The sequence below is a fragment of the Perca flavescens genome, chromosome 14, assembly GCF_004354835.1.
Source record: "Perca flavescens isolate YP-PL-M2 chromosome 14, PFLA_1.0, whole genome shotgun sequence".
In the NCBI taxonomy this organism is placed as follows: domain Eukaryota; kingdom Metazoa; phylum Chordata; class Actinopteri; order Perciformes; family Percidae; genus Perca; species Perca flavescens.
Window position 1 is genome coordinate 31023779 of NC_041344.1, and position 72089 is coordinate 31095867.

The 72089-nt window shown below is 42.7% G+C and overlaps 1 protein-coding gene, 1 long non-coding RNA gene and 1 pseudogene across 2 annotated transcripts in view; 2 read left to right on the forward strand and 1 right to left on the reverse strand.

Moving 5' to 3' along the window:
* Positions 1–12751: 12751 nt before the first annotated feature.
* Positions 12752–57515, reverse strand: lrrc3b (leucine rich repeat containing 3B). The gene is made up of 2 exons (XM_028598017.1): positions 57354–57515; positions 12752–13910 (listed from the first exon to the last, which is right to left on the reverse strand). Exon 2 carries the CDS (start codon positions 13759–13761, stop codon positions 12979–12981), a length of 783 nt encoding a protein of 260 aa, XP_028453818.1. The 5' UTR covers positions 13762–13910; positions 57354–57515; the 3' UTR covers positions 12752–12978.
* On the forward strand, positions 31352–31754 carry LOC114567793 (28S ribosomal protein S28, mitochondrial pseudogene; annotated as a pseudogene).
* Positions 57516–71967: 14452 nt separating the features above from the next.
* The window catches only part of LOC114568413 (uncharacterized), an 835-nt gene continuing 713 nt past the window's right edge, over positions 71968–72089 (forward strand). The window contains exon 1 of the long non-coding RNA XR_003694290.1: positions 71968–72080. This is a non-coding gene — a long non-coding RNA (uncharacterized LOC114568413). The remainder of the gene's footprint in view (positions 72081–72089) is intronic.

The following is a 72089-nucleotide window of genomic DNA, read 5'->3' on the forward strand; positions in this document are numbered from 1 at the left end:
CACATATCAATGTCACCTTTTGGATGGTTTCAACACCGGGGCGGACGGGGTTTGTTGTAACGCTAGCAAGCTACTAAACAAGGCTGAGAGACAGGTGTGGGTGGGGATTCTCGGGGAAATCTCCGCGATAGCGAGCCAGGACGTTCGATGCCTGTTGTGCAGCAGCAGAACATCTCCCAGCTGCCCGGAATGATCTCCCCTTCACTTTTCAGTAATCTTAACTTTTCATTTTGGTGCTTAACCCACCTTTTGTCAGGTTAATTTAGCTAACGGCGTAAAGACAGCTAAACACGAATGGGGGAGAAATTCGGCAGGGAGGAGATTTTTAGCACATACACCGGTAGCGCTACGGAGATGTAGCTACCGCTATGGATGGCCACTGTTGTGACTCGGTGCTGGGTCTGATATGGTCTGTTTCCCGACGTTTAATTAAACTGCCGTTAGCGTCGTAAGCACCAGGCACTGGAGATAAGTTCTGTCCGGTGGGGGTTGCTGTAATGAAAGTAGCTGGCTGATAGCTGACTGGGGGCTAACGGTAACTAGCTAGCTATATGTCCCGGGGCTGTTGTCAGCTGTCATCCCGACTGAGTCTCTATGCGCCTGGGGAGTGAGGCTGTTGTGGTTACGGACATTTCTGTTGCCTGTTTTTGTATATTTCTGTTTACCCTGTTTTGACCGTGTTGTATTTTGTGTGTTTCCCATTTTTGTTATTCTGAATTGTGTTCCTGTCGTCTCTGTTATCCCTGGTGTTGTCTAGTGTTGTGTCAAGTGTCTGTATTTAGGTTATGTCATGTTTTGTCTGTTTGTCTTGCTTCCTGTTTTATTTTGATAGCCTGGTCTTCTGTCTTGTCATGTCTAGCTTTGCTTTCTGTTCCCACCTTTGTTGATTGTCCTTCCCCACCCTGATGTGCTTGTTGTCTCACCTGTTTCTGATTTACCCATTACCCCATGTATTTAGCCTCTGTGTTCCCCTTGTCTTCTGTCAGATCGTTTTGTGTCCGTGCCTGTTTAGTTTGTGACCATGCCCTTGTGTTTCCGTCCTGTGCCTTGTGTCTGTTCCTGCGTCACTTTACTCCTGCCTGTGTTTTGCCCGTCAGTTTATGTTTGTAAGTTTTCCAGTCTTTGTGCTGCCGCTTTTGTTATAATTAAATCCCTGAGTTCCACCATCTCCTGCCTGCCTGCCTTCCTCTCTCTGCATTTGGGTCCTCCCCGTCCCTCACCCCGCAACATAACGATCTGACCATCATGGACCCAGCAGAGAGGCTTCTGTGTACCATGAAGGTGTTGGAGTTCGGCTGGACTGTGCGGTGTTTGCTCTGAGCCGGACCGGCGCCCTCCTTTCCTGGAGAAGCTTGCCGTTCAGCGGCAGTGGCTATCAGAGAGACCTTGGGTAAGTCACTTTGTTCCCCAGCTGGAGGGCTTCAAGCACCAGCTGGAGTGCTTCCTACAAGCCACCTCCAGTGACTCACCCACCACCAGCCTGCCTCCTCCCCGGTCGGCCAACATCGTAGCCGTCGGTGTGTGCTTTGTCAGCCAGCCTGCCACTTTACCAGCTTCCCCAGAACTCTCGTTAGACTGCTCAGACGCTACCCGGTCAGCGAATGCCCCCAACCACCAGCAGTCCTATGAAGGAACCCGCCTGGCCGTCTTCTCAGGGACCCGTGGAGGCCGTGGACAGAGGAAGGGACGTCGTGGCTCTCAGCGCCATGTCCCTACTCAGCCTCACATTGGGCCTGAGCCCAAGCTGCCCAGTGGACCTGAGCTTGACCTAACCTGGGTACCTGAGCCTGAGCCGACCTGTGTGCCAGATTCGCCGCTGACGTGCAGCCGCCCGGATTCGCCGCTGACGTGCAGCCGCCCGGATTCGCCGCTGACGTGCAGCCGCCCGGATTCGCCGCTGACGTGCAGCCGCCCAGGTCCGCCGCTGACGTGCAGCCGCCCAGATCCGCCGCTGACGTGCAGCCGCCCAGATCCGCCGCTGACGTGCAGCCACCCAGGTTCAGGCTCTCCTAACCCCGGGCCGACGTGCGGCTCTCCTGACCCCGGGCCGACGTGCGGCTCTCCTGACTCTAAGCTGACGTGCAGCTCTCCTGATTCTGAGCTTACGTGCAGCCCTCCTGATTCTGAACTGACGTGCAGCTCTCCTGATTCTGAGCTGACGTGCAGCCCTCCTGACTCTGAGCTGACGTGCAGCTCTCCTGATTCTGAGCTGACGTGCAGCTCCTTCCCAGCCTCCCGGCCTGCTAGCGGCCTCTCCCCACACTCCCGGGCTGCTAGCGGCCTCTCCCCTGACTTGCAGCTGGCTAGCAGCTCTGCAGAATCCCAGCTAGCTAGCAGCCCCCCTGACTCCAGGTTAGCTAGCAGCCTCTCAGAGCCCCAGCTAGCTAGCAACCTCCCTGATTCCCCACCAGCTAGGAACCTAGCCAGTGGCCCCTGACTCCAGGCTAGCTAGCAGCCTCCTAGAGTCCCAGCTAGCCAGTGCTCCCCGAGTCCCAGCTAGCTAGCAGGTCCCAGCTAGCAGCCCCGAGTCCCAGCTAGCTAGCAGCTCCCCCGAGTCCCAGCTAGCTAGCAGTTTCCCCGAGTCCCAGCTAGCTAGCAGCTTCCCCGAGTCCCAGCTAGCTAGCAGCTTCCCCGAGTCCCAGCTAGCTAGGAACCTCCCTGACTCCCCGCTAGCCAGTGGCCCCCCTGACTCCAGGCTAGCTAGCAGCCCCTACAGTCCCAGCTAGCTAGCAGCTTCCCCGAGTCCCAGCTAGCTAGCAGCTTCCCCGAGTCCCAGCTAGCTAGCAGCTTCCCCGAGTCCCAGCTAACTAGCAGCTCCCCCGAGTCCCAGCTAGCTAGCAGCTTCGTCCCTGTCACTGTGCCCGTCTCCATCCCTGTCACCGTGCCCGTCTCCATCCCTGTCACCGTGCCCGTCTCCATCCCTGTCACCGTGCCCGTCTCCGTCCCTGTCACCGTGCCCGTCTCCGTCCCTGTCACCGTGCCCATCCTTGTCCCTGTCACTGTGCCCATCCTTGTCCCTGTCACCATGCCCGTCTCTGTCCCCTTCACTATCTGTGTCCCTATTACTTTCCCTGCGTCTGAGTCTGAGTCTGTTCTGTCTGAGTCTGAGTCTGTTCTGTCAGAGTCTGAGTCCGAGTCTGTTCTGTCCGCGTATGTTTTGCCCCAGTCCGTCCCATCCAAGTCTGCCCAGTTCCGTGTTCCCTCGGTCCCCAGTCCCAAAGTTCCCTGTCCCTAGTGACCCTCTGTTGTCCTTAGGCCTCCCCGGTGCCCCGTGTTCCCTGTGCCCCCGGTGTTCTCTGTGTTCCCTGTTCCCCCTGTGCTCTCTGTGCCCCCGGGCCCTCTCTGTTCCCTGTACCCCCGGGCCCTCTCTCTTCCCTGTGCCCCCAGTGCTCTCTGTTCCCTGTGCCCCCAGGGGCCTTCTGTTTCCTGTGCCCCAGAACTCTCTGCTCCCATGTACCCCAGTGTCTTTTTGGCCTTCCCTGGCCCCTTTTTTTTTTTTCACCCTCCTTGGGTTGGTTTTTGTTCCCCGGGTGCTTTTGGGTCTCCTTTTGATTATTCCCCCTTCGGTCCCTCTCTGCCCTCCGGGTTCTGCTTTTTGCGACGTCTGGGATCCGCCCCTTGAGGGGGGGGTTCTGTTGTGGTTACGGACATTTCTGTTGCCTGTTTTTGTATATTTCTGTTTACCCTGTTTTGACCGTGTTGTATTTTGTGTGTTTGTTTCCCATTTTTGTTATTCTGAATTGTGTTCCTGTCGTCTCTGTTATCCCTGGTGTTGTTTAGTGTTGTGTCAAGTGTCTGTATTTAGGTTATGTCATGTTTTGTCTGTTTGTCCTGCTTCCTGTTTTATTTTGATAGCCTGGTCTTCTGTCTTGTCATGTCTAGCTTTCTGTTCCCGCCTTTGTTGATTGTCCTGCCCCGCCCTGATGTGCTTCACCTGTTTCTGATTTACCCATCACCTCATGTATTTAGCCTCTGTGTTCCCCTTGTCTTGTGTCAGATCATTTTGTGTCCGTGCCTGTTTAGTTTGTGACCATGCCCTTGTGTTTCCGTCCTGTGCCTTGTGTCTGTTCCTGCGTCACTTTACTCCTGCCTGTGTTTTGCCCATCAGATTATGTTTGTAAGTTTTCCAGTCTTTGTGCTGCCGCTTTTTGTTATAATATAACACCATCTCCTGCCTGCCTGCCTCTCTCTGCATTTGGGTCCTCACCGTCCCTCACCCCGCAACAGAGGCAGACAGCCCGGGGTGTGCTAGCTGGCTAAATTAGCATTAGATTAATCGTCTATCTATACAGCTAACGTTAACGTTACTAGTGAAGTTATTCGTGGGTTAGCTTAGTCCTGTTAGCTGTGGTCGAAAGTCATACTAAAAATAACTTAGCGTGTTGAACGATGTTGTAACCTCATAATGTTACCAAAGAATTTCTAATAGTTACCCACAAAGCTTTAACATCAACGTCAGCACATTGTAGTAACGTTAAGCTGGTATCGATATTGAACTTACAAAATAGATAAGGTCTCTGTTGTATTACTGTGATAAAAAGTGGGATGTAATTAATCACAAAATGATGCTGTATGGCAAAAAAAAGCAGTATTATGGTTACAAGTATTTTTTTTCTGTGACATTGTATGATTTACAATTACTCCTGAACGTATCATCTTGGTGCCAGTGTTCTGACGGAAGTTAGAGTAACTGGAGGGTGAAAGGTTATATGACGCCACTGACGGGCGACTAAAGGAAACGTGCCGTGTCTGAAAATAAAATAATAGATTTCTCTGGGTTTGACATTTGGTGGAAACATTTGGGATAGTGTAAGAGCACAACTCATAAAAATATATAACATAGGAATGGTCGTTTTTAGACATTTTAAAGCAGAAATGTTACATATTGTACCTTTAAGTTACCAGCTAACGCTAGCGGCAGCTATAGCTTGGTTAAATTTTTCAAAACGAATCTAGTTGTAGACTTGCAATTTGTGAATAGAATAGAATGAATTTGTGGCTAAATAGAGGCCTTTTATATGGCATTTGACCTCTGGTACTTGCTTTACTTATTTCTCAAAAAAAAAAAACGATATATATTTAGGATGGTGTACTTTCTCTCGTTACATCTGAAAAAAAACGGTGCATATGCAGACAAGGTCACCTACGTTCCATATCTTCTGTGTCGACATAGTGTTAACACTACTCATTCCTGAAATAAATCACATTCCTTTAATGCATTACTCATTTACTGCCAAAAGCTATGTATTTTTAAGTCAACAGAGAAAGAAAATATACCATGAACCAATGCATACCTCCTTTATTTCATGTTCTGTATGTCATGCCATTACAACACCACCATGATAGTCAGTGCTAACATTATCTTCCTCAACTGTGAGTTAGTCTATCACACACTATCTGTGCCTGGAAAACTGTGATATGGTACAGTATAATTGAGTTGAACAGCTCTTTACATCAGCATGGTTGATTCAGTTTTTTTGTTCTAACTTACAAAATAAACCTAAATTTACCTAATTGAATCCACTAAAAAGTGAGAACCCTAAACTAAGAGGGGTTTATGTGTTCGGAACAAAGACCAGAGGTGGAGAAAGAAGACGTAAATAAAAAAATAAAATAGTGAGAAGTATTCAGGCACTTAGAAATACTCTCAGGTCCTTGGCTACACTCTGCTTCATTATATTGGAAATGCATTTCATTGCGTATCCTGATCCTGTCATGAGGAGTGCGAGTTGCCTCTACAAGACAAGGCTAAGGGATTTAACACATTTAAGAACAACTAATTAAAGGGATTTCAAGTATTTCACACAACATCAACGTTCCTATTTACATGTGATCCTAGTGTTTTCTACCAACATATAATCATTGCATATCCCCTAAGACGTCATTTTAACAACCATTATTGTACAAATTCTGTGACAAACAATTAAAAAATGAATGGAGAAGGAAATTTCACAAGATATCTGCAACACCCAAGTAGTTAGTATTTATAAAATTAGTTTTTTTTGGGTGAAAGTTTGTTACCTGTACATTTACATATCAATCTGGTCTTTCATGTGGTTTTTATTGGATTTCTCTGGTCGTATGTTCCAGCGGCTGTGATGGAAAATAAGCCATTTGGGAAATGACAGCATACATTTTCTCTTCACCCACTGCCGGGAACATTACTGTACACAGTGTTATTAAAGGGAAACAATGCATGCACTGGCAGCTTGGCTTAATTTGTCATGACTGAGATGATCGTATAGTCTACCATACCAAACTTTGAGAAATCTGTCCTTCCCTTGAAAGGGCCTGGTATGAATGAAATCAAGTGAAGGCAAACGGTAACAATTAACAGTAAACAACATTGACTCTGAAGGACTGGAGTAACCACAAATCACCAACAAGAAGAGTCCACCGAAACTGACATTTAGTCTTGTGCTTACTTCTGATCAGTGCAGATATACAAAGACTGACTGTGATTGACAACAGCTAACTAAACACAACAGGAACAAACATAGATTTTACAAACTGAAGGAAGAAATGTACAGTACAACACAGCAAGAGAATGTGCACAGATGTTATACCATTCCCAAAAAACTTAGATTCCAAAACATCAAATAAGACATTCTAAGTTCTTTGACAAAATAATCTCAACTCACTTCACTCAGCTTTTTAAAAGGCGTTCAGCCACTTCTCACAGTCTTTATCTGCAGAGGGAGTTTTCTCAGTTGTCGGAGAGAGAGTTCAGTTTAGGAACTTTGGCCACGTGATAACATCCTACATGGGGGCAATTCTGCCAAACCTCAAAATACATTCAGGGATGTTTCAACATCTTGTGCCAATGTTCTTGCTTTTGACAAACTCAGTACATGCCTACAGTATGGTTGAAGTTGTGTTTATGGAAAAAAAAACTATGGCTATGATTAAGCGTATTAAACACTTAGTTGGGGGTTAGGTTAGGGGGAAATTGTGGTTACAGTTAATAAAAAGGTATACATCACCTCCACACCTTTACTTCCGACTCACTACCTAAGGCAGACTACTTCCTCCATCGACACTGAATGTTGACAATGGACATAATTCCTGATGTGCTGGAGCCCCCAGTCAATGCTGTAACCACTTTGGACGTTGAGGTCTTTTGTCCAGAGTCCTTGTTTTGCTATAGTAGTGTTCCTTACAACTGTTGCTTGGGAAGTCATACACAAGGGTCCTGGCTTTGGGGTGTACCAACCGAGATCTCAAGGTACTGAATTATTTCTGGTAAGTGCTGACTCCCATGACTTAAATCCTCTGTCTAGATGTTACAGCAGCCTTGGTCTCACTGGGATGCTTCTGGCGGTCCCCATTAATTTAGCAGTGTCCATCCTGGTCCTATGTTGGATATCTCACCTGTTGTCACATGATCCAAGTTCCAGTTCAAGTTAGCCAACTCAATGTCAACTGAACACACTCCATCTGCTGATGACGGCTAGAGATTAGGTCAAATTCTCTGGAAAAAGCTAGGAGTTGGACTGTGAGTTAAGATTGTTTTGTGGAACTACTATTTCCAAGGTCAAGAATGAATGAACTGAATCTTGCTCATTCTAAGTTCAAATTTAGGGCCCCTTTTTTCAAAATGCTTTTAAATATCTACTGTTCCATATCAGTTAAAGGTGCACTATGAGTTCCTGCATGGTCATTTCTGTTGACGTTCCAAGTAAATTTCAAACAAAACAGAGCAAGCTGGCCCCTCTCCCCATGTTTCCATAACTGTCATGGCTAACTGACTAACTGTCACTAACCCCCACCCCTTCCCCCAACCATCTTGTTGGTAATTGGCTGGAGTGGTTTGTTGTATTTTGGTGCACAGCCAGTGCCTCTCGTGTTGGTTTGATGTTTACAACCCCTGTGTTGTCTCCAGAGACCAGGCTTTTTCACAGTGTATTCAGGGGGCAGTCAGCTAGTGGATCAAGGAGAGATGCCTACGATTTGAGACAAAAATGAAATTGCTCTGAAACCAGTGCACCTTTTAACATTCAGGGTCTTTATCAATTAGAATCCTTTACCAGGCATACACTCTAGTTTCCTGCCATAGTAATTCAGGTAACCAGAATACATATTCAAAACCAATGGATATATTGGATACCATTCACTTTTTGTTAAGTGCACCAAGTTTGTTAATGTTTTAAGGCATAAATATACTAGAAATAAAATGTAAATGCATATGTCCAAGCAGAATGGCCAGTTTGCAGCCAAAAATAATGCTTGTACATTTTGAATAGCCAAAACTGTAATGGGTGGGATTCTGTAGAAGGCAAAGGATACACTGGTCTTCCACCAAATTCTGGAAAAAAAACTGTAATGGCCAAGAAAGCTCCTGGCTAAATCTGGAGGAACCTTTGAATAGGACATGCTTTGTTGGTCTCAAATTTAAGACTCAAAAGGAGACTGATACTGAACCGGGACACCGCTATGGTGTCTCCTATTTTTCGTATCTGATTGAAAGTGTCAAGCCTGTTTCACCTCTGACCACACTGTTGGGTCTGATCAGAAGTGTGCTTTGTTGCACCTGTAACCACACCCAACAGTGATATCATGTTGTGCTGACACACCCAGGTGTACACTTATACAACACTGCAGCAAGGTGAGAAGTTAAACCACTGGAGGTCAGCAAAGGACCAACTTGAGTTTGTGATTTGGAATGATTTTAGATTGTGCAGCAATGACAATCAAGTTTTCTGTGTAACTGTAAAAAAGAAAGAAGAGAAGGAGGAATCTGATATGCTGTAATGAAAATAAACTGATTGTAAATTGCTACACATAGCACCATAAACTAAGGTCATAAGACATGTACTGTTTTGGTTCCAACACAGGTGCAATCTTGTACGAATGCTTTTTGTAGGATTAGGTGTATGGGTATATTTTAAATAATTACATAGTGTATTATATTGCATTGCAATAACATTTATGGGGTCAGTTAAAATGGTATAATTACAAGGCAAATTAATCAATCTAATCTAAATAAAATTATATAACCACTAAAATATTTCTGGCTTGCAAATGTCCAACCTTGCTTGATTGTTAATTGATGTGTTGCATGCTAGGAAAATCTTTCAAACGTTTATGCATGTAAATTGAATTATTGAACCCTTAGCACACAATGACCTTAATGTGCTAGTGATAGAGACAACACAATATATGGAAGGTTGTTGTTTCTCATGCTATCAAAAAGAAACCTTGTTATAACAAGATATCATGTTACAATAACATATTCTTGTTTCACTACGCACCAAATTATCAAGTTTTAACAGGTTACCACAACATTACTTTCACAAGAAACTTTCTCGTTATTACACACAAGGGTGTGGTTTTGGTTTCATATTATTATGTTTTTTCCTTTATGACCACAATGTCATGGTCGGTTGTGTAGCTACACATTATTTTAATATGTTGCAAGGAAGCGATCTAGGCTAGTGTCTCCTTTTCAGGCTTTGATTGTATCTTTTTCCCATAACATAATATCGAAGTTGTTTTAATGAGCTAAATTAGTATGTCGTTATAACAACAAAGGTTTGTTGTAATTAAATATACTGATATTGTGTAATGAAATGTGACCGGATATAAAGGTTTCTTGGTAAAACTGAATAATGTGGTATGTAGTAAAAACAAAAAAGATTTACATTTTCTTGTCATAATAAGAGCAGAATGTTTTTGTGATGATGGCAACAATAGGATGCTGTAGTTTTGAAAGCAAATTGCACCATCAATAAATTCTACTCATAAACCCTCTGCTGATAGCAGGGTCATCTTTGATGAAGCTCAATGCTATGCAGGAGCTATGAACGTTCCATGTCATTTCAGCTAAAACGCCTCATTCTCAAACTTAAGCACAAATCATAATTAAGATTAGCATTAAAATTATGAAATTTCTGTATATAGAGCATAATCCACAGTGACGTTATTGAAAAATAATGCATGCTATTGGCACTCACATTTACATCCACAAAGTGTATTATCGTTCAATAGCTGCATAAATTGGAGTAAATTATCCTGCTTAGACCATGGCTTCCTGCTACAATTAATTGTTTCTTCAAATTTTGGGGCTGTACATTCTTTAAATGGAAACTTTATATTGGCATCTTTGTCAATCTTATAACAAACGTTACATTCCTATTCCATTAAGGACAAGCTGTAGCCTCGTAAGAACTGAAATCAGCTGTGTTCCAGCTATGAGAAATAATTAATAGTGCCGATGAGAACATTGCATCAGAGTGTCAAGTGTGGTTATTTGAAAATAATTCACACCCTCTGACCAATCAGGACAGCTATGAATGCCTAGCCTGGTTGACACCAGACCCTTCTCAGCTGTAACTGAGAGTGGGTCTGGGAAAGGTTCATTGACAAATCATTTCCAGAGGGGCGTCACCAACGGACGCCCTTCAAATGCCTCTGGGCGCATTGGATAGTCCTTCAATCAATCAGAGCAACGATCCGGGTGACGCTTCACATCCACTAAAAAAAATGTGATTTTGGTTTTTGGTGTCGTCCCTCCAAACCCTACTTTCTCCTTGCAGGTGTTGCATATTGCAAACTTGTTATCTTCTGCACACGCGCTGAAGAATTCCCAAACAGCTTACATGTTGCAGGTTAATTCACAACGTTCACAACATGTGGGAGAATAGCGTGGAGACGCGCTTCACACCGCGAGCAGGTACGCGCCACACACGGCGGAAAAGTTTAGAGAAAGGAAAAAAAGACTGTGCTGTGTGCGTGCGTCTTTGAGAATTGTAACTCGTATAACTTATGGTGTCAGTTAATTGTAGAGTTGACCGGCATGAAATCGACATATGTCACACTAACCTGCGGTTTGCTGAGCACGTGAAGCACGGCTTCGATAGACATGTCATGTTGAATGTAAACAAAAAGCTGCTCGCCGTCGCTGCGCTATCATTGTCACGTAAAGCCCGCCTCAGCAGTTGTGATTGGTGCCTCAATTTTGTGAACATTGGAAATGGGTTTGAATGGGCTCTTCGCCAGACTGACTTGCAGAGCAAATCTCAAATTTGCCGGAAGTTTGTCAGGGTTTACCCAGGCTAATGAATGCCCATTCCTACCCGAAAAGAAAAAGCACATACGTAATATAAGGAATGACAAAAATATATGGTCAAAATTATGAGATACTAATACTAAAGATTTTATATATGATAATTTGTGTTAATATCGCATAATTTTCATCTAGAAACTCCTATCTCCTTATAATTTTATTATTTTGAGTATTATTTTTGTTGATATTTTTATTTTGAATCATCGCTGACCCTTCATTTGTTTCTTGTCTTTACAGAAATGTGCTTCCATAGAATCTAGTATTCTCCGTAGTTATGACATGGTTTTACTAAATGCTTGAGTGAGTGCCTATTTGTCTTTTTCTATTTAGAAACAGGCCATCAGGCAAGCAGGGAGATAAGACTTCATATCTGCATACCCCATATCCAAGGTTTTAATGATCAAAAATATTACATAATGTACAGACAGTGATGCCACTCTAATCTGACCACTTTTTTCAGTAACAAGTAATCTAACGCGTTACTATTTCCAAACCAGTAATCAGATTAAAGTTACTTATCCAAGTCACTGTGCGTTACTATTTTTGTCATTTTCCTTAGTAAAAATATATATTTTTGCTTTCTTCTTGCTTCTCGGGGAGTGAAGTCACGTATGCGACAAGTCACGTTTTCAGCATGAGGACAGGTCATGTTTTCAGCATGTGGACAGTTCACGTGTACCACGCAGCGACACAAACGTAAGGAGGAGGGAGGAGAGAGATGCGCGTTTTTCTAGCTGGAAATACAGTCATTATTTTGAGTTTGTGTCAGCTACAGACGGCAATATTAAGGTTCGTTGTACACTCTGTGCTGGTGGCGACAAAGTGCTATCTAGCTACAAAAACACTACGTCAAATTTGAAAAACATTTGGAGTCGCAGCACTGCAGTCAAACTTACAGAGCAAGTCGCACCAGGTGGTGCGAAGCAAAGAGCAGGAGGTCCCCCCACCACCCAAACAACAAAAGCTGGACTTCGGTGGAAAACCAGTAAGTGGGGGAGAGTTGAAGAAGTTGGTCGGGCAGTAGGCCTATGTTGTAGCAGAAATGCTGCCCTTAAACACCGTTGACTCGCTCTCTTTGGTGCCGTAATAAACCAGATCCCTACTACTGGCAATGCCGAGCTGCCTCACAGTAAACCGGTTGTCATTTTTATGTTGAGGCTGTAGGGGTGTTGTCGGCAGTTGCTGAATGTAACTAATAAAGTAACTTGTAATCTAACTTCGTTACTTTTAAAATCAAGTAATCTGTAAAGTAACTAAATTACTTTTAAAATCAAGTTGTCTGTAAAGTAACTAAGTTACTTTTTCAAAGTAACTGTGGCAACACTGTGTACAGATCAAATAGTCTCCATAATCAGGCCATGGCTTCAGAAATGCTGACATTTCTGTGCAGAACTGTCAATGTAAATGTCATAATTTACATTAATTTTAAGTGGTATGAAGATGCAGTTGGTTTAACAAGTGTTTGCAAAACTCAATGTACATTCTATCGTGGGCTTTGAGATACCAAAATGAGGGCTCTAGGAAATTAAGTTTCAGGTGTCACATCTTTTAAATATATTTCTTTTTATCAGATATTCCAAATTTTCATCTAAAAAAGCCATTATCATGTCAATGTTTAAACCTGAGATTAAAATTTCCAAAGCTCCATATGCAACTTTTGTAGAAAAAACAATGTTGGTATTAGACTATTAGACTCTGTGGCCCCACTTCTCATCTCATCTCAGATCAGTCATGAACAAACCCTGGTAAGGACATACAACAAAATTTCCAAAAAACAAAGATTTCTCAGCAGATTGGGAGCTCACATCACCTAAAAGTTTGAAATAGTATACACTATAAATGTGGGTCCTGTTACAATAAACATTGTGGTGTTTGTGATGTTTGTGTGGGACACAGTCACTATGACACTGCCGTCAGACAACAGTGCTTATGTCGTCAGCCTCGTCAGGTTTCTTGGGCTTGCTCGGGAGCGACTTGAGGTACTCCAGGTGGCGTCGGGCGTCCTCCTGGTTCTGACGGACATAATACACTACATATGAAATGACCATGGTGAACCAACCAAACATGGTCACCAGCATGGCATAGTCTGTGGTCCTTTTGGCCAAGGTACAAAGGTCAGTGTCAACCGCCAAGAAAGGTCGACCCTCTTGGTCACGAAGTTCTGAGCTCCTGCAGAGGACCCTGGCGGCAGCCTCGTGGTTGTGGGCCATTCCGCCGATGGCTTGTTGGAGGGCGCAGTCACAATGCCAGGGGTTATCGTCCACAATGACGCGGGCCTTGAGCCGAGCGAAGGCATCCTTGTGTACGCTAGTGATGCGGTTGTGGGAGAGGTCCAGCACCTGTAATGTTGCCTCTATGCCGCTGAAGGCACCTTCCCCTAAGGTCTCCACCGCATTGTATGAAAGGTTGAGCTCCCTCAAAAACCGGAGTCCGTGGAAGGCTTGATCGGGCACTGCGCCTATTTGGTTGTGGTCCAGCCTCAGCAGGACGGTGTCGACCGGAAGGCTGGGGGGGATCTCTTTGAGGCGGGACTGACTGCAGGTAACGTTGAGGCCGTGGAGGTGGGGGTCACGTTGGCAGATGCAGCCCTTTGGACACATGCTGGCCGAGGGGAAGCACAGGGCCATGAGGACAAGGCTCTGAAGGAGCAGGCACATGGGGATAGAGCGCGACAGCCACAAGTCCAGCAAAGTCATACTGACCAGCCGTCAGCAGCAGCATCCCGCCTGGGTCCACAACACTGCCACTGGTCCCTTACACACATCGCATAGTGGCGACTAGTCCGCACTGTCTGCCGACTGGAGATACTGGAGTGGGATCAGATGTTTTCATGCTGCGTTGAGGCCTGAAATAAGATCAAACAGAAAGACAGGGTGACTTGATGGTGGCTTTTTATTTGTTGTTCTGTTTGTCACAGGTCTTTTAAATTTGCATGCTAGATTGATATGATTGCTGACCATTTGACAGGAGCCCATATTTTTAATTATGTCCCAATCAATTGTTTCTGGCCCAATCCTGATCCGAGCCCTTTAATATTGAGTATCTGCTGATACCAAATCCAATCCGATACTTACTTGTGTGTTGATGTCTGAAACAGTGAAAAGGAATAACAGCTGTAGCCCACTAAATCTGACATACGTTATTTTTCACAAGCTACTTGGCTCAGGACATCTCCATCTTTCAGATTTTTAAAGGTGGCAAAACGTTGGAACAAGTCCTCAAGCTCAAACCTAAAAAAAAAACACGTTGTTTTGGCCAAGAATTTTTCAAGTTAGTTATGAATTGACATGGCACCCAAAGATCAGTATTGTTATAATTAGCGTGCCTTGTTTTCAAAGGGTAATATGTGCATTATATTTTTTATTCACCAAAAAAATGATTGTGTATGAAAAATAGATATTTAACAAAATTACTTTTACTATGATTACTTAGTCTCAGAATTATTTTGCCAAATTGGGAGACAAATCCATTGCCCCATAGAAATGTATAGTCATTTTTAGCCACTCTAGCGGCATAGCTACCTGGATGATGGATGGAGGACAATTATGCTACTTTGATCGATCCACATCTTTTGTCCAGACTGAAATATTAATACAATTTTGTAGAGGCATTTGTGGTGCCCAGAGGATTTGTCTGAATGATTTTGACAGCAAGTAAAATTTCAATTATTTTTTATTCAATTATCCAGTGCCATGTCTGAACATATACAAGGATGTTGGATGGATTAGCACAAAGTTTTGTTTTATCCCAGACAATGATCCTCATAACTGGTGATCCTCTGAGTTTTCATGTAGCATTATCAGCAGGTTGACATCTTTTTGTTCAGAATGAAGTGTCATAATGGATTGCAGTGAAACATGTTTCATTGTGAAAAGGCTGCCTTTCTCCCTTTTCGCTAGCTTCTGTTCCCAAAATTAACAATATTTTGTGTCTGCTTAATCCTTCTTTTCTGTTTCATTCATGTTTTAGTTTATTTGCTACTTTATCATTTGACATAGGCCTGTTTAGTGGGTTTATGGGTTCATAGTGGTTTTGCTATGGTTCTGCCTGTGATGTCAGGGGTAGATCAGCCGCTGGCCAGCTTAATCAAGGAGAGTACGTACAGGTGGGCCTGATTAAGTTCTGAGAGGCTGGGAACTTTTTTTTTAAATATTTGGTGAGCCTGTTGTGAGTGCACATATATGCATAAATGGTAATGTCAGCAGTAACTGTTCTATTTAAATGTAACGGTATTTTCAGAAACAAAGTGTTAATGATGCTTTCTCAGGTCAGCTCCCCCTTAAATCACCGGAGCAGGTGGTAGGGTCCAATTAGCTGAGGCTGAGAAGTGAAAAGTGCCTTCAGAAGAAGGGGAAGAGAGAAAGGACTTGTGAGGCTGCTGTTTTGTTTAATGTTATTTTGCCTCAGTTTAGTTTTTGTATTTCTGTGTGGCAATTCAGTTTATGCCTTTTGTTTGAGTATGTTTTTTGTTGTTTTGTTAATAAATACCACAGTTTTTCGTTAAAGTATAGCATCTTGACTTTTAGGTCTATTTCCTGCTGCCGCTATGACTTTGAGCCAATATCGGCATGTGTATGTCGTCAGGGTTGGACTCTTATGAATCCTGAAAAGCTTCGAGCCAATAGGACAATATACACTCAAGTTACACCCACTTCCTGTTTCGATGGTGAAACGCACAAAATGGCCGCCCCGCCACGGCCATGCTATATTACGAAAGGTTTTTCTTTTAATAATTTTTCATCATTAATGTCTTAAGATGGCACAGACCAAATTGGAAGTTGATCAGATAAAATCTCTAGGAGGAGTTTGTTAAAGTATGACATGTGGAAATGGCCAAAAACGCACTCATTTTGAACTTTCAATTCAAAATAGCGGACTTCCTGTTAGGTTTAGGGTATGGCTCCATTGACCTTTTTTGTACGTCTTGACATGCTTCATATGTGTAACAAGTTTCGTTAGTCTAAGTTAAACGTACTGCAGGGGCAAAAAATGTTTAACTTTGTAATAAGAGCTAGCGAGCCATATTTTCGCACCTATTCCCTAAACCCTTAAAATATGTAAATTTTCACCAGACTTGATGCGACTGCAAATTTTGGTGAGTTTTTGAGTATGTTAAGCCCCTCAAAAAGGTGATTAATTTGCTGGATAAAGAATAATAATTCCTTCAGTTCCAATAGGGCCTTCGCCACTGTCGGCGCTCAGGCCCTAATTATGGTCAGATCTTGTGCCTGACTGATGGGGAAGTGATATTGTTAAGAATTGTGATTTACGCATTTACAACGTCGGCTATTTTTTGCCAGCTATCCTTCCTGTCTTAGGAAGCAGCAACTGTATTGCGTTTTGCCTGTTAAACCGTGTCTGTGTTCTTCATATTTATGTAGAATTATAGTTTGCTCTTCGTATGTAAAATATGCAACTCTGGTAAATGTTTGCGATTGGTCATGCTGCACAAATACCGCATTTTTTATGTGAACGCCCGCGCCGCTGGATTGGGAAACCCTGGGTTGATTGAACTAGTTGTTAACCACTGTCGTGACACAGGTTATGCAGGACTGCGGTTGTTAGGTTAGGTGAAGCCGGGTAACTGAAATAAATCCAGGGCATGTTGATCTTGATTCGTAGAACAGGCCTCTGCTAAACTCTTGCATGTAACCATTTTGATTGTGCATGCTAATATTAGCAATTACTTATTTAGTCTCTTAGTTTAGTTAGGTTCAGGTACAGGACCAATGCAATAGGTCCTGACATGCAATAGGTGTCACATGTACAGAGTAGATAGAACAGTAATAATGATAGAATTACAGTACATAATCACAATATTAAGAAATGTGACCATGTATTAAGTATATCAACTATGATGCAACTGATTAACCTTTGAAACAGACCAAAATATGTGTTGTGAAATTATAAATGCAAAAAGCATAGTATGTTAAAAACAAGCAAAAACTAAACTGTTTATCATAGTTTGCCATGAATATTGGAATTTGGCAAAATTCTTCAAACCTTAGCTGCTGGCGAATACAAACCAGCCCTCTCTCCGCTGCAATTTTTAGAAAGAAGGCTCAATTTGGTCAGGGCCAGCAGACTTTTTACAATCAAGACTTGATAGAGATTTATAAACTTAAGTGAGAATGTAAAACTATTTCCAAGTTGCTACACTGTTTTTAACATCTAGGAACATCAAGGTGATTTTAAAGAGTGGCTAAGCCTATATTGATGAAAAAAAAAAAAAAAACTTATTAAAGCATCTGCTATGTTACGTTTACTTTTGATTTTTCTTTAAAACCTCAGGACTTAAATATGTAACATTTCTGCATTAAAATGTCTAAAAACAACCATACCTATGTTATATATTTTTTTGAGTTGTGAACTTACACTTTCCCAAATGTGAAACCCAGAGAAATCTGTTATTTTATTTCTGACATGGGGCGTTTCCTTTAGTTGCCTGTCAGTGGCGTCATATAACCTTTCACCCTCTAGTTACTCGTAACTTCCGTCAAAACACTGGTGCCCAGATGATATGTTCGAGAGTAATTATAAATCATACAATGTCACAGAAAAAAAATACTCGTAACCGTAATACTGCTTTTTCTGCCACAAGGCATCATTTTGTGATTAATTACATGCCACTTTGCAACACAGCAATACAGCAGAGATCTTATTTATTGATACATATCAATATCGATCCAGCTTAACGTACTACAATGTGCTGGTTGACAAGTAGCTAACGTTAATGCTAATGCTTGGTGGATAACACTATAGGGTTACAACATTGTACAACACGCTCATAAAGTTATTAGTAGTATGATTGTTTTGACGACAGATAAAAGCAGCACTGGGCTGAATCATGAATGAGTTTAAGGTTAGCCTATAGATAGACAACTAATGTAATGCTAATTTAGCCAGCTAGCACTCTGACGGCCACACTCCAAGGGGGTAAGCTTCGCTTCAGAACTCGAACCTCCGATGGCGCCATTTTGTTGCTACAAAGGTATCACCTTTTGTTAGCATTCCACTGACCGCCATTTTTTTTTTACGTCACTTGACTGTGAATAACTTTACATCTGAAGCGTTTAAAGACTCTATTTGTCCACTGTTTATCTCTAAAGAAACACGACAATGTCTGAAAGGCTCCATTACCTTGTAACTCACGTTATGGCTCCGTAGCAGACGTTTTTGTAAAAATAGGCTAACGATTGTGTCATAACCAATTGCCTTACTGTCGCACAGTAGAGGAATTACCGTATAGTACAGGAGAAGCTCGCAGGCAGTTTCGATTTACATTAGCTGTTAGGTTTAATTACTAACGTTAACTAGCATGTTAGTTAGCAATAATTAGCCTGTGCTTATCTCCTTACATATACCTACACTCTCCGTCTCTGTAAGATTGGAAATGATTGAGATTTCTCTTGGCACAGCTACCAGAAGACTTACAACTTTCAGACAGGTTGCTCGCGTCACATTTACGTTGTCTCTGTCAGTTGGAGGCTGCGCAGTAAAGCAAGAGATCACCGGAAAAGTGCTTCTAATAGCCTTCACTGGTCTCCGTCCAGAGCAACGGGGTCTATTGGTCCATTATATATATGTCAATGCCACACTCCCCCGGCGCAAGGAGACTTCATTTCGGATGAGAGCTGAAAAACAGCCCCGGCACATGTAGCAGTAGCTAGTTACCGCCCACAGCCAGCTAGCAGCCAGCCGCTACCATCACAGCAATCTGTTCCCTGGCCAGCACTTAACTCCTGTGCTGGGTGCTAACGACGCTAACGGCAGTTTAATGAAGCATCGGGAAACGGTCACAACAGCAGCCAGTCACAACAGCGGCCATCCATAACGCCATCCAGCTAAGTCTCCGTTAGCGCTACCGGTGTTTGTGCCGAAAATGTCCTCCCTGATGAATTTCTCCACCCCTTCACGTTTAGCTGTCTTTATTGTTAGCTACATCAACCTGACAAAAGTTGGGTTAATGTAATATCCTTGATAATGGAAAGGAAAGACGGACAGTTGGGGTGGATGTTATCTGGATTTAATGAACACTTGGGTGAACATTACACGAGTTTGGCTGTCTCTTAATACAACTACTGCAGAACAGCCTTGAGCCATACACCACCCCCATGCGCCCAGATTAACCACTACTGCCACCTAGGGACAAACTCCAATATGACATATATAACATCTCCCATATTAGTCCATGAGCCAGGGGGGTTGATTGGTATCATCGGGGGGACAAAGGCTCATAGTGATTTTTGGCAAGGTATACACCCCTAGTACTAGAAAAATCACGATAGCAGTGCAGGGGTGGTAGCGAATCACTTTTTTTCAGCTCATGAAGTTACTAACCCCCTAAGATAAATTCCGTTTTTGAAATCTGGTGTTTATCTGGTTTAGGCTCCTAGTAGGGATATTGTCAAAATTCTATAATATGGTGCTTGGTATCGTTGGAAAGTGGACCTTTTAGGCTTTCATTTAAGCCCAGTACTAAATCTGTTTGACAAACACAGAGGTCACATGACTGATTTTCTCCCAATTTCCCAAACTGTATGCTTTCTTTTATCGCTGGGGCATGAAAGAACACCAGGGACACAAAACTCAACACTTCTTCATGTAACCACAACTCTGAGCAACAATCAACATCATTGTTATTGTTATTTCTTTTTTTTGTTTTACTTTAACACTCAAATAACTTGGCTTCAACACAGGTCTCGCCTTCGATGCAGGTGCAGTCGAAGGCGATGACTGCCTTGGAGTACCTGGAGAATGAATGTCCATTACGGCTGGTTTGGCATTTTCTGCAGCCTGTTCTGCCACGCCGAGTTTCTTCTTCTGGAACGAGCCCACTCTCACTCAAAAGCGTACAAATAACACGGGTTTACACTTTGAAAATGCGTGCAATGTGTACGCCAAAGTAAAATTGTGCGTACAGTAGATACGTGGAGCGCTCCAATTACATTAATGGAGACTGGTCCATTCATACTATAAAGGGACGCGGGACTGCGTAAGGAGGTTGGTTGGGGTGGCGTATGGGTAAAACACAGGACTTTCACGTGGGAGATTGGGGTGTCTTGCGTCCCGCGTGTGGTAATTTTCAGCCTTTTTGTTAAGTCGTGTATTAGCGTGTTTTAGCGGTTATGTGCCGTGTATTAGCATGTTTTAGCAGTTATGTGCCGTGTTTTTGTGACTTATGTTTTTTTTTTGTTAAGCTTTCCCCAATGTTTCTTCCCTAATCCCAACTGTTTATTAGCGTGTTTTTGTGACTTTTTTGTGTTACTAAAGCCTTTCCCTGCATTCTTTTCCTAAACCCAACCATTTTTTTTTTTTTTTTTTTGTGTGACGCTGTCCTCGCGATAACACACATCGTGGCGATGCGAGCCGCTTGCATATAAAACACACCGGTCTCCCTTACTGTAATTGGAGAGCTCCACGTATCTAGTGTACACACAATTTTACTTTGGCGTACACATTGCACGTTTGTAAACCCATGTTATTTGTACGCTTTTGAGTGAGACTGGGTTGTCTGGAGCACAGCTTTTTCCCTCAGGAATGGAACTCGCTGCTGCTGCAGAAGCTGCCGCTTAAGATTCAGGCAGCCCCAGGGGGTCCACGAACTTTGGTTTCCCCAAGTCTTTGTCCTCAGAACTTGCCAATATCTGGTCGACGTGTCTGCGCACAATGCTGCCATCTCCTAGCATGACCTTGTAGGAGACAGGACCAATTATCTTGGTAATAATGAACCCGGGGATCCACTTAGGTCCATGACTGAAATTTCTTGTGATCACTGCGTCTCCCTCCTGGAAACTTCTTCCTGAAACTTGTTTGTCATGATGTTTCTTTTGAATGCTCGGTTTCCGTTTCACTTTCATTGTGCGGTCCGGATGAATCAGGTCCAACGTTGATCTTAACTTGGTGGACTGTGGTGTAATGCGGTAACTAAACAGCACTCTTGACACTTTAGTGGTCAGGCTTCCGTCACCTGCCTTCTTCATCATTGACTTGAATGTCTGGACTGCGCGCTCAGCACAACCATTGGAGGAAGCATGATAAAGAGCAGAAGTGATGTGTTCCATCCCATTTTGCTGCATGAATTCCCCGAACTCCGCAGCCATTATCTGACACAATTGTCTCTGGTAGGGCTGGGCGATAAATCGATTTTATCGATTAACTCGAATGTGTAGTCAACGTGAATTTGTTTAAATGAAAAATCGATTTTCTCCTTAACATCCACCGACGCTCCCCCTCTGGGCTCCTGTAGCTCCAAACGGGCTCAGCCCTCCCCCGCACGTTTGCCATAGAGACACAAACAACATGGCAGCGACAGGGACTAACATTAATTATTTCGTCGTTTCATTACTTAGCTACTTATCTGTAATCTCCGCCGAAATGACCGGCAGCTCGCGCTGCTGTGTCCCCGGCTGAGAGTCACCTATTCTCGGATAACTGAACCACCAGGTACCGCTGACCTGACGGAACACCATGCGGGGCACCGGAGCCCGTGTTGAGGAACTCCTTTGCGGCTCAACACATTTACTAAATGCCTAGCAATCACCGCTCTGTATCATGGAGCTCCGCTTCGACGTTTGTTTTTATCGCTACGGAGGAGCTTGCTACAGGTGCTACATTCAAGAGACCATGGGATGTTAACGTACGTTACTCATCAACAGGTGGTAAATAGGGGCACGGTTGCGCAATGACGTTAAAATTATTTGAACTTTTAGCGAGGAACGAGAAGTGAATTACCTGTATGTGTGAAAACAGCTTTATCTCACGCATCTGTTTTGTTGTTGTTGAATATATTTCCACAAAATTGGCATGAATAATCATAATGGTATACATGCCCCATGTGTGTGTATGAGTCTAAACAAAACAAGACTTGTTTTGAACAATTTCTTTGTCATCTGCAGATTGATTTTAAGTAGGGGGAGAAAGAAATCGATTTAAATCTTAATTTTTTTTTGAAAAAATCTGGGATTTTATTTTTAGGCCATATCGCCCAGCCCTAGTCTATGGAATGCCATGATTGCTAAAACTCTTCCTTAGACATTCAATCGTGATGGCTGACGTTGCGGTAGTTACAGGGTAAGCATCAATCCATTTGGAATGAGTGTCCATCAAGATCAAAAACATGTGTCCCATAAAAGGTCCTGCATAGTCAATGTGTAACCTTTGCCACGGTTTGCTCGGCTACTCCCAGGGATGAAGTGGTGCTGGAGCTAGCGAGTTGAGGTGTTCTTGGCATGCGACACATCTTTTAGCTACAACTTTAATGTCTGCATCCAACTTCGGCCACCAGAAGTAGCTTCGCGCTAAAACTTTCATTCTAGTGATGCCGATGTGCCCATGATGTAGCTGCTGTACCAAGGGGTCCCGCACTGGCAGCGGCACCACTACGCAAGAGCCCCACAGTACACATCCATCTTGTACACTTAACTCTGTTTTCCTCACAGCATATGGTTGGAAAGCTGGGTCCCGGACTTGTGGCGGCCAACCATGTTGAATGAACTGTGCCACTCTGGACAACACAGGATCTCTGCTTGTCCATCTGCTCATTTCCGCTACCGACACGAGGGCCACGTTCTCCATCATCAGCACTCGTTCCTCTTGCTCTCCCTTGACGGACTGTTGAGGCAGAGGGAGTCGACTCCCTATGGAGTCGCTATGGTATTTCCATGGCTTGTAAACAATCTTGTATTCATATGCTCTCAAGGTTACTGCCCATCGCTGTATACGAGGAGAAGCCATTTGGGGCACTGCCTTCATTTCATTGAAGAGAGACAGTAAAGGTTTGTGGTCAATGCAAATGGAAAACTCCCTCTCATATAAATACTTGTGGAAACGCGGAATACCAAACATTACTGCCAGACCTTCTTTGTCCAGTTGAGAGTAGTTCACTTCAGCTGACGTTAGTGTCCTGGACATGAAGCTGATCGGTCTCTCCTGTCCATTTGGCATGCAATGCGACAACACCATACCCACTCCATAAGGAGAAGTGTCACAGGACAGGATGAGATCTTTTTGGCCACCAATTTCCAGGTGGTTTCCTTTCTTAACAGTCCATGTAAAGGTGATAACAATATTGACAGGTTTGGCAGGAACCTGTTGTAGTAGTTGAGCAGTCCCAGGTACACTCTCAGTTCTGTGACATTGGTTGGAGTGGGTGCTTCTTGTATTACCCTGACCTTATGTGGCAACGGATGAAGACCAGAGGCGTCCACCTTATGTCCAAGGAACTCTGCTTCCTGTTCCCTGAACACACATTTGTTGCGTTTTAGACAAAGACCAGCTTCCTGCAGCTGTGTTAACACCTGGTTCAATATTGCAAGGTGATCTTGGTCGCTCTGGCCCGACAGCAAAATGTCATCAAAATAGACAGCCACATTCGGGATGCTGGCCACCAGACTCTCCATAAGTTGTTGGAATATGGCTAGGCTGGAGGAGACCCCAAATGGAAGACGATTCAACTGAAACAGACCTTTGTGTGTATTAATAGTGACCTATGGCTTGGATGACTCATCAAGTATCACTTGCTGATATGCATGGCTCAGGTCTAGTTTACAGAACTTTTCGCCACCTGACAACTTCTCAAACCAATTTCAGTATTGGTACTGCTCAAGCTTCGACACTTGGTTGACCATGAGTTTGTAGTCTCCACAGATGCGCACCAAATCATCAGGTTTTCACACAGGGACAATCTGTGCGGCCGACTCCGAGAACTTCACTGGCTCAATAATCCCTTGGTTTGTGAGTCTCTCCAACTCCATCTCCACCTTCTTCCTCATCGCATAGGGCACTGGCCTGGGTTTATAGAACTTTGGAGCCACGCCTTCTTTCACGTAAATTTTCGCTGGCGGGCCTCTCCAGGTTCTCAGTTCCTCCTTGAAAACCTGTTCATTCTGCCTTAGCACAGCCTGCAGTGTCAGTTCTGGCTGCTTGTTTCTTGTTTATCAGGACACAGTTCATTCCCAGCTCCTTCATCCTTGCCCTGCCTAACAGGTTTGGTCCTGGGCCGGTCACGACCACTACTGGTAGATGCTTGACTTGGTCTTTGTATTTCACAGTAACATCTGCCGCTCCCTTCTCCGTGAACCATCACCTTATCGTGGTGGAGAGGTTTGTGTGTCTCTGTGAACCTGAGGGCTGTGTTGTCTGGAGCTTTGTGCTCCTGGTAGGGTCTCCCAAGGCAAAGTGGTCTCAGGTGAGGGGCCAGACAAAGAATGGTTCAAAAACCCCAATGAAGAAGCAAGGTAGAGATGGAGTGACCCTGCCCGGAGGAAGCCCGGGGCCCCCGTCTGGAGCCAGGCCCAGACGGCGGGCTCGTCGGCGAGCGCCTGGTGGCCGGGTTTGCCACGGAGCCCGGCCGGGCACAGCCCGAACAAGCTACGTGGCTCCCATCTCTCCAGCCCATGGGCCCACCACCTGTGGGAGGAACCATTGGGGTCGGGTGCGATGCCACATGGGTGGCAGTGAAGGTCAGGGGCCTCGACGGACCAGACCCGGGCGGCAGACGCTGGCTCTGGGGACGTGGGCGTCACCTCTCTGTGGGGGAAGGAGCGGAACTGGTGCGGGAGGTGGGCGCTACCGGTTAGATCTGGTGGGGCTTACCTCTACGCACAGTCTCGGGTTCTGGAACCATACTCCTGGATAGGGGTTGGACTCTTTTCTTCTCCGGAGTTGCCCAGGGTGTGAGGCGCCGGGCGGGTGTGGGGATACTCACAAGCCCCGGCTGAGCGCCGCTGTGTTGGAGTTTACCCCGGTGGACGAGAGGGTCGCCTCCCCCACGCCCTGGGTTGTGGGGGGAAAACTCTGACTGTTGTTTGTGCATATGCACCAAACAGGAGTTCGGAGTATTCGGCCTTCTTGGAGACCTTGACTGGAGTCCTGCATGGGGCTCCAGTGGGGGACTCCATTGTTCTGCTGGGGGACTTCAACGCACACGTGGGCAATGATGGAGACACCTGGAGGCGTGATTGGGAGGAACGGCCTCCCTGATCTAAACCAGAGTGGTTGTTTGTTGTTGGACTTCTGTGCTAGTCATGGATTGTCTATAACGAACACCATGTTCGAACATAGGGATGCTCATAAGTGTACCTGGTACCAGAGCACCCTAGGTCAAGGTCAATGATCGATTTCATAATCGTTTCATCTGATCTGAGGCCGTATGTTTTGGACACTCGGGTGAAGAGAGGGGCAGAGCTGTCAACCGATCACCATCTGGTGGTGAGTTGGGTCAGGGGTGGGGAAGACTCTGGACAGACCTGGTAAGCCCAAACGTGTAGTGCGGGTAAATTGGGAACGTCTGGAGGAGGCCCCTGTCCGACAGACTTTCAACTCACACCTCCGGGCGGAGCTTTTCGTGCATCCCTGTGGAGGCTGGGGGCATTGAACCCGAGTGGACAATGTTCAAAGTTTCCATTGCTGAAGCTGCGGCGAGGAGCTGTGGTCTTAGGATCTTAGGTGCCTCAAGGGGCGGTAACCCACGAACACCGTGGTGGACACCAGTGGTCAGGGAAGCCGTCCGACTGAAGAAGGAGTCCTTCCGGGATATGTTATCTCGGAGGACTCCGGAGGCAGTTGCAGGGTACCGAAGGGCCGAAGGGCTGCAGCCTCTGCCGTGAAAGAGGCAAAGCAGCGGGTGTGGGAGAAGTTTGGAGAAGACATGGAGAAGGACTTTCGGTCGGCACCAAAGTGTTTCTGGAAAACTGTTCGCCACCTCAGGAGGGGCGGGGAACCATCCAAGCTGTGTACAGTAAGGATGGGACACTGTTGACCTCCACTGAGGAGGTAATAGGGCGGTGGAGGGAGCACTTTGAGGAACTCCTGAATCCGACTAATACGCCCTCTATGTTAGAGGCAGAGCTGGAGGATAACGGGGATTGTCGTCGATTTCCCAGGCGGAAGTCACTGATGTAGTCAAACAACTACACAGTGGCAAAGCCCCGGGATTGATGAGATCCGTCCAGAAATGCTCAAGGCTCTGGGTGTGGAGGGGCTGTCCTGGTTGACACGCCTCTTCAACATTGCGTGGAAGTCTGGGACGGTGCCAAAGGAGTGGCAGACTGGGGTGGTGGTTCCTCTTTAAAAAGGGGGACCAGAGGGTGTGTGCCAATTATAGGGGTATCACACTTCTCAGCCTCCCTGGTAAAGTCTACTCCAAGGTGCTGGAAAGGAGGGTTCGGGCCGATAGTCGAACCTCGGGTTGAGGAGGAACAATGCGGATTCCGTCCTGGTCGTGGAACAACGGACCAGCTCTTCACTCGCAAGGATCCTGGAGGGAGCCTGGGAGTATGCCCAACCGGTCTACATGTGTTTTGTGGATTTGGAGAAGGCGTATGACCGGGTCCCCGGGAGATACTGTGGGAGGTGCTGCGGGAGTATGGGGTGAGGGGGTCTCTACTCAGGGCCATCCAATCTCTGTATGACCAAAGTGAGAGCTGTGTCCGGGTTCTCGGTAGTAAGTCGGACTCGTTTCAGGTGAGGGTTGGCCTCCGCCAGGGCTGCGCTTTGTCACCAATCCTGTTTGTAATATTTATGGACAGGATATCGAGGCGTAGTCGGGGGTGGGGGGGGTTGCAGTTTGGTGGGCTGGGGATCTCATCGCTGCTCTTTGCAGATGATGTGGTCCTGATGGCATCATCGGCCTGCGACCTTCAGCACTCACTGGATCGGTTCGCAACCGAGTGTGAAGCGGTTGGGATGAGGATCAGCACCTCTAAATCGGAGGCCATGGTTCTCAGCAGGAAACCGATGGAATGCCTTCTCCAGGTAGGGAATGAGTCCTTACCCCAAGTGAAGGAGTTCAAGTACCTTGGGGTTTTGTTCGCGAGTGAGGGGGACAATGGAGCGGGAGATTGGTCGGAGAATCGGCGCAGCGGGTGCGGTATTGCATTCAATCTATCGCACCGTTGTGACGAAAAAAGAGAGCTGAGCCAGAAGGCAAAGCTCTCGATCTACCGGTCAGTTTTCGTTCCTACCCTCACCTATGGTCATGAAGGCTGGGTCATGACCGAAAGAACGAGATCCAGGGTACAAGCGGCGAAATGGGTTTCCTCAGGAGGGTGGCTGGCGTCTCCCTTAGAGATAGGGTGAGAAGCTCAGTCATCCGTGAGGAGCTCGGAGAGCCGCTGCTCCTTTGCGTCGAAAGGAGCCAGTTGAGGTGGTTCGGGCATCTGGTAAGGATGCCCCTGGGCGCCTCCCTAGGGAGGTGTTCAGGCACGTCCAGCTGGGAGGAGGCCTCGGGAAGACCCAGGACTAGGTGGAGGGATTATATCTCCAACCTGGCCTGGGAACGCCTCGGGATCCCCCAGTCGGAGCTGGTTAATGTTGCTCGGGAAAGGGAAGTTTGGGGTCCCCTGCTGGAGCTGCTCCCCCCGCGACCCGACACCGGATAAGCGGACGAAGATGGATGGATGGATGGCATCTGCCGCTCCTAGTGTCGGTACTTTTTCACCCATATAGGTTTTCAAAGTCACTGAGCAGTCCTGCAACTTTTGTGTGCACCCTGCTGTTCGTAACTTCGTATATTCTGTCTTTGACAAAATCATCACACTTCAGTATCCACTTCAAACTCAACAATGTTCTCATTTATGTTAAGATGTGCCGTAATGGGGTCCACTTTCGTTATTTTTGGCTCTGTTAGGGTGTACACAGTAAATACATCTTCATCACTAGTGACATTCTCCGGAGATTCACTTATGTGATGCACAGACTGCTTTTGATCACTTCTGGAACTTTTTCACAGACTGCTTGTGCTTCCTTCCACCCTTAAGCTGCTGGTCAGCAGGCAGCGAGGATTGCACACTCTTTACATCCTTTTTTTCCACAGCCATGACATTTTTCATTGACAAAATGACAGTCTCTTGCCATATGTTCACTCCCACACCTGTAACATGTCAATGGTATCGCTTTTCCTTGCCCTTTAATGTTTGACTCCACATTATACACTAGCAGTTGGGGTGCAGCTTTACTCACAGTGACATCCAGTGTTTGCAGATCACTATTTGCAGTCTCCATGGCCAGTGCCACTTTCAAGGCTTTTTGAAATGTGAGCTCAGGCTCCGCCAACAATCTCCTCTGTATACAATCGCCTGCTATGCCACACACAAGCCTGTCGCGTAGCATCTCCTTTAGCTTATCTCCGTAGTTGCAGTGGTTGAGCGAGCTCCCGTAGCACCGCCACATACTCCATCACAGTTTCCTTCACTGCTCTAGTCCTAAAGTTAAACTTGAATTGTTGGACAATTTCACTGGGCTTCGGGTTAAAATGCGACTGAAGAAGGTCAGTCAAATCCCCATATAACTTTTCGCCAGGCTTGTTCGGGCTCAACAAGTTTCTCATTAAGCTGTACGTCCGACTGCCGACAGAGCTTAACAATATTGTCCACTTCTTCTCCTCATCCTCAATCCCATTTGCAACAAAAAAATGTCCAAACACCTCGACGTATTCCTCCCAAGTTTGGGATTGACTGTCAAAAGCTGTAAGTGTTCCTACCATAGCATTAGCCATCCCAAGGCCTTGGTTAGCGTTAGCTTCCTCACCATCCAACATTAGCTAAGCCTCCGCGTTATTGAGCTCCTAAACTTCTTCTCGTTGTCGTTAACAACTTCACCGATTTCTTCTTCGCCAGATGTAATATCCTTGATAATGGAAAGGAAAGACGGACATTTGGGGTGGATGTTATCTGGATTTAATTACACTTGGGTGGACATTACACAAGCTTGGCGGTCTCTTAATACAACTACTGCAGAACATCATTGAGCCACACACCTCCCCCATGCGCCCAGATGAACCACTACTGCCACCTAGGGACAAACTCCAATATGACATATATAACATCTCCTATATACTACAGTTAAGCACTAAAACGAATAGATAAGATTACAGAAAAGTGACGGGGGAGATCATTCCAGGCAGCTTGGAGATGTTCTGCTGCTGCACAATGGCCATCGAACGTCATCGCTGTCCCGGAGATTCCCCCGGCAATCCCCACCCACACCTGTCTCTCAGCCTCGTTGAGTAGCTAGCTACTGTTACAACAAACCCCGTCCGCCCGGTGTTGAAACCATCCAAAAGGTGAAATTGACATGTGAAATATATTGTGATAGTGTGGTTTTAGCTGCTGGCTAATGTTAGCTTGCTGGCTCACTAGCTAACTGGTGTGTTTAGGAATATTTCGTTTATGTTTATACATTGAGAAATCTTTTGGATCAATATGTTTTTTGTTTTAGTAAAATATGATGAAAACATCTGATTTTTATTTCATTTTATTTGACACTATTTTAACACTTTTATTACATATTATGGTTTACTGGCTTACATAACCTTCACGCTTAGGTTGTACTGATTTTAGGGATATGAAGCATTTGAAGATACTCCAGAAATGACATCACAATAAGCAAACATACCAATGTAGCCACTTTCAGACCAATTCTATTGCAAAGTTCATAGGGTTAACAGTTAGATGGCTGAATGTATGAATAAGTGTTTATTTCGTTTATATAGTACTCACTTTTTCACTCACTATTGTTTTCATAATAAATGTATTGCATTTGATTCCTAACTTAACCCAGTCCATGGCATCATGACTTTGTTCATCCTTGGCACATGCCTTATCTCTTTCTCTGATAGAGGATGAGATTCATTATACCATTGGTTATCTTAACCACTGACTCTAAATCTTCTCTGAGGTGCATGCTTATCAATTAGAGCCTAGAAGTTTGTTTTAAAATAATACATGCCAAGTTAACATCTGCCAGTTCACAAACAAGGTCCAAGTCACTATGGATCATGCAAAAAGGCTTGGTCGTTTGTAATTTCAAACACAGGTATTGATCACTAATATTACTAAGTATTCCAACTGCAGAGTAGTTATGTGGAAAATGTGCAAGAATAGCATCAAGCAAGTTTTCTGAGTTGGAGTTAATCAGTTGCGACAGATTTGGAGCGTTGCAGAGGTCCTTAAGTGCTTTTGAGGATGTCGAGAGCCAGTCCCAATTTAAATCTCCCAATAAAACATAATGCTTGTCTGATAACTTATGCAAGACGTCTGAAGCAGTCTTACAGCTTCATTTAACGCCAATGGTGGGCAATAGCATCCTTCTGCTATAAGATCGGCACCATTGGGGAGATATATCTTAGGGCAGTGGTTCTCAAACTTTTTTCAAAAATGTACCCCCTGACCAGCGCTAATCATTTTCGGTAGAAAAAAAAGTGTATATAGAGCGATAGATTTACTAAATAACAGCCTTGTAACTGAATTAGCATTAATGAGAAAAAGAGACAAAAACTTGGAAAAAGATGGTAGAAAGAAGGAAGGAAGTAAGCCAAGAATAGGTTACAATAGTATCAAAAACTTTAAAAACAGTGACATAAGAAGAAAAAAGCGAAGAAAAAGGACGGTATAGGAAGGAAGGCAAGATTAGGTCCAAAGAAGGTGACACAAATTGTGACATTTTTGGTAGATAAAAAAAAAAAATTATAAATAACAGCCTTGTAACTATTAAACATTTTTGTTAAATATCTCACGTACCCCCTGCAGTCCTCCAAAGTACCCCTAGGGGTACACATACCCCCATTTGAGAAACACTGTCTTAAGGCATCCAAATCAGTTGAGTATGTAAACTTGAAGCGTTTCCCCTTGGTTTGGTTTTGTGTCACACAGAGAAAAATACGGTTTGTTTGACTGGTGTGATTGCTTTGTGTCATGCCTGGGCACAGTATGTACTCCGCAATCATCCAGTCTGTTCTCTGCACATCCATGACTGTATGGTTCGAATGGGCTTCCAAACAGGACATGAACAGAGTGTCAGGATGGCAGAGAAAATCACTGGGGCCACCCTGCCCTCCATACAGGAGTTATACCAGAGACGGTTTAGAACAGAGACTATGGGCTGAAATATGTGCCACCAGAAAATTAATTTGAATCATTTATATTTTAATTTGAATCGCTAAACTTGAATCATTGCATTGAAAAACTGAATCTGAATAGTATAATTTGAAATTGAATTTATTCGTTTGTAACTGAAGTCCAAGAAAATTTGATCCTCTATATATCTTCACATTCAGTTCTCACAATTCAGATTCAGTTCTCAAAATTACTGTGACAGACATCCGGGTAGTTGGAGGATGAAGGAAGAGCAGTCGAGCGCAGATTGATAGGTAGAGTTCAGTGGCGCAGGATTAGCACTATAGATGCCAGACTGTTGTGCTGTTTATGGATGTTGGAACAAAAGAAATGAAAAAAACAAACAGCAAGGGATAACAGTTCACAGGTGAGAATGTGTTTTATGATATATATGCCACCTTGGACCTGCAATCTGAGCTCCGGCGGCAGCGGGAGGTGGAGAGTTCCGTGGCCCGGCGGCAGCGTCTCTTTCCCCGGGCAGGAACACCGCTTCGCCTCGCTGCTGCGCCGGTCCCCGCTGATCCAGATGGGACCGGCCAAAGACAGAGTGGTGATCTGCAGGATCTTCCACGTAGTCCAGGACGACCTGTATATAGATTTCGGCTGGAAGTTCCACTGCGTTTGCCGGCGGCCGGCGGACAGAGAGAAGCTAAAGCGGCAGGAGAGTCCGTCTGCGGCTGCAGGATCTGGAGCTCACTGCCCGCTTCCTGGGAGCCAAAACCGACACCACGCTGCTGGAGGCCCGAGCCGTACTGCTGGGACGGCTGGAGGTAAGGGAAGCCCGGGAGAGCTAGAACCAGGACTCAGCGGAGCGGACTGTCACAGCCTGCTGAAATTTAAATCACAGGTTTCCTAAAGGGAGTCTGGCGGGACTCGGAATGTGGACGACGAAACCTGACTTTAAGTCTCATTAAATAAATGAATAAATAGTGGAGGGGTGAGCCTGGACATTTCAGTCTGTTTGAACCTCACTTTGAAGCAGAACCTCTTAGTTCAGAAGGGTGAAGTTTCTGTTTGGACTCAGATATGTGAACTGATTATAATAAATATTCTTTGTATTAACACATTAATTAGTCTCTTTGTTTTGTTTGTTTCTGCACATGATGATAAAGCTACACTTTTAAATCACAAACAAAACTAACTAAGGAAGGAGACAAACCATCAGATATTAGAGTTGATTAAAAATAATTTACTATTTTGCGTTTTAATGTGGAAACATTTTGTATAAACTCAGGGGACTGTCTCTTACATCACATTGTATTGCAGGCTTGCTGATGTACAAAGTAAACGAATGCAATTCAAATTTTTAAATTAATTAACATGTATTTTCAAATATGGATAGTTACACTATTTTGCATGCAGTAGGCTAGGCTAAGGTAAGTAGCGATAGTTCATTTTAAGTTTACTTAAGTGGAAGAATGTGACTAATAAACCTAGGCCTACTAACACCAGGCATTACATTGTGAACATTGTGAACAGGTAGATTATATTATGTATGAGTCTCTGGGTCAAGGCGAGGCAAACTTCTTCCTCATTTCATGGTGGGTACTGTGCTCCAAAACGTAGGTGCTGATTGGCCGAAGAGGAGTCCTGTGTATCTGCGCCACTGAACTCTACCTATCGATCTGCGCTCGATTGCTCTTCCTTCATCCTCCAAGTACCCGGATGTCTGTCACAGTAACTTGAAAGTGAATTGTGAAAACTGAATCTGAATTGTGAGAACTGAATGTGAAGATATATAGAGAGTTAAATTTTCAGTGAGGATCAAATTTTATTGGACTTCAGTTACAAACGAATAAATTCAATTTCAAATTATACTATTCAGATTCAGTTTTTCAATGCAATGATTCAAATTAAACAATACAGTTTCAAATTATATGATTCAAATTCAGTTTTTCAATCCAATAATTTAAGTTTAGCAATTCAAATTCAAATATAAATGATTCAAATTCAGTTTCTGGTGGCACATATTTCAGCCCATACGAGACACCCCAACTCAGTAGTTTCCTGTATCTGTGTCACGTAGGCTACGCAACTGCCACGCCTCTTTAGGAGACTAGCAGCAGGTCCAGAGTGTATTGATTCCAATGGGAGAAGTGAATGTGAATACAGATTATGACCCCATAGTCCCTAAAGTAAATATTGGAGCCATTTTTAACAAGCCACATATCTCAAGAGCATTTTGACACTAAAATGGCAGGAGAAAATTAACTTTGTTTGTTCAGGACCAAACTCTCACAAGATCTGGTAACAGTGACAAGTTAACATCAACTAACATTCGTAAACGCCCTAACAAAACTAATCTCTGTGATGCTAAATATGTCTTTTAGCTGTGTAAATATCTTAACGTTAGCAAAAGAAAATACTAATACATTTATTTTAATAAACTTTTCCTTCATCCACACAACGCTCACTACACTTTCAAAGTGAGGCCACGCCCATTTAGGAGACAGGAAGTGTGTACCGTTTCATAACATTGCCGCTGCTTGAAATTTGCTATCTTTAGTATAGAGGATCTTTGGTTAACTCCTCCAGATTCAGGAAATGGGAAGTCAGGAAGCAGCACTGCAGACCCATCACACCCTGGACACAATATCACACCCCGGACACAAGCTCACACCCCGGACACAACACTGGACACAACATCACACCCCGGACAAACCATCACACTCCGGACACACCATCACACCCTGGACACAACATCACACCCTGGACTGGACACAAGATCACTACCTGGACACAAGATCATACCCTGGACACAACCTCGACACAACATCACACCCTGAACACAAGATCACACCCTGGACACAACAACACACCCTGAACACATCACAACCCTGGACACAACAACACACCCTGGACACAACGACACAACCTGGACACACCCTGTTTCAGCTTCTCACACTCTGGTAGGCGCAACAGACCACTGTTTGCAAAACAACCAGACACAGGGACAGTTCCTTGCAACACACCGTTACTATGATGAACACTTAACAGCAGTCCATAGTAAATTACACTGTATTTATCCATCTACCTCAGATACTGTATATAAGCAACCTGTTATATTATATGTTATATATATGTATATATAGTGGGGGAAATAAGTATTTGACCCCTTGCTGATTTTGCAGGTTTGCCCACTTACAAAGAATGCAAAAATCTACAATTGTAATCATATGTACATTCTAACAGTGAAAGACAGAATCCCAAAGAAATTTTCAGAAAATCACATCATATGAATTTATTAAAATTGATAACCATCTGATGAGGAAAAACAAGTATTTGACCCCCTGGACAAACAGCAAGTATTCTGGCTCCTACAAGCCAGTTAGTCTTTCTTTAAGACACAGCCCCAATCCGAACCAATTATCTACATCAAATACACCTGCCTCACCTCGTTACCTGTATAAAAGACACCTGTCAACACCCAAACAACCAGCATCCAACATCACCACCATGGGCAAGACCAAAGAGCTTTCTACGGACATCAGGGACAAGATTGTTGATCTGCACAAGGCTGGGATGGGCTACAAGAGAATCGGAAAGCAACTTGGAGAGAAAAGATCAACTGTCGGTGCAGTTATCAGGAAATGGAGGAAGCACCACACCACCGCCAACCTCCCTCGGTCTGGGCCTCCACACAAGATCTTGCCTCGTGGGGTGTCCCTGATCATGCGAACGGTGAGGAATCATCCCAAAACCCCAAGGGGGCAACTGATGAATCAACTGAAGGCAGCTGGGACCACAGTTACAAAAGAAACGGTTGGTAACACACTACGCCGTCATGGATTGAAATCCTGCAGCGCACGCAAGGTCCCCCTGCTCAAGAAGAAACATGTACAGGCCCGCATAAAGTTCTCCATTCACCACCTGGACGACTCAGAAGAGGCCTGGAAGAAGGTGATGTGGTCAGATGAGACCAAAATAGAACTTTTTGGCTTCAACTCAACTCGTCGTGTTTGGAGGGCAAAGAACACCGAGTACAACCCAAAGAACACCATCCCCACCGTCAAGCATGGTGGTGGCAACATCATGCTTTGGGGGTGCTTTTCAGCCGAAGGGACGGGACAACTCCATCGTATTGAGGGGAGGATGGACGGGGCCATGTATCGTGGAATTCTGGACCGACATCTCCTTCCCTCAGTGAGAGAGCTGAAGATGGGTCGAGGATGGGTGTTTCAGCACGACAACGACCCTAAGCACACCGCCAAAGCAACAAAAGAGTGGCTGAAGAAGAAGCACATCAAGGTTCTGGAGTGGCCTAGCCAGTCTCCAGACCTGAATCCGATTGAAAATCTTTGGAGGGAGCTTAAAATTCGAGTTGCCAGGCGACAACCTCGGAATCTGAATGATTTGGAGGCTGTCTGCAGGGAGGAGTGGGCCAACATCCCTGCCGAAATGTGCACAAACCTTGTCACCAACTATAAAAACCGTTTGACATCTGTGCTGGCCAATAATGGCTTTTCTACAAAATATTAACATGCTGTTTGTCCAGGGGGTCAAATACTTGTTTTTCCTCATCAGATGGTTATCAATTTTAATAAATTCATGTGATGTGATTTTCTGGAATTTTCTTTGGGATTCTGTCTTTCACTGTTAGAATGTACATTCACAGAATTGTAGATTTTTGCATTCCTTGTAAGTGGGCAAACCTGCAAAATCAGCAAGGGGTCAAATACTTATTTCCCCCACTGTATATATATATATTTATATATATATACAAACTAAGCCTGTCAATCGATAAAAACATGTATTTGCCATTAACCGCATGATTGTCCATAGTTACGTTTTTTAATCTGTTCTAAATGTAATTTAAAAAGGGATATTTTTAAGTTTAAATTTTTTTTAAGATACATTTTTTATTTATTTTTTCATTTTAAACAACAACAGAACAGACAAACTAGGGCTGCAGCTATCGATTCTTTTTGTAATCGATTAATCTAGCACTTTAATGATGGCTGTATTAAGAGAATGGTCGGAACACGACGAAAAAAAGTGTTCTACGAACGTTCTGTTAGGAACTGCAAAAATCCCTCCGGTCGGAAAGCACTAATGTAGGCTGCTCACAACAATCACTCCTGATTGACAGCCACTAAATTCACTTCTGAGACTTTTTTATGCGAGAAATTAACTGTGTAGAGGTTGAATATGGGCAGTTTAACAAAAATGTATGGCCAATTGCACATTTTCTCCGATGTTGTCAGAAGCTTCAGTCTGACGGGACAGCCAGCTGGTGGGAGCCGGGATCTTCTCCCTGCTGGACGCTAGCGAGGCTCACAGACACCGCTGTCAGCTGGAAGTCTCTCAATAGAATCATGGACAAGTTGATTTCCTGAAATATGGCTCGTTTTCCATTTGAACATATGGTCATCAATATTAACAAGGTTTAAAATGACCCATTTTTGAAATTTGGATATCGTTTCAAAATTGGAAATCAAATGAACGAAAAAGTAGCCTACACGGGCTGTACAAAAGGCTGTCAATCAGGAGTGATAGTTGTGAGTAGGCTACATGTCGCAGAATAGCGCGGACACGCACCTCACACTGCGTTCACAACCAGAAAAAAGTGAGAGAAAGAAAAAGGAGAGGTCGCAGTTTGGACGATGACTGACTACCTGGTTGAGATTGTGTGCGTGTGTGTCCTCGAGATCTGACCAGACACAAACACACATAGCAGAGCTACCCTCACCCATGTTTCTACTGCTGCTTAATTAAATAAAACATCAAAAGAGTTGTCTCCGTCCGTGTTTTAAACAGACACAGCTAGGGCGAAGTTGGAAACCAGAATCAGTTTAAAATACAGTCCTAATCTAGTCCTCACTAACACGGTCCCAATTATAGTAACTACATGAAAACTTCACTGTTGTTGCATAAAATGTCGTTTGTGTTTAGCCTACATCATCAGTTTCTATCATGTGAAATAAGAGGCCAAGCCAGCATGGTGGTGAAGCTGCAGACAGATGCTCAACAGTGTGCTCCTCAGCAGTCAGCTCCCCCTGCTGTTCATAAGGTGCCTCTGCACCCCTTTCGTTTTTAGACCCTCCCACGAGCCTTTGGGCCACGCCTCCTCATTTACATTGACATGTGTCAAGTCCAAATCAAAAGCCAATGTTAAATTGAAATCCAAAAGCCAAATATTAAATCCAAATTAAAAGCCAATGTTAAATTGAAAATGAAAAGCCAAATATTAAATCAAAATTAAAAGCCATTTGTTAAATTGAAATCAAAAAGCCAAATATTAAATCCAAAATTAAAAGCCAATGTTAAATTGGAATCGAAAAGCCAAATATTAAATCCAAATGGATAAGCCAAATGGAAAAATAAAAAAAAAAAAAAATATTTGTAATTTGATCTCGCTTGGTTTTCTCTTTGGACTTTCAATTTGTCTTTGGACTTTCAATTTCAATTATGAATAAATATTTCCAGCATACTATGCATCCCCACTAACCTGCAAAGTGTTTTAAACATTAACATTAATACAACATGTCGGAGGAATACAGCGTCTTTCTTTTTTTACAGCAGCCAGCGGGGCGTCAGAGGCAGAGGGACCACATCATTCGCGAACGTTAGCTTCTTGTCTCATCTGGGGTTTGATAAATAGTAAATTCATCAAAGTCAGTGTACCCAACGCTATTTTCCGATAGACTGTAGCTGTCATATTTCACAGGACCCACGTGAGTGCGGTTTTCATGTTCCAGTTTTTCAGCCTCAGAGGGGAGAGAGAGAGAGAGCGGCTGACCATTCGCCTGAGATCAGTAGAGCAGCCGGCTATGCAGAGCCTTGTATAATTACGACTTTATGACATTTCATAAACAGCTGATTGAGCGTTAGTGCGCCGTTGCTACATGCATATAGCAGAAACCCTGCATGTGCACGTGTGGTGCTGATGTTGCACAATGTAAATCATGCGGCGCCCAAGTGAATTTGACCGGCATAAAATCGGCATATGTCAGACTATATGGCCGACAACGTGACAATTCCGGTCACCAGTCGGTCAATCGGTGCATCTCTATTAATAACTGTTTAGTTATGGTTTAGTAATGCTTATTCAGTATTGTTATACATTAATTAAGTGTTAGTTAAGGTGCATATGTTCTCAACTTTACAATAAGGCTATCAAAGAGCATTAATAACTGTTTAATTATGGTTTAGTAATGCTTATTCAGTATTGTTATACATTGTTATTTAAGGTGCATGTGTTCTCAACTTTACAATAAGGTTATCAAAGACCATTAATAACTTTATTTATGGTTTAGTAATGCTTATTCAGTATTATTATACATTAATCAAGTGACAAGTTATGGTTAGGTAATGATTATATAGCATGCACAATAATTTATATAGGTTGGGCTTTAAGTTAATGTCTACATGAAGACAAAGCAAACCTCTGCATGGAGACTATAGTCTTTTCACTGATCCCACCCTCTACCAAAAGTAAGTCATATGTTGGAGGATGGACAAATATATCAATTCAAGCAATCAATCTTAGTTAACATGAACAAACATGAGCATGGTTAATAAATGTTTATTAGACACCTTATTTAACTAACGGTTAATGCTTATTAATGCATTAAGTGATGTTAATTGATGTACCCTTGTTGTAAAGTGTTACCCACTTTTTTATACAAACATCTGTACAAGTCAAATGTTTCTGTTTATCTTGTTCAGCTTTGTTTGTCCTGTATGTTTTTTTTAAGAGCAAAAAAGAGCCGTCAAATGCCATGTATGTCTTTACACTTATTTGGCCATTAAAGCTGATTCACATTCTGAATATATATCCAGTACTACTTAATATAAACAGCTGCTCTCTTTCTTTACCACACAAATAGACAGACTATAATAGCCAAGGCTGTCTACCACGCATTCAGGCATTTTCCATTTGTCCTGGCTCAGGACATTACAATATTGTCTAATAACAGCCCATGAGAAGGTGGAGAGGCATGGATCATCTGTTTCTGCCACACAGAGAGGACCAGTGGCAGTTCCCAGGCCCACGTTGAGCTGTTTATCCAGCTGCTACTCTGCCACGGGAGGCAAAACCTGTTGTTGTATGGCAACAGGCTTTGTGCTGGATCTATTAAACCTGCACTGTGCTCGTCTGGCATGTGTCTTCATTATTACTGTTGACTAAAACCATTTAAAGTAGAGTCACAATGCGAGTAATAACAAAAGCTGTAAGTGGATCCACAGGGAATGGACAAATAGAAGTAATATCTTATAATACAATTCAAATATAATGGTTACGCTCATAATCAGGAGCAGTTATAGCCCTTTTTTAGGGGTGCTGAAGCAAAAAAGGTCTGTGTTAATCTATTGTGAGCTAAGGAGTTCCGCTCTAGGAATATCACAACATAGTGAAATTTAACCCAGAATGTAATGCTTTGATACTGCTTGACAGCCATTAGTCAAAATCGCATGAATCTCGTTTTCAAAAGTTACTGATACTGCATTTCGGAAATGTCTACTTTTCTATAGATGGATATCCAATTTCATTTGTTACTTTTGCCTTTGTAGAAATGGCCCTGTGGCTCAGCAAGGAAATTTTTGCAGAATTATTGTTGTCTTTGCAGTTACATAATTCAGTGTTTGCCCTACCATGATGGACCGAAATTATGTTAAAATGCACAGTTAGCACAGTAGAATAACGTTAAAAAAATTACGTTCAAATGGTTGCCGGTACCCTAAAGCTCTGATCCTAGAATCGCCCCTGCTCATTATGCTTGGTTATTGCTAAGAACTTTTCTGGTCATATGGAAATGATACAGCACCTTTTTCACAGGTTTCTGCTAATCTAAACCAGACATCAGGATTCTTATTCATGGCAGCATAGATGAGTGTTTATGCTTTTTTTGTCAGGGAGATCCATGGTATTCTTGTTGAGATATTTCAGTCTGGACCAAAGTGATGGACTGGCAAAACATTTCCCCACAGAGAGCCACTGCATTGATCTCTTTAAGATAATAGCAGAGCCGCTATGTGTGTGGGGAGTGGGTGGTAGAGCGAGTGAGAGAATGACAGGATTAGCTTTGGAGCGAGTACAGACTCTGGAGGTGTAGACGGAGAGAGAAAGTGTCTCCCCTGTGCTTTCTGACCGCTGCAGGAAAGTTAACCCTTTCCTTGATTTCATGTTGTTCACAGAGAAGGAGAACCTGGAAATTAGTAGGGGGAGATGCAACGCTACCAAACCACGGAACGTGTCTATGAACATACCTACAACTTTACCTACGAATGTACCTACAAACATATGAAAGTACCTACGAACGTATCTACGAACATACGTACGAATATACGTACGACCGTACTTACGAACGTACCTTCGTAAGTATGGACCATAAATCTGTCAGGATCCGGCTGAAGACTGCTTGCCTTTGTGCCACTCTTGTGGGCTTTTTGTGTATTTTGTTATCTGTGCTTGTTGCTGTGTTCTGTTGTTACCTGTCTGTCATCTGTCTTTGTCTCCGCCCTTCCCCTTATATGGTCTGCACTTCCTCTCTTGTTAGTTTCCCTCCAGTTCTGTTCTCACCTGTTCACAATTGTCTCCGTTCCCTCCGTTTCCACTCTCACTTGTTGCTCGTTACTGTCTTGTCCAATCCCCTGTCTTTCTGTTTATTGGTCTGTGTATTTCTACACCCTTGTGTTCCTTTGTCTCGTTGGTTCGTCTCTCTCTGTTCGTCTGTAGTTGTGAGTTTATAGTTGTTGAGTCACAATAAAGTGTGTTTGTTCTGCACTCCTGACTGGAAGAGTCTGGCATTTGGGTCCACCTGCTGAAACTGTGACGAAATCAAGCTTAAGAGCCATGGAGCTCCATTGTTGTCTACACATTATTTTTTTTAAACATCAGTGAGCCACACTGTTGCACTGGTGACATGTACCTTCATTACCATGAACACATACACCGCCTGCTGCATGAAATACTCACTAGTGCACCAAATGTGGATTAATCCGCCGCACTATTTTCTGCTAAGAAATACAGCTGTTTTGAGAAATTACTAATCCTTAAAAATATTTTAAAAAAAAACTATTTACATGGGACCTAAGAATTTGCCATTTCACTGGGCTTGAGGATGTTTGCCAGAGACAGGATAGGGTGGTCAACAACACAGACTAACACATTGTTGGTTTTGGTGTTTTACTAAGGTTTTACTCCGAAAGAAAAGAAAATAATGAGATGATCCCCGATCAAATGTTTACATACCCTTAGATCTTAATACTGTGTATTGCCCTCTTTTGCATCAATGACAGCTTGCAGTCTTTAGTGATAGTTGTAGATGAGTACCTTATTCCCCAGATGGTAGATATGCCCATTCTTCTTGACAAAAAGCCTCCAGGTCCTGAATTCTTGGGTTGTCCTGCATAAACTGCACATTTGAGATCTCCCCAAAGAGGCTCAATAATATTGAGGTCAGGAGATTGTGATGGCCACTCCAGAACCTTCACTTTTTTTCTGCTGTAGCCACTAAAGGGTGGATTTGGCCCTGTGCTTCAGATCATTGTCATGTTAGAAAGTCCAAGTGTCTCCCATGCACAGCTTTCAGGCAGATAAGTGCAAATTGTCCTCCATTATTTTCTGGTAACATGCTGCATTCATCTTGCCATCAACTTTGACTAAATGTCCTGTGCCTCTGTAGCTCATACACTCCCAAAACATCAGAGATCCACCATCCACCATCCAGGATGGTGCACTTTTTCGTCATAGTGTCACATCTCGTCCAGTGTCAAGTTTCTGTGTTTAGTTGGTTTCATGTTTTCTGTTGGTTTTCCATTTCCTGTTTTTATTTTGTAGTCTCTCTGTTCTCTTAGTTGTTGTCTTGTTTTACTTCCTGTCTTTTGGTTTTCCGGCCTTTATGATTGTTTGCTCTGCCCTGATGTTCCCTAGCCCTAGTGTCACCTGTCCCTTGTTTGTTTATTTTATTTTTATTTTATTGGTTTATTTGATAGGGACCATGCATATTTATGAACACTGTTGTATAAAAACACCATGTAAATATGCCAGAATTAGTTAAAATAACTACTTTCCATCTGCAGTCCCTAGGCAGGTGACGTAAGACTAACGGACAACCAGCAGTCATACAGCGCTCATTCACTATACATTAAAAGGTACACATAATAGTGACATTGACAAAACAAACAAGCAAAACAAAACAAAAATACATGATGCATGATACATGACAAAGACGTTATTCATCCACCTCTATACTGCATTCGATTTACCAGTGAAAGTGTATGGGTAAAGAAATGTGTAACTGTTAAAAGTGAGTGCATCTCTGGTTTTCTAGAAGCCATTGTTTTAAATGAGTTTTAAAAGTGTTGAATGTAGGACACTCTCTTATTGGGAGGGGCAAGCTATTCCAGAGTTTACCTCCTATTGACAATACGTTTTGTCCAAAAGTGGTGCATCTAAATGGTATGACACAGTCCCCTTTTACAGAGGCCCGTGTGATTGGTCAGACACATTCCCTGCAGACAGTCCTCTTAAAATATGCATGTGTATATGCATGCGTTCATGTGATAGTTTTGGATCCTTCAAGAGGGGTCTCAAGACTTATCTGTTGATCTTACACTTAAATAATTAATTAATTCTTAGAGTTATGATTTGTATATTTATGGTATTTTTGTTATTTTTTATTATTGATATTTTATATTGTTTTGTCATTATCCATCCATCTTCGTCCGCTTATCCGGTATTGGGTCGCGGGGGGAGCAGCTCCAGCAGGGGACCCCAAACTTCCCTTTCCCGAGCAACATTAACCAGCTCCGACTGGGGGATCCCGAGGCGTTCCCAGGCCAGGTTGGAGATATAATTCCTCCACCTAGTCCTGGGTCTTCCCCGAGGCCTCCTCCCAGCTGGACGTGCCTGGAACACCTCCCGAATCACCTCAACTGGCTCCTTTCGACGCGAAGGAGCAGCGGCTCTACTCCAAGCTCCTCACGGATGACTGAGCTTCTCAACATATCTCTAAGGGAGACGCCAGCCACCCTCCTGAGGAAACCCATTTCGGCCGCTTGTACCCTGGATCTCGTTCTTTTGGTCATGACCCAGCCTTCATGACCATAGGTGAGGGTAGGAAGGAAAACTGACCGGTAGATTGAGAGCTTTGCCTTCTGGCTCAGCTCTCTTTTCGTCACAACGGTGCGATGCAAAACCCCAAGGTACTTGAACTCCTTCACTTGGGGTAAGGACTCATTCCCTACCTGGAGTAGGCACTCCTGCTGAGAACCATGGCCTCAGATTTAGAGGTGCTGATCCTCATCCCAACTGCTTCACACTCGCTGCAAACCGATCTAGTGAGTGCTGAAGGTCACAGGCCGATGATGACATCAAGACCACATCATCTGCAAAGAGCAGCGATGAGATCCCCAGCCCACCGAACTGCAACCCCTCTCCACCCCGACTACGCCTTGATATCCTGTCCATAAATATTACAAACAGGATTGGTGACAAAGCGCAGCCCTGGCGGAGGCCAAACCTCACCTGAAACGAGTCCAACTTACTGCCGAGAACCCGGACACAGCTCTCGCTTTGGTTGTACAGAGATTGGATGGCCCTGAGAAGAGACCCCCTCACCCCATACTCCCGCAGCACCTCCCACAGTATCTCCCGGGGGACCCGGTCATACGCCTTTTCCAGATCCACAAAACACATGTAGACCGGCTGGGCATACTCCCAGGCTCCCTCCAGGATCCTTGCGAGAGTAAAGATCTGATCCGTTGTTCCAGGACCAGGACGGAATCCGCATTGTTCCTCCTCAACCCGAGGTTCGACTATCGGCCGAACCCTCCTTTCCAGCACCTTGGAGTAGACTTTACCAGGGAGGCTGAGAAGTGTGATACCCCTGTAATTGGCACACACCCTCTGGTCCCCCTTTTTAAAAAGGGGAACCACCACCCCGGTCTGCCACTCCTTTGGCACCGTCCCAGACTTCCACGCAATGTTGAAGAGGCGTGTCAACCAGGACAGCCCCTCCACACCCAGAGCCTTGAGCATTTCTGGACGGATCTCATCAATCCCTGGGGCTTTGCCACTGTGGAGTTGTTTGACTACATCAGTGACCTCCGCCTGGGAAATTGACAATGATCCCCACATCATCCTCCAGCTCTGCCTCTAACATAGAGGGCGTATTAGTCGGATTCAGGAGTTCCTCAAAGTGCTCCTTCCACCGCTCTATTACCTCCTCAGTTGAGGTCAACAGTGTCCCATCCTTACTGTACACAGCTTGGATGGTTCCCCGCTTCCCCCTCCTGAGGTGGCGAACAGTTTTTCAGAAGCACCTTGGTGCCGACCGAAAGTCTTTCTCCATGTCTTCTCCAAACTTCTCCCACACCCGCTGCTTTGCCTCTTTCACAGCAGAGGCTGCAGCCCTTCAGGCCATTCGGTACCCTGCAACCGCCTCCGGAGTCCTCTGGGATAACATATCCCGGAAAGACTCCTTCAGTCGGACGGCTTCCCTGACCACCGGTGTCCACCACGGTGTTCGTGGGTTACCGCCCCTTGAGGCACCTAAGACCCTAAGACCACAGCTCCTCGCCGCAGCTTCAGCAATGGAAACTTTGAACATCGTCCACTCGGGTTCAATGCCCCCAGCCTCCACAGGGATTTACGAAAAGCTCCGCCGGAGGTGTGAGTTGAAAGTCTGTCGGACAGGGGCCTCCTCCAGACGTTCCCAATTTACCCGCACTACCCGTTTGGGCTTACCAGGTCTGTCCAGAGTCTTCCCCCACCCCCTGACCCAACTCACCACCAGATGGTGATCAGTTGACAGCTCGCCCCTCTCTTCACCCCCAGTGTCCAAAACACACGGCCTCAGATCAGATGAAACGATTATAAAATCGATCATTGACCTTTGGCCTAGGGTGCTCTGGTACCAAGTACACTTATGAGCATCCCTATGTTCGAACATGGTGTTTGTTATAGACAATCCATGACTAGCACAGAAGTCCAACAACAAACAACTATTCTGGTTTAGATCACGGAGGCCGTTCCTCCCAATCACGCCTCTCCATGTGTCTCCATCATTGCCCACATGTGCGTTGAAGTCCCCCAGCAGAACAATGGAGTCCCCCACTGGAGCCCCATGCAGGACTCCATTCAAGGTCTCCAAAACTCCTGTTTGGTGCATATGCACAAACAACAGTCAGAGTTTTCCCCCCCACAACACGCAGGCGTAGGGAGGCGACCCTCTCGTCCACCGGGGTAAACTCCAACGTAGCGGCGCTCAGCCGGGGGCTTGTGAGTATCCCCACACCCGCCCGGCGCCTCACACCCTGGGCAACTCCGGAGAAGAAAAGAGTCCAACCCCTATCCAGGAGTATGGTTCCAGAACCGAGACTATGCGTAGAGGTAAGCCCCACCAGATCTAACCGGTAGCGCTCCACCCCCCGCACCAGTTCCGGCTCCTTCCCCCAGAGAGAGGTGACGTTCCACGTCCCCAGAGCCACCGTCTGCTGCCCGGGTCTGGTCCGTCGAGGCCCCTGACCTTCACTGCCACCCGTGTAGCAGCGCACCCGATCCCAGCGGTTCCTCCCACAGGTGGTGGGCCCATGGACTGGAGAGATGGGAGCCACGTAGCTTTTTCGGGCTGTGCCCGGCCGGGCTCCGTGGCAAACCCGGCCACCAGGCGCTCGCCGACGAGCCCGCCATCTGGGCCTGGCTCCAGACGGGGGCCCCGGGCTTCCTCCGGGCAGGGTCACTCCATCTCTACCTTGTTTATTCATTGGGGTTTTTGAACCATTCTTTGTCTGTCCCCTCACCTGAGACCACTTTGCCTTGGGAGACCCTACCATAGCACACAGCTTCAGACAACACAGCCCTCAGGTTCACAGAGACACACAAACCTCTCAACCACGATAAGGTGATGGTGTCATTATTGTTTTTATTACTATTTTGCTGGACAAAAGTGTCTACTTAATACAATAACCATAACCCTTCCCAAAAGCTACAATAAAGCTGAGAGTAGTATATGCCCTGGAAAAGAGCTAATTAAGCAATTCAAGGAACACTGATGCTTGTATCACCACTGATTTTATAGATCACACAGACTTTTCAGCTACCCAACAGGCTAACCGCTAGCGTTTTCAGTGTACTCTTTCTTCCATCTTTTCCTCACTTGCTCCCATGGCCCTGTCATGGTCACTCGCCTCCTCCTCGGCTTCTTCCCTGTCATGATGTTGTTTCTGCTTCTCTGTATAGCCAGCCACCTCTCCTCCTCCTCAGCTTCAGGTAATGCTGATGTTGAAGCCCCTACAGCCCCAAACATGTCACAAATGTTGGCACATTTTGAGGAATCCGCCTGTAGATTCTTAATCTTTTTCTCCCGTAATTTCTCTGCACCTCCCTTGCGCTTTGGTGGTCGTTTGTCCATTTTAACGTGGATGCTAAACTTCCAGCATAACTATTACAGCTCGTTTCTCAGGGCCGGGAGGCGTGGCCATAGTGGGATTCGTAAATTTGCGGCCCGGAGTGCGGACGGGGGTTCTTTGTGGGCCGGCGCGGCCAAAAAAAAAAGACCTATTTATCGGCAATTCGGCCCAAAAGTGCGTCAGCCCACCGGGAAAATGCCCGGTATGCCAGATGACCAGTCCAGCCCTGCCAGTTAGTAAAACAATACTCAATATGTGAAAAGATCATTGTATACAAAACAACTTGGCAGCTTTGTTGTCAAGAAATGGTTGAACTTGTTTAAAATTCCACAAATTAAATTTAACTTTATTTGCCACCTTTTTCACATGACTTTTGAACGTTAGGGTGGAGTCATACATGACTCCTAGATACTTGAATTCATTAACAATATCAAGCTCCTGTCCTCTAAGGAACACATTAGAATGTGACACCTTCATGTTTTGTTTAGTAAACGCCATACAAACAGTTTTTTTGGTGTTTAGGTAGAGACATGACTTAGTGAGCCAGTCATCAATGTGAACCATAGCAGATATAAGTGTGGATGCTATCTCTTGATAGTTCTTAGCATGTGTAAAGATTACAGCATCATCTGCATACATCTGGACATCAACATTTTTACATGCCTCTGGTAGATCATTTATATACAGTGTAAACAAGATTGGACCAAGTATGGAGCCTTGGGGGACCTCTACTGGACATTCACACAGTGGGGACTTTGAATCATTAATACGAACACATTGCTTTCTACTGGACAGATATGATTTTATCCTGGTGAGAGCTTGCTCAGAGAAATTAAATTAAGAACTTTGTGATTAACAGTATCAAAAGCTTGCTTTAGGTCTAGGAAGACAGCACCATCATAAGAACTGTTATCTAAGTATCCTTTAACCTTTTCCAAAAACAATCATTAATTTACTCACCCATTTTTCAGCTATTTTAGAAACAACAGGCAAAATACTGATTGGCCGATAATTTGCCATATCTGATCTTTCACCTGATTTAAAAATGGGTGTGACCACGGCCAACTTCCATGCTGATGGCACAATGTATTGTATTAGGGACTGATTAATCAAATGTGTAATAGGCTGTATAAGGGTATCTTTGTGCCTTTTAAAAAAATTTGAATCCAGGCCATAGATATCCATTGCCTTAGATTTTTTTAAGCCACTGATGGTATTTGCTACGTCTGTTTCAGTTATTTGTTGTAGGTGAAAATTGGCTGTGCATAATTAATGGTGCAGATAGAGTAGCTAGGTGAATTTAAAAGTTGGGTTATTTCATGAACAGAGTCTAAAAAGAAGGTATTTAGCTCTGTCGATATGATGGTTGGATCTGTGACTAGTTTAGTGTTAATTTTCAACTCTAGTTCTTTATTTTTATGATTTTGTTTTCTGCCAATCAGCTTGTTGATGGTTTGCCATATCTTCTTCCCATTTCCTCTTGCCTCATCAATAGTATCAATGAAAAACTTAGCTTGTCTTAGCCTTTTTATTACTTTGTTTCTTAATTAAGTAAATGTTTGTCATTCTGTTGTGAGACTTGATTTTAAAGATTGTTTCAATAATTGATCTCTTTCCTTCATAAGTTTCCTACACTCTTCATTAAGCTAGGGCAATGTATCCCTGCTTTTCTTATGGCATTCTTAATTGTTGAGGTGAATTGGTCACAGTAACTCTCCAGATCTCCTTTAGAGAGGACCCCGTCCCATTCAATCTCTCTCAGTGCTGCACCAAGGTTTTCCTGTTGACTAGTTGTAACTGATTCAAATTTACATATGGGTGTGACTGAGAAATGAAAACAATGTTTTTTTAACTTCCTGGCACAGAGAATAATATTGTGATCCAACAGCCCTTTCATTAGATTAAAGGTCTTAGTAATTCTTTCTGGTTTATTTGTGAACAATAAATCTATTTTAGTTTCAGACTGATTAGTCATTCTTGTGGGTTGTTCAAATAGCTGTGTAAGATTAAAATAGTCTGTAATGTTTTTAAGCTTTTTCCATTCAGCCTTATCATTCCAATTGACATTAAAGTCCCCCCATGACCTCTTTGTTAAAATCCAAATTATGATTTGAGGATATGAGGAGATTTTTTAACTGATCATAAAACTCAAGCTCTGCTGAGGGTTTTCAATATAGACAGATTAAAGTAAACGCCATTTCAGCTGAAAGTGAAATGTTGACACCAACACATTCAATATCAGATTCCCTATGCCATTCAATTTGTTTGCATTTAGTAGTACTTTTCATGTATAATAAACCTCCCCCACCCCTCCCATGATCGCTGTCTTTCCTAAAAACATCATATCCTGGCATGGCAATAAGGGCCTCCGGGGATGAACGAGTTAACCAAGTCTCTGTCAGTCCAAGATAATCAATATTATAATTTACAAGCAAGTTTTCTAGTTGTTCGCATTTGGTTGCCATACTCCGAATATTTAGATGCCCACCAAACAACCCTTTAGCTTTGCATTGAGGGTCCCACACAGTTCGAGCCTGATTGAGCATTTGGAAAAACTTTGCGCTGCAATAATATTAATATTGTCTTTTGCGGGTATGTGTATTTCTTTGTTAGACGTTATACTCTTTTTGTTATCTGTGCAGTCCCCAAACCCACGTACTGTTTAAATTTGTCCACTGAAACTGTTAAAAAGTATAAAACGTTGGTTCTCATGTTTGTCACATAGATTATTGTTATAATTCAAGTAAGGTTTTCCCAGTATATTGCAATTGCTCCTGTTGGCTAGCAATGTGCATACTAAGAGTTGAGTGAGATGCTATACTGTGATGTGATTTTTGTGTATGTATGGTAGAAATTGAGATCACCCACACAATACCGTCTTGTATTGCTGAGGAGCAGAGGTGCAGATAAAAAGGAAACAGTAGACCAGAAGACAATTAATGTAATATTGTCTTCTGCAGAGAAAATAAATCTTGGAAAACAGCTGAGGTTGTCTGTCTTCATACCCCAATCACCTCTGTTACATATAGTAATTATATTATACAAAAACTGTAACTGTTGTGTAATGTTATTGTTTTGTAATAGTGTGTTGTATCGCCATCAGTAAAGTATAATATATATGGGACACCTATATATTTAATATACAACATGTAGGCTATGAATTTCTTTAAACTGCTTTGAGAGCGAGCGAGAGCACGCGCGAGACGGGGTGTTTCCATACCTGTTACTCTCCTATGGTGTCTCTGATACGTTTTAACATGAAGGCCAGGAATCCCCAACACTTTGCTGATTTTGTTGAGAGCTGCATATTCCAAGCCAAACCATATCCCTAATCAAAACACGTTCCTGGATACGTCTTGAAGATGCGTAGATGTGTAGATACTTTGCCTGTACACATCTTTTCAGAGACTGCACTGTGCGGATCAATGCTAACTTTAAGCCATGTCCCTGCGTAATTAGGACAAATTAAACCACCAATCACTTTATTCAAACGCGCTACATGAATTATCAGCCACTGATGTGTGGCGCTCTGATTACCTCCGCTGCCTGAACACTTGTGTTTTCCGAACGACAGTTTACACATCAACGCACAATGTGATGGCATTTCATCATCTGCTGTCTTAGTTTGTAATCCCGTGTCTTCTTGCGAATGACAACTGTTTTCGTCTTCTCTGAGATGATTTTTGACGCACTTCTTTCGACATTTTGAACTCCCGCAGAAATGTCAGAGCAGGTCACGTGACGAATCTGAACGAATCACGTTGTCAGAAATTGACATCCGCCAATGAGATTTCGCTTTTACAGTTAAATGCCCCATTGTACTTTCACGATTGGTTGCTGATAAAAAGGAAATGACCATATTTGGATCCAACAACATTGCACAGGAGAGAGAGAGAGTTTTCCAACATGTGATGACAGGGTGCAGACAGCGAGCAGCATGATTTAGAACAACTTTTGTTGAATTTAGGAGAAATCTACAGATGCAAATAGACAAAGTGTAGTAAAAGAAAGACCTAAATGTGAATTTTTGACTTTTATTCACCACAAGTCTGAAAAAAGACATGTTATTGAAGACAAATAGTCCAAAATCTCAAAACCTTGACGTGTTTCCCCTTAAAACTGACCCATGTTTCAGTATTTGAAATCCACCATCTAGTATCTTGGTAAAGCCCCACATTTAAAAACAGCAGGGTTACCAATGCATTCCTTACACATAGGGATTTGTATAATACTCTGGAATTTAATATATTTTTTGGAGGTAGGAAGAAATTGGTGTACCAACACAGACTTCCATGCAGTGTGTCCAACCCAAATCTCTCAGGTCAGGTCAGAGGTTCTTGAGCAACACCTTTACAAGAGTTGCAGTTTCCTTTCCAGTATTTCAGGGATTCTTGGCCTGGGTTATGAAACCTCCCACTATTATACATTATTTACCAGTAAATTAAGGTGCCTAATGATTCAAGGCTGGCATGGGAAAACAAATTAAATGTTCCATTCTCAGAGACAAAACAATGCTGCTGAGAGTAATTAAAAAAGCTACCAAGGGATTTCCTGGTAGATTTTAATTGTTTTTACCAGATTCTATGAATGCTAGGTAGACCCTGACTTTTGGAGGTGTTAAACGTACAATATAACTTTCTGCCGCTAGGGGTCTCTCAACCAAAACACAGACTTTTGATGACGTTGGGAAGTTGCGTGGAATTATGGGAGTTGTAGTTTTTATTGTTAGTTTATTCACGTTACGTTTAGTAACGTTTATTCATGTCATTCTAATGAAATAGCTGCATTTTCCCCAAGATAATTAAGTTTTTCTTGATTTTATCTGTATTGGTAGCTGACCACTTAGCTAGTGAGCCAGCAAGCTTACATTAGCCAGCAGCTAAAACCACACTATCACAATATATTTCACATGTCAATTTCACCTTTTGGATGGTTTCAACACCGGGCAGACATGGTTTGTTATAACGCTAGCTAGCTACTCAACAAGGCTGAGAGATGGGTGTGGGTGGGCATTGCCCACTCGCTGCCACTCCGGGACGGCGAGGGCGTTCGATGGCCGTTGTGTAGCAGCAGAACATCTCCAAGCTGCCCCCTTTTCTGTAATCTTAACTAGTCATTTTGGTACTCAACCCACCTTTTGTTGGGTTGATTTAGCTAACTGTAAAGACAGCAAAACGTGAAGAGGGGGAGAAATTCGGCAGGGAGGAGATATTTTCGGCACGAACAGTAGTAGCACTAACAGAGACGTAGCTAATGTTATGGATGGCCGCTGTTGTGACTGTTTTTCAACGCTTCTTTAAACTGCCGTAAGCGTCGTTCGCACCCGGCACTGGAGTTGTGTTGTGATGGCCGGGTACGGATTGCTGTAATGGTAGTGACTGGCTGCTAGCTGGCTGGCTGGGGGCTAACAGTAACTAGCTATTGCTACATGTCCCAGGTATGTTGTCAACTCTCATCCCGAATGAAGTCCCTTTGCGCCAGGGGAGTGAGACAGACAGACCAGGGTGTGCTAGCTGGCAAAATTAGCATTAGATTAGTCGTATATCTATAGGCTAACGTTAATGTTACTGGTGAACTCATTTGTGGGTTAGCCCAGTGCTGTTTTTATCTGTGGTCAAAACAATCATACCACAAATAACTTTATGAGCGTGTTGAACGATGTTGTAACTAGGGCTGGGTACCGAACGTTGATACTTTTATGGTATCGAAAAAAATACTCCAATCCTATCAGTATCGAAAAATTCTTTATCTTTCGGTGCCAAATTTCGGTTCCAAAAGCGGCTGAGCGTGTAAGCGCAAGCTTATCTGTCCTCTCTGCATTGACACAGAGGGGAGCTCCGACCGACACACACACGGAGAGGTGCAGACGGAGTAAACTGTTTTGTTGAAGTCACAGAGAGTCACGGTTGGTTTCAAGTGTGGTTACAGTTTTTTAAAACTTCACGCAGACAGCGTTTGCTGCAATATTATATTAATGGCGAGCGAAAGCGGTCGCGGTGCTGTTGACGTTACACTTCCTCTTACAAGCAAACACAACGGTGGTATCAAAATTGGCACCGGATCGAAAGATTCTGAACGATACCCAGCCCTAGTTGTAACCCTATAATGGTATCCACCAAGCATTAGCATTAACGTTAGCTACTTGTCAACCAGCACACTGTAGTAACATTAAGCTGGATCGATATCGATATGTATCAATAAATAAGATCTCTGCAGTACAGAAAAAGCAGTATTACGGTTACGAGTATTTCTTTCTATGACATTGTATGATTTACAATTACTCTTGAACGTATCATCTGGGTGCCAGTGTTTTGACGGAAGTTACGAGTAACTACAGGGTGAAAGGTTATATGACGCCACTCACAGGCAACTAAAGGAAACGTCCCATGTCAGAAATAAAATAACAGATTTCTCTGGGTTTGACATTTGGTGGAAACACAACTCAAAACATATATAATATACAGTAGGTATGGTCGTTTTTAGTCATTTTAATGCAGAAATGTTACATATTGTACCTTTAACAGCCATCGGGAATCCTTTACACACTCTGTGTGAACATCCTTTAATCTGAGTTTTTGGCAGCATATACATGGTCAAAATAAAGAGATTTCATACAAATATGTATAGTTCATAGTAACCACGGGTTTGCTGATTTGCAGTTTGGTTAAATAGGGGCTAAATTTGGTTGAAAGGTTACATTTTTTGTAACGTCTAGGTTAAATCTTAAGGTCTCAGTTTGCTTCTCGGCACAAAATATTGCCCGACTAAGTCTTAAGCCAAAGGTGTTCTGTTCTGTATGGGCACACTCAAAGGCAGGGTGAAAACCCTGCTGCTGTAGCTTTCTCTGACTGCATCACAATGTTTCTCCATTTGCCTCTGTCTTCTGCGTGTCTTTGTACTATTAGCGTGATTAATCAAAGCTGTGTTCTATTTCTTGTTTACTAAATGATTATTTAAATGACTGTAACAAAATATTAATACTACACATACAGCATATTCAATATCATGTTAAATGACAATGTATTTCATTTGTATTCCCTATAATATCCACTCATATCAACTCTACAGCATGATTAACACTTTGGTTATCGGGGGTGGTTCTAGGGGGCTTTTCGTTTATCAGTGTTTTAAGCCCCCAACAACTCCTTCCAGGCAACGCTGCCTGGAAGCCACTAGTATTAGGCAATGGTTCTGGTTAGGGTTAAGGTTAGGTGCCTTGAAGTCAATGGTCGCAGCACTTGCCTGGAAGAAGACGTTGGGGGCTTTTATATTATGAAAAAAATCACTTTTTCTGGGATTTGGGGTGCTATTTTGTGTCTCTGGTGCTTCCACACGCATACAAACTTGGAAAAAAAACATCCATGCTGTTTTTAGTGAGATACGGGTTTCTGAATGTATCCTGCCTTCAGTCTCCGGGTGACCTGTTTAAAATTGGGAGGGCTGTCTACGTCATCGGCCGAAACATTTGAATATTTCACCCACCACCCCCTCCCATCAGAGCATAAGTATCCTTCATGCTCTCAAATCACCCACAATCCTATGCCGGTTAAAGAAAAACAATGGCGGACCTAAGTGGAGTTGGAGTAGCATCGTTGACGGCGCAATAATCATTTAAATGTAAGTATCTTTAGTGTTTGCCGTACATTTGTTATCACAGTTAATGTGTTACATCAATTTAAAGCTCAAAGCACCCATATTATGCTCATTTTCAGGTTCATAATTGTATTTTAAGGTTGTACCAGAATAGGTTTACATGGATTAATTTTCAAAAAACACCATATTTTTGTTGTACTGCACAGCTCTCTCTCACTGCTGCAGATCCTCTTTTCATCTGGTCTCTGTTTTAGCTACAGTGTGAGACCTCTTTTCTTCTTCTTCTTCTGTACTGTCTTTGATTGCACTCAGTAGCTCAGATGTAGATCATGTCAGCTCGCTAGCTCCATAGACAGTAAAAGAAAGGTTGTTTCTCCAACTTCGGTCAGTTAAAAGGCAGGATTAGCTGTGAGACTTCTTCTAAACGAGGGCGCACATGTAAGTAGTTCTTTTGTAGATTATGGTGAACTTGTGTGTGTGTGTTGTAGCAGTGCTTTGCTATTGAGAATGAGGTAGCATGCTAGCGTTAGCCGCTAGCATGCTAACGGTTGTGTTTAGCCAGCTCGTTTTGGCTTGTGACGTCACAAGCCGTGCAGATTTTGACCAGCTCACTCGGAGACTGAAGGCAGGACACATTCAGAAATCGTATCTCACTCAAAACAGCATCGGATTATTTTCAAAGTTTGTATGCGTGTTGAAGCGCCAGAGACACAAAATAACACCCCAAATCCCAGAAAAAGTGATTTTTTCATAATATGGGCACTTCAAAGCTTTAATGCTGGTACCAATTGCTATAATAATTAGGTAGATACACCCCGAGCTAACGTTAGGCTAACTGAACCTATCATTTAACATTAGGCTGTTAGCTGGGTTGCTGTCTTTGGTGCCATTTGTGTTTGTAAAGTTTAATGTCCGGAGGCATTTTCATCTCTTTTTACATGCTGTTACTGTATATGCATAACGTTAGCAGAGATTTAGGAATTAGTGTTTATCAGTTGTAGCTGCAGGATGGGAGGTTAACTTAGTTAAATTAACTAACGTTAAAATGTATGAGTAGTTTCCCATGTAAAAAGTATAACGTTAAGTAACGTTAAACATCTTTTTCTTGTGTTTGCTATCTTTTAACAGGGACTAAGGAACAAACGGAGGCGGTCACTGAGGATTCAAAAGCCACAGCAGCAACAAAGAGAAATGTTGAATAGATTATTTGCTATATTAGAGATTGGCATTCAAAAAATAAATGCATTAAATTAACTTGTTTGTCTGTGTCTTTTAAGTTTTTTTTCAAGCTGACAGCTTGATTCAGTCTAAAATAACGTTAACTCAAACTAAACACTGGGAAAAGCAGGCTACTAAATTAAGACTTTACAATAATAACAATAAAGACAAGTATTGGAAGGGGAAAGGGGGAGGGGGCACTGAAACAGACTGTGTTGACAACTAAAAGTAGGCTAGATAGTAGAAGTTCACGAAAGCAATGCAACTTAGTAAAAAAAAGACAATGCTGCTCTGCCAAATGTCTTTAAAGAAATGACACATTGATAATAAAGAACAGTGATTTAAAAGTGATAAAGCAATGGTACACTCCCAGGCCGGTGGGCAGTTGTATTGGTCTTTGCTCCAGTCTAGCACCGGACACCTTGCGATGCCATCCAGCTCGGCGCGCTGTTTAGGATTCACAAGGAGGAGAGACGCACACGGCCGTGGGGGCATGCACGGGATGCGTGTGTGTCCTACCAAAGCAGAGAATTAGCTCCACACTAGTTCATTATAGGCTAAGTCTTAAATAGGCTATATTTGGAATATCCATTGAAATATTCACATTTTAGATGAAAAAAGTTAATCTCAGATGTGTCCAGTTTGGGACGTCGCATAGCATTACTGTATGTGCTGGGGTACATTTTCACATAATTTATATACAAGTGGACACCAGAGTATTACACCAAAAACATGCTTTTAGGGATATTGTAGTCAAATATAGTGATTGTGATGTCATAATGCAGCAACAAAGTAATCTGTATTTTCTGTCTTTAAAAAACTACTAATCGATTAAAGGTTAAGGCTGGTATTGTCTGTATTTTTTAATCAATGAATCCCATTAAAGACCCAAACCAAAGCCTGATAAATCTTTTTCCTCCAAAAACACATCAATGAGCAGCATGTTGTTAGGAAGTGATTAGCTAGTAGTACACATGCTAATAAAATTTAAAATCAATTCTTTAACCCTCAGGCCGCCAACACACATCCTATACGCATGTTAAAGATTGATGTTTTCAGCAGAAATAAATAGGCTTAGGAATGTTGGAAAGTATTAAGAGACAGCTTTGGTCTTTTCAACAATAACAATAACAACAAATGTTATAATAATTTTTTTTTGGGGGGGTAGCACTCGAAGGGGGTCTCTCCCAGGGTGTAATCCAATGTAGAACCGCCACTGTCTGCATGGACAGCTGGGATATAGAATCCCTGGAGAATCCAGCTGTTGCCTCACATGTGGAAAAACTCTAGTGCCTTTTAACACAACTATTGAATTGCCGCATGCATTTGAGTTAAAGCTATACTATCATATGACATAGGCCTACATATAGCTACATTTTCGTTTCTATGACCTGGACAAACAGCAGCAGATTACAGAAAAATTAGCTTTCCAAACAGACGTCATGTTATCAGCGTTTCCAGTCCAATAAAACCAAGCGTTGCCTGAATGGTGGCCCCGATACGCCTCATAAATGAAAAGAACGTCACGCAAAAATCCACTTAATAATTAGGTATTTTTAAATATATTAATCTTTACTGACAAGCAACAGTGAGATGTCTTGTCAAAAAATCTGATTCTGAATCTATAGGGGAGACATTACATTTCGGCACACACCGAACACACCCAGTAACAATTATTTCAATAGCGTATTAACTTTTATAAATGGTTCGCATTGGTCGCTACCGGCCTCCACGGTGCATTCTATTGGGAAAAGATGGAAAGAAACTGCTGGCGAAAAAGGAATAAAGTTGGAATTTAGCAAGAAATAAAGAACTGATTGTAGCTTCTGTGAATGCCGAATGAATGTGTGGCATTTGAACACTTGAAAACCATATTTTGTTTTTTGTATGTTTTGCATTATTTAGGTAACAACCAAATAAACATTAAATCGCTTTCTTTTCAAATGGCGTCTTGCAGGACGTTGCCTGTGAAAATATCACGCATCAGCCTACCTGAACTGCCGACACCGTATCAAAGCTTAATGGTGTCTAATTGTGACAAAAAAAAGAATGCAAAATACCAAGCACAGGCCTACACATTTATAATAATCCAATATCTACATTACAGATAAAATATATTTTAAAAAGCAATTCCTCCATGCAAAAATGTATAAAAACAGCGACCATTGCAGAGGACAGACAGTGCAGACAGGCATAAAAGCAACAGGCGACACAAGTCTCCTCACCTGCAGACACAGCCATAGCTGCTGGAGTGAAAGCTGCGTTTATATGATCCGAGGCAGCTCGCACAGGCTGAGGGCAGCCTGCATGCTGCAAGTATCCGCTCACTGATACGCACAAGTCGCAGTGTGAATTCGCATCTTTACTTATCAGTATAAAACACAGCACAGGAGTGAATAGGGAGAAAGGGAGGGGTTCTCCGTGTGAAGTGACCGCGTAACAATGATACCACGTCCGGTCTCTACTTTCAGTGTAAAACCTTATACAGAAGTCGGTGTTAGTATGCCATCTTATTTGATGCTATTCCTGCAAGTCCTCTTCAATTTTTAAGAAAGGAATTGATATTGTGATATTGTGTCTTGTAGTAACAAACATATAGGAAATGTTTTGGACTATACCATACTTTCTACAGCAAAATTATTTTGGTCTTCTATTGGTCTTCTTCTATTCTTGACAAATATTGTATTACTAACAAGGTAAAAGAAGTTTTGTTTAAGATTTTGCATAGAATTTACCACACAGAAAAAAAGTGTTGGAAAGATTTCAAATGAACATTGATTATAATTATGATTTTTGTAATTTGGAAAAAGAAACTATATTTCATTTATTTTATCACTTTAAACATACAATTGCATTCTGGGAAGATTTGGAACATTTTATTAACAGGAAACCCAGTAATTTGATGTCCTGTTATATTTTGTACTTCATGGTCTGGACAATTTGAATTACGTTGTGCAGTGTTTACCTTGCAGAGATCTGAGGAGCAGTTAACCATAGTCCTCGCCACGCCAACACAAAGAAAGAGGAAGGGAACGGACATCCGGCCAAAAAGAGTGAAATCCGGTGGAATTTCCGGCGGCAACGGAGCAATCCCGGAAGTAAAACGTCCTAGATATAGACTATTCTGGATCAGGCCCCCTGTTGTGCCATCCGCGTGCTTAATTATGGGATTTGTACCTGACTTTGCACAACAGTCATAGGTCATCAGGGTGAACAGTTTAGGGCTCAGTACACACTCCTGCAGAGATCCGATGCTCAGTGAGATGGTGGATGATGTGTTGCCGGCCGACTAACTGCACAAATTGAGCAGTGGCGGCGCCAGAGATTTTCTTTTGCTGGTGCTATGGGGTTGCTCTACGTTTCAGTGAGGGTGCTCTGAAATTTAGAGTTTTCCTTGACACACGTACAAACATGTGTAAAGGTATGCACCCACCTCCGTCTCATCCCTCTAAGGGCGTTTTCACACATACCTCGTTTGGTCCGGACTTTCGGACTTTTTAGTTTGATCCGAACCAAAATTACAGGTGTGAAACCTCCCCCGGACCGCGGTCCGGATCAAAAGACCAAATTTTGGTCCGATAAAAAGAGGTGGTCTCGGTCTGGACCAAACTGAAACATGGTCCGGTTCGTTTATAGTGTGAAAGCATTTTTTGGATGGTTCGGACTTTTGGACCAAATACAAGAAGCTCTGGCAGGCTCTCCTTGTGTTACAAGACCGGGGAAGCTCCTTTAAGGTGCTTAGTGAGAGAGAGTGACGGTGAATGCGTTCAGAGAAGACAGCTGTCGACTATCAGAGCAGAGAATACATCAGCAGTTTATTTGTTAAGTGGTAAATGTACAGCGTAGGTTTCAGTTTGTCTCTGAATAAATGCTCCAGAAAGAAAGTTCCCGTGTCTTGCTTCTCAACATCACAACAAAACAAAAAGGGCCGCGGCAGTAGGGGGAGAGCAGCAGTCAGTAGGGGGAGAGCAGCAGTCAGGAGGGGGAGAGCAGCAGGGAGGGGAGAGCAGCAGTCAGTAGGGGGAGAGCAGCAGTCAGTTGGAAAAACTCCGACACAGAGAGAGCATATGAGAGGACGAGGAAGCCCTTCAACAAACCAATCAGTTAGAATTATCTGGAGACGTAGCTCACGTATGTGATGACGGCAGGACGTAGGTTTGTCACGTATAGATCTTTAGTGCGCTTGCAAATCTGCAGTGTGAAACCACAACTTACCGGATCAAATGTATACAATGTAACAAAAACATGAACCTTGGTCCGGACCTTGGTTCGGACTTTCATGTGTGAAAACGCCCTAAAACACATTTGCTTGTTTCCTCTCTCCTCCCATGATTTTCTTGCATCTCTCCCGTGCTTCCTCGGTGGAACAGACTAAGGCCGGTTACACACTGAATGTGTTGCGCGAGCGTGCAGCTGTGTGGCGTGTCCGTTTATATTTCAGCTCCCATGTTAACAGGTTAGAGCTTACACACTGTTTGCGTGGTGTGAGCGTGGCGTAAACACGTGCCTGCTAGAAATAGAACGGACGCCTATTTTTCACGCAACACGAAAGCGTGTTGGAAGCGTTTCCAGGCAAAATAGAATAGGAAAAGATGTTTATATGTCATTTAGACACAAATACATATTAATAAATTACATGTTGATGTTTGAAAGTCTCTAGTCTCTTTGATATAAATGCAGATATAAATGTAATAAAAAAACGATTTTCTAATATTGCACCTGTCAATACAGAATTAAATATTCTGTAGCCTATTTAGCCGTCAATACTGCCAATGTTGTGTTTGCTGTAATCAAATCAGTATATATTTATGTTTAACATGGTTTTTCATTTTATCAATGGGAAACATACATGTGTCCAGAGAAGGCTAGCAGCAGCAGCACCGGCTGTGTAACCGGCCTAAGACACGACAAAGGGAGGCAAGTGGAGGAACCGGGATGAAATTTAAGTAAAGTGAGAAGGACCCATGTGGTCATGATCATATCAATCTAACCCTTCGTCCTAGTTGGTGACATGTTCGCCATCTCTCTCAGTCTCGTTTACAGATTTTGATGAAGTCTCCACACGTTGACTTTTAGAAAGCAAAAAAACTATCCATTTCTAATGTTACACTTACTTTTCTAATCCTAACGGCTACCAAATATTGCGCTCTTCTTTAGATGTTTTTTTATTCTAAAAATAATCGTTTTGTTTTATTAATTTATTTACTCATTTTTCAAATATAAATTATAGTATTTACACATTAACAAAAATATTTTTATAAATAAACCACAGGAATTTCTTGGGGGTGCTATGGGAATCCTAGGGCCTACAGCGCCCCCAAGCCCCTCCCTGGCGCCACCTATGAAACTGAGCCCTCTATGTGAGAAAATCTAAAATTCAAGTCTAAGTGGGCCAAGTTTATTGACCAGATGCTGGGGGGGGGGGTTATGGTTTTGAATACCGAGCTAAAGTCAATAAAGACCATCCGTATATGCATGTTTTTTATTAACTCAATTAACTCAAATGTAATGTAAAAGATGGACTCAGTTCTGTTTTGTAAATCTTAATCATTGTTGAGCTAGGCACACCCACACAAAGCCTCATTTCCACTCCCGCAGTTAGGCATAAATAGATGTAGAAATGCCCTTAAACTCTATTTGCATATCCATGCTTGTGCCGCTCCACCACTCATTAGACCCATCATTGAAAACTATTTGTACAGAAATTTGTAAATTGTAAAAATTTGTCATACTTTGGAGAAATTATATACTTTTTAAGCACTGTTTTGGTGTGAAGGGAATTGTGAAAAATACTAAGATCGTATTATTATTTATTTATACTGTTTATTGATCCCCAGTGGGGAAATTACAATTTAGACTCTGTTTTTGAAATCACTACACACAGGCCTGAAATACACACACACATGCTCAGGACCTATTCATGCAAAAATGGAGAGATGTCAGAATGAGTGGGCTGCCTGTGCTGGACCAGCACCTTGGTGAAAATTTTTGCATGTTCTGCACGTTCTGCTCTTTTTTCTTATGGTAAACAGCTATTTTGTATATATTTGTTTCTGTGTTTGATGTTTATTTCATAATAACGTTTAATATGTTAAGTTTATGTGTGCACCAACCACTAAGGCAAATTCCTTGTGTTACTTACTTGGCAATAAATCCCTTTCTGATTTCTGAATTTGCACCATTTCAGATTCTTGAAAAAGTTCTTTGAATTATCCTCGGCATCTGTTATCTGTTTTGGATTGGTGTTCACTCCTTCACAACTGCACCCCCCTCCCTTGTCTGTCAGATAGTGGAAAAAAAACACTGCGCTTTTATTTTGAAAGCAGAATCACCTCATTTCCTGGTATTGTTGTGGTTGCTGTAGCAGCTTGACGTAGAGAGCACATGAAATGAATGGATCCATTATTTGGCATGGCAATAGATACTGCATATGTTTGTGTGTATGTGTGTGTGTGTGTGTGTATGTGTGTGTGTGTGTGTGTGTGTGTGTGTGTGTGTGTGTGTGTGTGTGTGTGTGTGTGTGTGTGTATGTGTGTGTGTGTTTTGTCGGCTGTATGCCAATGGCACATGATGTTGTATATGTATTTATCTGCATCTACAATATTTATGTCCCTGTAAATAATTATTCACTTACACAAGTTGACTTAAATTGTTAAAATCTGTTGGTGTGTGTTTGAGAGAGAGTGTGTTGACAATTTCCAAAAGCCAGTGATTGTACTGATCTATTATTATAATATTATTATTATTATTATTATTATCATCTGTAGTATTATTGTTGATGGTGGTGTGTTGCGGTTGCTGTTGTGGCTTGGGGGACTATTTGAAAGACCCACAGCTGCTGGTGCCCATAACATACCAGGGATTACAGGCAAATTGTCTATATAAACATTATCTTAATGCTGTTTCTATAACAGAGCTCTTTTTGGATTAATAGAATACAACATCTCAGCTTTATTCTTGAGGCTAAATGCCATGTTGTGGAATATTACAGTTATTATGAGGGATGTTTGCTCATGAGTCTGTCCTGTTGTTTCAACAGGTCACACCGACCCAAAGGGAACCAGGTCACAGCACCGCACATTCCTACCAGTCCAGGCCAAGGCTGTCTGCCCAGCAGCCAATCATTCATCACCCTCAGTCCAACCTAGCAGGACAACACATGTACAGTATATGCAGTCATTCAGCTATCAGCCAAGTGTTTTCCATCTCTGACAAAAGAACATCGGCAATCTTACAGTACAGTTTGTTGTCATAGCTATGAAAGTGTCCAGGACATTGCATCTTTATTTCAGCCTTATTAATGGACAATTATCAACATATTAGACCAGAACAGTGCCGTAATCTAAATTGAGATCCCTCATTATTTCACATTATTTGATCTTATTAGACATTCTTAGAAGGTAATTTGTAACAAATTACAACAAAACCGTACAGTAATCTAAAGTGGGATCCATCAGTTGTTTCCCTCTGTTAGATCGTATTGGACTTTCTAGAAAAATAATTCTGACACACTACAACAACAATGGCTAATTTATACACAGATTTGCATATTACACAGGTAAAATAAACGTGGTAATTTAACAAAAGTATTTATTGATTGATTTATTGATTGACTGATTGTGTATTGCAGTTGGCTGTCTGGTCTTTCACAGCGGGACGCTGGGCTGTTCCATTGTTTGCCTGTGAAGAGGGCACAGAGTGTTCTTAGCCTTTTAAGTGAAGATTGGAAGTATTAACGTTACCAACAGTAACATTAATATTACACTGTTATCGGGATACATCATAGTGGTGAATATTGTGAATATCTGTGAGTTGTCACAGCATTACAACATTAAAGGTGACCTATTATATAGCATTTTCAGGTTTATACTTGTATTTTGTGTTTGTACTAGAACATGTTTACATGCTTTAATGTTCAAAAAACACTTTATTTTTCTCATACTGCCCATGGCTGCTGTGTCTGTATTTACCCTTTAGTCTGAGTCACTCGGTTGGAGCGCCTGTCTCTTTAAGCCCCCCCCCCGAACAAGCCCGGTCTGCTCTGATTGATCAGCAGTCCGCATCTCCGAGTCTCCTGGAATCTCGGCTGTTGTTGGCCATTGTCGCCGGAGGCTGACTGCAACCGAGTATACAGCAGGACTTTGTAACATAAAAAAATTACCATTAAAGGCTTCTAAACCAAATACTACACAACCGGACATGTCCCAGCAGTAATGTGACCCGAAATTGGGGAGAAATGACCAACATTGGCCACCAAGTCATACAGGTATCTGGCGTAAGCATGAAGTTAAAGCGCTTGAATTTCCAAACTTTTTGGTCTAAATGTCATACCCAAATTAAAAGTGGTACAGCTCCTATATACTTTGACACTCAGGGGTGTGCCTGACATCATTGGAAAGGAAACATTCTCAAGTTTTTGTTACAAGTGTCAGGGTGATTCTAGGCCTTACTGACACAGAGTTACAGAGGCTAGAATGGAGGTTCTTTATTTCCGTCCAAGTCATACATCTGTAAAATTATTAAAATACACTGCTATAAACACATCTAGATACAGACAACACAAGGTCATAGCCACATGTCTCAGCTTACTACAGAAGAAAACCCAGAAGCCAAAAGACTCAAGATTTGATTTTACATGAATTCTTTTCTACAGATATGTCTGTGCGTTTTTCTGATTTCCATTTGAAAAGTGCAAAGACAAAAACAAAAAACTGCAAAATACAACTGTTTTGTTATAAATAAGCTGTTAAAAGTAAGAAGTTAATTTGCCTCAAGTCTTAATGAGTTCTCTATCTACGTTGCTGTCACTTTAAGACTCTCAGCTGGTAACCGCTATGTGAGGGGTAGTTAGGAAGGAAACGAACGCTACAAACAAACGGTTCAGTGATTTATGGTTGTAGTGTAGCAAGCCAACTACAGCTACATTTGCCTACATTAATGCCTAGAGTAGCATCATTGGTATGTATTCATTCACTGTTTTTAAATAATTACATAGGTTCATTAGTTTGATGTCAGTGTTATTTTGTCTATATTAGAAATGTCCGTGATCGCTGGCGTTGGTGCTGTGACTAACGTTGCATGGTTGCTAGGCAACTATAAGTCACAGGACAGGCTACACTCATGAATGAACGTAATATTCTTTACATGTAAAAATGTCTTTGTACAGCATAATCACTATCAGTTTAATAGTTATGAATTATATTGTTTAACGGTAGAAAAGAAATATTTGAATTGATGAAATTACATTCTGAACATAGACTATATTGTATGTTAAAAGCTAGCATAGAATTAATTAGTCTGTTTTTGTATGTTACAGTTTCACACTTTCCTTGCAACGTCATTAAACCTGTGGACGTGGGAACGACTGTCTTCAGAGTCTTGATGTTAGGAGAGAGTTTAGCTGGCTGTCAGTGTATAGAGCAAACACACCCACATCAATCATACACTTACTTGAAATAACTATTTACATAAAAATATAGAAATAAGTAATTATAAATTGCTCAGGGAGTGCTCTGCATGAAAACAGTCACTGTTTGTGCTGAAACACTCTGCTCATTGGCTAAAAGGGTAGGGTAGGCGGTACCATGGAATTGTAACTGGCTCAAGCAAATGTCGATCAAAGGCAGCGTGACCCAGATCGAATGCCGAGCCATGATTGGGCTTCCAACGTTCTAACTCCGGCTCCCATGGACGGATTGACTTATGAGAGGTCTTGTTGGATTCCTAAGGCTTCAGAGCCCGGAAGTGAAGTAGTGTTTGAATTTTTATTGTGATTTGGTCTTGTATCTCGTAGATTGTGAGGCAAACAGCTAGCTAGATTTGGATAAAACGGCTTGGATATTCCATTTCCTTGGACTCTTGGGGATGTTGGAAAAAAACGTTTTTGTTACAATATCCCCGTTTCGGCTTAACCCTTGCGTTGTCTTCCTGTCAAGCTTTTTTCGATGTTTTTGACGCCTTTTTTTCACAGTTTGTTTTTGCTTTTTCCAACGTTTTAAATTGTTAAATTAGTTTCTACACATTTTCAGCGCTTATTTCTACGTCCCATATTTTCTGATTTAAAACAAAAATCGAAAAATGGGTCAATGTGACCCGAAGTCAACACAAGGGTTAAGACAGAAGGAAAAAGGTATGAATGCACACTCTCGACACCAGCTGCGCAGTCTACGGCTGTATTTCTTTATTTTCTTTAACTTTATAACAGTTGTATAACTGCTATAAATCATCTTATGCTTTGTGTGTGGGCTTAATTGAATCATGAGAGGCTAAGCTTTCAGTTGTTGTGTCACATGGCTGTACATTTTGAAGATTTAATGCTTTAAAGTTATAAAAACGTTTATGAGTGGAGGTTACAGCGATGTTACAGCGACGCCACAGCCACTAAGTGTGCCGTCCATGGTACAGTGATCCTTGAGAATGAGAGGTTAATAGTTAGCAGTATGCTAACGTTAGATTGTAATGGAACAAGCAGCACTTTCTACCATAAAAAAATTGCAGATAAAGGATTCTGAACCAAAACCTACCCAACCAGAAATGTTTCAGCAGTAATGCGACCTGAAATTGGGGAGAAATTAACAACATTGGCAGCCAAGAGTACAGGTTTCCATAGCGCTAGCACGCAGCTACTGTGGCTACTGTGTGAGCAGTGGAGACTAAAAGAATATAGCAGCACTTTTTACAGTCAAAAATCACAGATTTAGACTTTTAAACCAAATACTACATGTTTCAGGAGTAATTTGACATGCAATTGGGGAGAATTTAACAACAGTAGCAGCCAAGATTACATCTTTTACTGCCATTAGCATGCAACTACATGTGACAATGTTAACTTAGCTTAAAAAGAAAAAACACTCCAGTAGTTCCTGCCTGGAGCAGATGACAAATCATAAAAGACCGGCTAAGTGTAACATGACACGGAGCATGACACGGAGCAAAAACTGTTGAAAACTGGAGCGTTTAGAACAGTTGGAAATCTTAAAGTTTTTGCTCAAGGGGATTTCTTTGAAATACGTTTACCTCATTATTTTGAGTTTTGGCCACGTTTAACATGACAATCTGACATTATAATATGACAGAAAATATGGAAAAGCATAATAGGTCACCTTTAATAAAATCATTAAAAGACTATAAATGAGATTGCGTTCCCTCTGGATGAAACATTCACTGCAAAAATAAATTACAGAGCAAGCTAGCTAGGCTAGCCAGCTAACGTTAGCATTACACTGCATTACATGCGGTTTCCAATTACAGCATCATTTATATGGTGTCTATTTAGGGTATAACTGTGTTTGTTTACTGTTTAATAAAGACCACATTATATTTAGTTTTGGTCTACTTTAGGTCGTATTAGTGTACTGTAAAATAAAGTGTGACCTCATTATTAATATTATTATTTAGATAGCTAAGAGGCAATTTACAAAATGGTAAAATCACAGCTGATTGACTGATAACAGGACAGCATCTGTCTGAGGCAGCCTTGAAAACACTGTATAAAACGACAGGAGTAAAGGCAGTATGATACATCTCGCCTTGTTTTGTCCTAAAAAAAAATCCACTTACCAAATCTACAGACAAACGCAGTTTGATCTATGGACAATAGTCTCAAACGTTGGCATTGACAGAAGTCTTAGTTTGGGGACTATTACTTTCTGGTTGCTATGGAAACCGAGTGCTCAATGAATCACTTTCTAAGTTAAACAATACGTTTTCAGACAGTGAATGCTGTTTTTATCTGTGTAACAATATTCGCTAGCGGTCTACACTGCAGCAGAGATGACTCCGATTTCCCCACACATTTTGTACTTTGATGTGTTTTTTAATGTGACATCATGACTACTACAGTATTTAATTCAAGGATAACCTCGGGGGGAAATTATGTTACATAACATTCATGTACACTATGTGCACTTACACAAACACTGCATTTATCATGAAGGTAAATGTTACTAATGTCATCATACTACATCATTCCAACCTTCCTGTGCCACTGATAGCATCCCAGGCAGGTGCACATGACTGGGACATAGATTTTGACAATATATATTGGAAGGCTCGTTATTACATTGCACTTGGTCATGTATAAGACTTACTACATTCTGGCGTGGCTTTATTAATTTATTAATTTACCTTCCCACTAGATCCACAAAATCTGCTTGTTAGGGAACTTTACAACCATTAGTGTACACAGCGGCGGTTCTACATTGAATTACGCCCAGGGCGAGACCCCCTTCGAAAATTCTGCGCTAACAGTTAAATTTAAGAGAAAATTATAGTTCTCGATTGCACAAATCCTTCATTAGAACATTAGAAAAACACACATAAGATAATCCAGTTACTTAAAGGAGAATTCCGGTCGATTTCAACCCGTAGCTCTGTTGTTTGTAAATCAGGAGTACTGTCAGTAGCGAGAAAAACGAAAACAAACGGTGCTGCCTACACCAAGTTATCCTCCTGCTAGATTTTGCACCCAACAGTCTTAAACAAGGCTTAAACAGGGCAAGTTTTAAACGCGTTTTTAGCCTCTAAACGTGGTCGAAATGCCATTACTAGTGCTTAGCCATGTGCAGTTATTCCTTACGAGGGAACACAGCAAATTTGACGGCAGTAGATGTGACAGAAAGGCATAAAAGTTGTGTTAATCCTTACCTCTGTTTATGTACTGCTTTCCGGTCAAGTCCTCAACAATCGAGTGCCGATCTCAGTCAATCCAATAATCCAAAATGTATTTTTTCCACAAAAAAACAATTTGCCGAGGTCCTGTCCATAGTAATGAGCATGTATCAACAGGCTGTAACCTGACACTGCAGTGAAGCAGAGCTGACCTACAGTTCAAGATTTCAGGAGCTCATTTGCATAGGTAACCTAGCAACGGCGGAGCCTGCCTGTGGCAGAAGCATAGACAGTATATAATGGACCAATAGACCCCGTTGCTCTGGACGGAGACCAGTGAAGGCTATTAGAAGCACTTTTCCGGTGATCTCTTGCTTTACTGCGCAGCCTCCAACTGACAGAGACAACGTAAATGTGACGTGAGCAACGTGTCTGAAAGTTGTAAGTCTTCTGGTAGCTGTGCCAAGAGAAATCTCAATCATTTCCAATCTTACAGAGACGGAGAGCGTAGGTATATGTAAGGAGATAACATAAGCACAGGCTAATTATTGCTAACTAACATGCTAGTTAACATTAGTAATTAAACCTAAACAGCTAATGTAAGTCAAAACTGCCTGCGAGCTTCTCCTGTACTATACGGTAATTCCTCTACTGTGCGACAGTAAGTCACTTGGTTATGACACAATCGTTAGCTTATTTTTACAAAAACGTCTGCTACGGAGCTATAACGTGAGGTACAAGGTAATGGAGCCTTTTATACATTGTTGTGTTTCTTTAGAAATAAACAATGGACAAATAGAGTCTTTAAACGCTTCAGATGTAAAGTTATTTGCAGTCAAGTGACGTAAAAAAAAAATGGCGGTCAGTGTAATGCTAACAAGAGGTGATCGCTTCGTAGCAACAAAATGGCGCCATCGGAGGTTTGCGTTCTGAAGCAAAGCTTACCCCCTTGGGCAGAAGCATGGAGTAGCTCACAGAGCTGACATACGGAGCTTGGAGTTAGATCAGGACTAATATCAAAAAAGTTTGTGCCTTTCCAAATTGCGTCAACCAAATGAAGAGATATTTGAGCTTGAGCTTTCACCGTCTACAACTGTTAGGTTTAAAAAAGTTAAAGCCAGGCTATGTTTGGAAAACAATGTTTAATGGGGCCTGCAGCTAAATTTAATCAAGTAACTACACTAATCAGCATTTGGCTGCCTCACCCAAAACCTAGCTTCTAAAGAATTAATCAGGTCATGTCTGACATTTAGCATATGAAGGACAGTCTTCACCGTGTTGTTTTATTAAACCTCTTGCTTAACTTTCAATTCGACCCTAGCCTCTCCTTCCTCCTCCAGAAATCAGAACGAACACGTCTTTTAGAGATTTCTTAACAATTGGTGAACCCTGACAGTGATTTTCGGAGGATGAAAGGAAAAAGGCAAATTGAAAGACTGAATCATGGTGACTTGCTGAATTTTCACATGGGCCCAGACAACTGAGAGGTGAGCAGAAAACCTGTTTTTATCAAAACACTGCAGAGCTTATATAGGAAACGTTTTAGATGTGAAAGTTCAGCAGCATCAACTGGTATGTTTATTAAAATCTGTAAAAGTAATTGATAAAAGTAAATGCCCAATTGAGGACTATGTTGAGAACGATAAATACAAAAGTAAGCCTATTGTATGTGATAGTGTGTGTTTGTATATGGTTGTGTAAAGCTTAAAAGCCCGCAAAGAGGGTCCATGGTTAGCCTATAGTGCACTAGAAGTCCACTTTTTTAAGCGGCCAGGTTTAGAATCCTGTAAAATTTTAGTGTTAAAAAGACCGAATATGAGCCGGCGACAGAGTACCTAGTCTCTGTGCGGTCACAAGAGGTGTGGCCATAGTGTTAGAAAGTCCGATAGAGCCGGCGACAGGAAAAATCATTTTCTTTGTGAGGTCACAAGAAGTGTGGCCATAGTGTTAGAAAGTCCGATAGAGCCGGCGATAGAGAAATAATTCTCTGTGAGGTTAAAGATAGGAAACAATTAAATATAGGGTTGTATAAAGGCTACTGTAAATATTTTTTTTGAAAATAGAATTGTGTTTGAATTTGAGTCCGCGGCAGCGACTCGCGCGGTGTTTTGTGAAACTGTAAATAAGATGTGTTGAAATTGAAAGCGCAGTGTGGTTATAACTTCATTGTAAGATTGTTTTGTTTAAATTGAGAGCGTGCAGCAGCTCAGCGGTGGGGTTTGTGGACGTGTGTGGTTGTGGATGTTCGTTTGTGTTGAGTTTTGCATTGGAAATTCCATTTCCTGATAACGAACAGCGACTCCATCTGGTTGGTAAATCATTACAACAGAGCGTCTACTAAAACCAGGGGTCAGACTATGGAAAATACGGTAAACTAGAGAAATTAAATTTCTGAAGAGATTGCATTGTGAATGCTTTATGATTGAAAGGCTAACTGGATGGCTGTTTTGATTTTTGTGGAAAAGGGTGGATCAGTGAGAATGGATGAAATAGTGGAAATGGATTAATCGGTATGAATGTCTTTTGAAGACTGGGGCGCCGACCCTGAACCTATGAAAGATGTGGAAATGTTTTAAAGTTTCAGTGGAGTTTCTCAGTGAATGCATGAATGAGCAGCAGTTGAAAATGGGAGCAAAATGTCTGCTCAGAGTTTTTGTGAATTAATGTTTGTTGCTCAATGGTTTAGGCAGTTGAGATATATGCATTTCATTTTTAATCATCTATTTTTCTTTTCTTTTCGGTTTTTGCCTTGAGTAGGATTGTGTCTGAATGATTGATAAGCCCATTGAATGTCAAAACAGCAGCTATTTTTTCACACATTCTTTTAAGTCACACGAAACAAAGACAAAAGGTGCCTTTGTTTGAATTTACACTCTCACCGAGGCAACTTCCCCACCCTACCTGTGAAGACAGTCCAATGGGGGGTGGAGATAAATTCAGCAGTAAGGAGAAATAATTTGGGCTACTTTAAGCAATTTAACATTAGCTACAATTGTAACAAACATAATTAAAGATTCTTAGGGGGTTTTCAATGAATAAATTGGTAGATGCATATTTGGCATTTTTGTGCATCTTGACTCAAAATTGGTTTGTTTTTCACTAAAAATGACAAATAACAGGCACATGGAGATAAATGAATTGTATTTTTAAGCATTCTGATCTTACTGTAGCTAATCTTCTTCCACAATTTTTTGTTTTGTTGGTTTTTATTCTTTTTCATGTTTCTGATGATGTCTCTGAGAAATCATTGGGTTGAAAGAGTCAAGGTAGTAGCTTTTCCATTGATATTTCTTTATGGTTTGTTGATTTTTTTATTATTTTTATTCCCTAGTTGTAAATATTTTGTTAAAAAAATAAATAAAAAATGGGGGGAGATCAGAGGATTTGTAAAGCTTCTCTGTGGTGGCCACGCAGAGTGCTATGCAAATCTTCTGCTCAGAGTATTAAATGTGGCACAAAAGAATGACACGTGACTGACATTGATTTGCTCAAAAAATAGCAATTTGCAAAATGTTTAAAGTCATAGTAAAAGATCAATCACGCGTCCCATTCCCCCATTGAGAAGAGGAGTTTTTATTTTTGTTTTTGTTTTTTGTGTTTTTGTAATTGATGATCTGTTGATTGATGATTTAGCATATGAAGAAGACTTATTGTCCCACAGGAAAGGTAACTATTGTTTCTGGTTTTGGGGAGCCACTCCCTGCAGGGCCAGACGTGATTAGAACAAAGGAAATGCAAACTCTGTAAACTTGAACAGAATCGTCACTACCATGTGAAACGACCTTTGTCTGTGACCTGGAGTAAACCTGAAATCAGAGGTGTGTCTTTAACCTGGGACAGTTTCCATTCAGGGAAACACCCACAATTCCAAGGGTTATAATTCTGATCCTGAGTAAGATTCGGTACTTCAATCTGTGTCCCCACAAGGGTAATCATGTTTGCAGTCTGCTGCTGGCAGTGTTTCGTGTTTTATGTTTAATTGTGTTTTGACTGTCGTTTTCACCGTGTTGTTTTATTAAACCTCTTGCTTAACTTTCAATTTGACACTAGCCTCTCCTCCTTCCTCCAGAAATCAGAACGAACACGTCTTTTAGATATTTCTTAACACAACCTCCGCAGCCGGGAGATTTTACCGTTATGGCTGGTTGCACTTGATGCGGGTACATGGTGGTGCTCGTGTGGATACTGTATCGCAATAACCACCGAGGAAGAAAGCCTGTGCTGTAAGGATACAGCCTGGTCTGGACGGGTCAATGGACATTGTTTCGCCCATACAGAGGTTTCCCCATCTGATCTATAAGGATGATCTAACCGGACAGACCTGATGGCCAGCTGTCTAATGAGTGAGTACA

Coding starts and splice junctions, on each gene's coding strand:
- lrrc3b (XM_028598017.1), bottom strand. CDS start 13,761: ATGACTTTGCTGGACTTGTGGCTGTCGCGCTCTATCCCCATGTGCCTG.